Source organism: Canis aureus, chromosome 8 (genome assembly GCF_053574225.1).
Source record: "Canis aureus isolate CA01 chromosome 8, VMU_Caureus_v.1.0, whole genome shotgun sequence".
Classification (NCBI taxonomy): Eukaryota; Metazoa; Chordata; class Mammalia; order Carnivora; family Canidae; genus Canis; species Canis aureus.
This window is the reverse complement of record NC_135618.1, coordinates 44199674-44270776: the sequence shown is the minus strand read 5'-3', so window position 1 is coordinate 44270776 and position 71103 is coordinate 44199674. Positions and strand designations below refer to the sequence as shown.

The following is a 71103-nucleotide window of genomic DNA, read 5'->3' as shown; positions in this document are numbered from 1 at the left end:
GCCAATTTATAACCATTTCCATTAATCTGGGGGCGACCTGGGAGAAGTGGCCAGCCCCACAGCCTCCTAGAGGGCCTCCCCTGGGCTGGCTGCATCGCCAGTGGTGTCAGCAGCACCGGGCCGTTGCGTGCGAGGACCTGGGGGGGCCTGTCATGATGCTCTGCTCGGCTCTGACCTTTGCATCCAGCTGGTTTCATTCACCGAACTCTCCGACGAGCTGCTTTTCACCGCATGCTGTCAGGCCTGGGAGCAGTTTTCCAGGCCTGCTGACAGCCGCCTTCGGCTTGACTCTGGAGCTGCCCTGAAGTTTGAGAGCAGGGAGGTAAGAGATGGGGGTGTGGTGTGAGCTCCAGAGCTGACGGTGGTGCCTGACTGTGGTCTGGCCTCAATGTTCATGCTGAAACAACCCTTGCCAGTGGGGGTGGCTATGCCCATTCTGTCTGCAGCACTTCCTTCCTCACGGGGATCACTCTGTCCCATGCTTGTGGTTCTGGGAGGGACAGTGAGTCAAGACACGTATGCTCGTGAAGGATGGTTGTGTGATCTGGGATGTCCGGTCATACACAGCCATAACCTCTTGGCAATGTATTTCTAGAAAAGGGCATATGACCCCATCAGGGCCAATCAGATTCTTCTCTGAGATGAGCTTATGGATTTGGGGAAAGCGATGCTCTAGTTCTCCCAGGTTTGCTAGGCCAGGAGGAAATAAGTCTGGGGCCTTTGCCTGTCATGTGCCTAGAACCTGAAAAACAGAAGTAGGCAGAACTAATAGATTGATAAAGACAGAATCCTGATGGTAGATAGCCTTCCAGCTCCTCGATACAGCCATACCTGAAGCAGCCACTTCTTTGAATTCCCCAACTCTGTGAGCTCTTTTTATTTTATTTTTATTTTTAAGATTTTATTTATTTATTTATGAGAGACACAGAAAGAGAGAGAGGCAGAGACACAGGCAGAGGGGGGAAGCAGGCTCCATGCTGGGAGCCCGACGTGGGACTTGATCCTGGGACTCCAGGATCACGTTCTGGGCTGAAGGTGGCGCTAAACCGCTGAGCCACCTGGGCTGCCCTGCGAGCTCTTTTTAGCTTAGACTATTTGGGGATAGGTTTTTGCCACTCAAAACTAAATAAGCACAAGCACTGTAAGATTTATTGAACCCTTAGCCTAGTGCCAGACACTGTGCTACGAATGTAATGAGCATCGTCTGATTCATTTTTTGGTGAGTCACTTCCTCTCTCGGAGACTTTATTAGCTGTCATGTAAAATGGGTGTAATATTATTATAAGAACAGGATTGCTACATGGCTTAGGTCAAGTAAAGCACACAACGTGCCTGGCATATAGCAGGTCCTCACTAAATGTTTGATACTTTTTTTCAGACTAGGCACCCTGTGATGAATATCCTTGTGTGTACTGCTCTTTGGAGAAATTGGCTATTTCCCAAAGGGGAATTCTAGAATCAAAGAGCATGTACGTGTTGAGGTCCTCAACACACAGCACCAAACTGGTTTCTGGAAACATGCTGATTGTATCAGCTCTCTGTGGCTGTGTAACAAACACCACACATTTCGCAGCTTGAAAGAGCGCACATCTCTTTATCTCGCCATTTCTGTGGGGTGGAGACCAAGGTATACCTTGGTCGGGTCCTCTGTGTGTCTGTCTTAGATTGAGAATACAACCTCATTGTTGGCTAGGGCCAAGGTCTCATTTGAAAGCCTGACTGGGGAAGGGTCTGATCCCAGGCTTCCTCAGGTTGTTGGTAGAATTCACCTCCTCTAGAGCTGAGGGTGTGAGTGGCTCACCGGTGTTAGCTAGAGAGCCACGTGCAGTTTTTGGCTGTGTTGGTCTTGCTGACACGAAGTGTGCAGGATGAGAAGGCAAACACACAAAGTCTGCGGGCAAGATGGACATTCCAACCACATATTGGGTAACTTCATGATGGAAATGACATTTCATCAACTTTGCTGTGTTTGATTTTTTCTAAAGATTTTATTTATTTATTCATGAGAGACACAGAGAAAGAGGCAAAGACATAGGCAGAGGGAGAAGCAGGCTCCATGTGGGGAGCCCGATGTGGGACTCGATCCCATCACTCTGGGATCATGCCCTGGGCCAAAGGCAGATGTTCAACCGCTGAACCACCCAGGTGCCCCATGTTTGATTGTTTATGAGCAAGTCGAGGTTCCCGCCCCCGCTCACAAAGAGTGGGTTATGTGTGTGTGGGATTACCAGGGGGTAGTATCACTGGGGACCATGGTTTTCTCTTATGAGTGGTGCTGTGTCCAGCCTGAAAAATCTTACTTATGCTCAGGCCCCAAGGCCTTCCTCCCATGTGCTTGCTTCTCTAGTTTATAGCTTTGATATTTGTGCTTAGATCTGTGGTCCATGTAGAGCCCATTCTAATATGGGGCACACGGTAAGGATTGAAGTTCACTTTTACTTTTGTATATGATGAGATACAATTAGAGTTGAAAAGAAGACTCGACAAGCAGTATGATTGCAATTCTAATAATAATATCTTACATATTGTGAGTGCTTAGGCTCTAGCTAAGTGTTTTACCTGCATTATTTGCGTCTCACAATGATGGGATGAAGGAGGAAATGGGCTTCTCAGTGCTATGCATCTGGTAAGTGAGAGCCCACCTTCGACTGACTTGTAGTGACCAGTGAGATATTTTGTTACATTAACAAACAGAAGTGTGGAATATACTACTATTTGTAAAAAGGAATGCACACGCACGCCCACGCACTTGCATATATGGGTGTACAAGACCATATTTGTTTGCCTGAAATACCTCTGGAAAGATACAAAGAAATTGCTCAAAGCAATTGCCTCTGGGGAAGGGGACCTGGTGGCTGCGATCAGGAGAGGCAGAGAGACTTTGCATGGTGTGGCATTTTGTGCTTTTTGAATTTTAAAGCTTGTGCAAATCACAACGTATCTCAATTTTACCTACACAAGAAATATGTAAAGTTAGAAAAACGAAAGAACTGGTGGTCCGCCTGCAAAGCCTCTGCTCTCCGTCCACCATCCTGGCCCTATTTATCATTTTATTGCTTCTTCTCACCTTGAACTGTGGATGATAACGACACCTCCATCATGCAATTGCCACGAGGATGGAGACAATGGATGCAGACACTCAGAACAGCACCCTGCACCCAGAGTAAGCTTAATAATTGCCATTATCATTATTTTATTCATAGGAAAAAAGATGAGAAAGAAATCCGCTTCCCATATTAATAGAGCTTGCTCTGCTATGGGGTAATAGGCGACTTTTATTTTCTTCCTTTTTCCCAAGATTAAAAAAGAAAAAAGGTTACGTACTATTTTTATACTAACCATTTCCACTCCTTCCCAGCCTGGACGGCCCCAGGAGTCCCTGACTGCAACTTCTCCAAGGGCTTCTACTCAGACTGAGTAACAGCAGAGGTTGGGGAAGGCCAGGCTTGTCTGGCCTGTGTCTAGACACCTTATTTCCCCCGGCTGTTGTAGAAATGAGATCCTTCTTCATACTGGAAAAATGCTTCTGAATAGAACTCCGGGGCCTGAGAGACGAATGGAAGGATATAGGGAGGGTGGTTAATGCACTTACCTTAATAGACATCAATTCTGCTCTCTCTCTCTCTCTCTCTCTCTTTTTTTTTTTTCAGATGGGAGATGCTCGTAGAGGGTCCAAATATTCAAATTAAGTTCCTGTGTAGAGATAACTGGGTGGATGGTTAAAGCTTCCAGCTCAGCTACTATTTTTGTCGTGATGATCTGGAACTTCGGGGAGACGGCTACCAAGCTCCTTTCCCCCATCTTGCATGCGTGGATGACGCCCTGGGGAGCCGTGGTGCCCATTCAGACCCAGGATGCCCTACAGGTGCCACTGGACTTGGGGTCTCCTCTTTCTCGAAGAGTCTTTCATTGACTGCTGGGGATTTCTTCCCACTGTCTTTTGTAGCAGAGTGGACACCAGAACTTATGTACTCTTAGGGGCTAGGTAAACCCAGGTTCAAATCCCTTCCCCTTTTGAGACATTGGATAAATTACGTCAGTGTTCATAAACCGAACCTCGGTTTCTGCATCTCTAACATGGGGGTGATGGTCAGCCCCCACCTTATTAGGGCTTGTGCTAGACAGAACCAGGGACCCCAAAGTTTCCACGTCCTAATCCCTGAAACCTGTGGCCATATTATTTTCCACAATGAAGGGGACTTCACAGATGTGGTTAGGTGAAGGGTCTCGAATGAAGATGGGGAGATTTTCCTGCATTTTCTGGGTGTGCTCCATGTGATCACAAGTGTCCTTATAAGGGGGGGGCAGGAGGGTCAGAGGGAGAGAGTGTAAAGACAGAGGCAGAGGTTCAGAGAGGGGAGAAGATGCCACACTGCTGGCTACATCGTGTGGCATGCATTCGTTCCCTTTTCTGTGTCCCCCAGGACACTGTGGGGGTCTCAGAAGAAGAAGAGGACCTTGTCCTATTCCTGTTCTTTCTTTAGTGCTTGGTACACAGTCGCTGCTCAGCAAATGAGAACTTGCTAGGCTGACCAGAGGTGGCCCTCTTTGTGTCTTCTGCGAGGGCTTGAGTGACTGTACCCTTATTTTTGGCCCCCCCCCCTTTCATTCTGTAAGATATGTGGGCTGATGCTGTGATTTCTCCCAGCCCCTGCTGAGCCGGAGCATAGAGTCCCCTCTCACGGTCTCTCCCTTCAAGTCCTGGCTGGGAAGGCGAGGGACAGTGGCCCCAGCAGCAGGCCGTTCCAGGGAACGTGACCTTGGAGATCTGCTTGGTTCCAGACCTACATGTTGTACTGTTCAGAATCCCTATCAGCAAATTTTGAGTATGGCCTTGGCATGCCCTGTTTTTGGGGGGCTGCGGGGAGCTGACTGGAGGCTCCTGCTGGGCACTGATGTGGCAGTTCCGGCATTAATCATCCAGAGAGATAGATGCTCTTGGGGCAGGGCTGGGGCAGGCGGAGGTGTCAGACCTAATTGTTTAGATTCATACCTGGGTGGGTAGTGGGAACAGCCTCGAGTTTGGGTCTGGGTCTGGGTTGGAACAGCAAGTTCGTGTCCTATTAGCTGTGTGGCCTCGCTGGGTCAAACTCTGAGCCTCTGTGCATGTCTCATCAAGCAGGGACCCAGGCTTATAGCCGGAGCTAAAGGTCACCGGCCGCTCTCATGGGCTACCTGGGACTCAGAGCTTCCCGTGCCTGATTACAGGTCATGTCCGCCTGAACCCACGGTCGGGGGCCTCTTATGCCTTCTCTACGGATGGAAAAGCTGAGGCTTGGGGAGGCTTTGGACCTTGCCCAAGTCCCGGGCTAGGAAGGGCTGCAGGGATGGTCTGCACCCGGTGGCCCGCCTCCGGAGCCCGAGGGCTGATCGCGGACTCCCCACCTCCACACCCTCAACACCTCCCAGGATGGCAACGTCTCTGAGGTGAGGTAGCGGAGCCACAGTGCCTGGCACCTGGCGGACATCCACTTCCCACAGGCGGTGCCGTTGCGATTGCTATGGTTCTGGTCATCACCCCAGCCATCACCCTCTCCACCTGCAGCTCCTTGTTCCTTTTGTTCAGGCCTGGGCAAGTCTGATGTGGCTTTTTACAAATTTGCACACATATATTTGCATATATATATATACAGGTGTGTATGCACTGAATATATGAATAATAGATATATAAAACATATATGGCTTTTAGTTTATCTACGCACTTGTGCAACCATCACCATAATGCAATTTTAGAACATTTGTTTCATCCCCCCAAATGACCTCATGCCCCTTTACTCCTTCATCCCCACCCTCCCCCCAACCCGACAATTAATTATATGTGTCCACTGGACTGACTAAACATCTTTTTCTGGGCGTGTCTGAAGGATGAGGATGTTCCCAGATGGGATTAGCATTCATTAAGAGGGTAGATCTCAGGTTAAGTATTCTTACCACAGAACAAAAACAAAACAGTAACAAAAAGGGACGCCTGGGTGGCTCAGCGGCTGAGCATCTGTCTGCCTTCAGCTCAGGGCATGATCCCAGGGTCCCGGGATTGAGTCCCACATCGGGGTCTCTGCGAGGAGCCTGCTTCTCCCTCTGCCTGTGTCTCTGCCTCTCTCTCTCTCTCTCTCTGTGTGTCTCTCATGAATAAATAAATAAATCTTAAAAAAAAAAACGAGGAACAAAAAACCCACAGGACACATGAAGGTGATGAATATGTTCATTACCTTGATTGTGGTGACAGGTAACGCAAGTGTGTACAAATATCTAAACTCACTGAATTGTATAAATTAGTTCTGTATAGGTTTTTTCTTTTTCTTTTTTCTTTCTTTTTTTTTTTTTTTTTTTTTTTGTGCATGTGTGTACTGATTGTACAATTACAAGGTTGGGACCGTGTGTTTCTCTGATAAAATTGATGTGAGGAGTCTAAAAGGAAGCACACCTGATGTGCCTGCCACGTTGTAACAGTTCGGCACGGAAGCTGCTGCTGAAAGAGATTTCCAGAAGAGGACTTAAGCCCAGGTTCAGAGAGAGGAAGTAACCAGTTCCAGATTGTTCAGCAGGCTGGCCGTGCTGAGACCGAGACGCACTGGCTTCTGGTCCTAGTGCTCTCCCTACCACATTGCTCCTGGAAGCAGCTTCTCTCTGGCCACCGAGAGATTTTTATTCTGATTTGGGAAAGATGTTTCCAGAGATGGAGAAAGGGCAGCCTGCTTTCATCTCTTGGTGCCGTGCCAGGGGTCTAATGGGGGAAATTAGACCCGTGGGTTACTGATCCCTTTTCATTCTAAGCTAATTTCCTCATATAGGACGTGAAGAGTGGCAGCCAGCTCTTCTAGGTGTCTCTCATGGACAGATGGAGGCTTTGCATGTAAATGGGTAGAAACGGGTCAAGCCTATGGAGTCCAAGTGGCCAGTAGAACACCACGATCTCATGAGGCTTAATAACAGAGACCATTTCTCTCTAGTGCTGCAATCTTAATAACTGCACAGATACTCTGGCTATATGTCGATAGCCCTGAGTTTGTTCCTTATGGGTTTGCCCCACAAAATAAGCTCTGTGCTTGCAGGGAGAAAATTTGGACAGAATTCATCTATTAACTCAACAAATCTTCATTACACATCTACTGTGTATTACGCACTAACCTAAAAGCCAACAATATGCACTGGATAGGACCAACACAATCCCCGTCTACACCAGTTCATGATACATTCAGTTGCAAACACAGGCACCCTAAAATGGGGGCTTAAGCAGATTGGGGCTTATTTTTATCTTCTCACAGTGTTTTGGTGATAGGCCATTGAAGGACGGGGCAGGTGTTCAGCAATCCTGGCAGAGACTCAGACTCTGCTTCGGTTTTGCCACCCATGAGGAGGTTTATTATCCCCATGGTTGCAAGATGGCTGCTGTACTTCCAGATATCCCATCTGTATTCCAGGTGGACCAAAAGCCTTCTCCTCCCAAGGTCTTTTTGTTTTTCCTGGGTGTTCCCTTCCCAACAGACTGTACTCCTACCTTATCAGCCAGACTTTTGTCACCACTGGCCAAACGGTGTCTAGAAGTGTGAAGAGGGAGTCAGATCAGGATGATGTGGGATGAGCTATCCTACAGGACCTACCAGGCTGCCTGAATGCTCACAGGAGCCAGCAGACAGGTAGCACATAGCTTCCTCATTAATCATTAATGACTATTGGAGAGTCTCCATGCGTGTCTCAGTTTGGAGTAGACCCCGAGATGGGGATTTGAGGGCAAGTGATTTTATTTGGGGGGTGATCCTAGGACACACTGCTACAAGTGGGGGCATTAGGGTGGAGAAGGAAGAAATCATCACAGGCCGTACCATCGAACAGGGCGGTGCGGTGGGCAGCTGGGCTCGTCTGCACTGAGAACCTCAGAGCTTTGTCCTCCTCCAAGGGGTGAAGTAGCCGGGGCTATTTATCTTCCAACCCCCCACCCCCCGCCCCGTGGCTGTTCCTGGGGGCCTTCCCTCTCCAGCAATTCCAGCCTTCTCCCCCCCCACACCCCCATACATGGAGAGGCGCTGGGGTGTGTGGTTCGGATGCTGCAGGCCTGAGCTGGGAAGCTGCATCCCGGAGTGGGTACGGAGGGGCATTCAGCACCCCCGAGTCAGCACATCATCTAAAAGCCTTTAGGCTAAGCTGGGGTGTTAGCTAAACCCTTCCTGAAGAAGTAATTTCTGAGCCCAAACAAGAAAACAAAAACCAAAAAACCCCAGTGGAGCTTGGAGTGTCCCAGTTAAAGGGAGCAGCATGTGTGAAGGCCCAGGGCCAGGAAAGAACTTCACGTGTTCGAGGCCTGGGTAGGTGAGGTTGGTGAGGCAAACAGGGGCCTCAGGGCTGCAGAGCTGCACGGACTGGAGCTCACTCATTAAAGCAGGTCTCCTTTCTCAGGGCGCCTGGTGCTTCAGAATGAGAGAGAGGTAGCCTTTCTTCCTGACGTCCTGGCATCCTCTCCTTTCTGCCCTCCTTCTCTTTCTTTTTAAGTATTTCCTCCTTACATTCTTTTTTAAAAAAAGATTTTATTTATTTGAGAGAGAGAGAGAGAGAGAGAAAGCAGGGGAAGTGGCAGGTGGAAAGGAGAGGGAGGAGCCGACTCCCCACCAAGCAGGGAGCCCAGGACCCTGGGATCATGACCTGAGCCACCCAGGCACTCCTCCTTACATTCTTAAAGCCCACGCCCCCTACCCTGCCTCCAAATGCTTTCCCCATTTTTTTTAAAGATTTTATTTAGTTTTTCATGAGAGACTCAGAGAGAGAGAGGCAGAGACACAGGCAGAGGGAGAAGCAGGCTCCCTATGGGGAGCCCGATGTGGGACTCAATCCCAGGACCCCAGGATCACAGCCTGAACTGAAGGTAGACCCTTAACTGCTGAGCCACCCAGGTGTCCCCTTTCCCCATGTTTTAATAGTCATAACGTTGGTCTACCTCTGCAGAAGTGACAAAGCACTTTTATCCCCATCATCAGCGCACGCTCATCCCATCCTTGAAGTGCCCCCTCAGGGACTTCTAGTATGAGCATCCCCATTTTACAGCTAAGGAAACTGAGGCTCAGAGAAAGAAAGCAACTTTTCTGGGCTCCCAGAGCCTGTCAGACGCTAATTTAAGACTCAAAACCAGCCTGTGGAACCCCCATCCAGACATTGTTCTCTGCCACTCCAGGACCCAGCATGGTGCCCACTGTGGCTTTAATTCTCAATGCTGTGGCTTGTTTGGATTCCGCCTCAGGAGTCTTCCGATTTTATCATATCTTTTCAGTTGACTGGCTGAGTAATGATAGCATCCAACGTTTCATGTGCTTCCATATTTATTGAAAAAATTACTGTCTGTGTTTTTCAAGAGTGACTGAGCATGATTACGTAGATTATATTAAAATCCTCAGGAAAAACAGAATGTTCAAGACCAACAAGGTTATCTTTGCAGAGGCGCCTGGAAGAAGTCCTCGTGATGTAGGTGAGAGAAGCGGGACCTGGGGGAGGCACACGCGCAGGCCGGGTGTGGGTAGGGGCATCTCCTGTTTTGGTCTGCCTTCACCCCTTCTCCTAATTCTAGTAATGGCACCTTGGTTTTCTTTTGGGGTGCCAGCTGGGTTTGCCAGAAAAAATATAGGATACCCTGTTAAATTTGAACTTAGATTGGATAACAAAAACATTTTTTGGGGTATAGGTATATTGCAGATATAACATGGGACGTATTTATGCTATAAATCCATTCATCATTTATCTGAAATTCAAATTTGACTGGGTCCCCTCTGTTTGTATTCGCTACATTTGATGACCGTTGACACCCCTTAGCTCAAATGTTGGAGCGAGACGGATCCACCCTACATTAGCTCCGGGAGTGGGCAGGTGATCTCGACCTGGCCAGCCTGTCCATTTTATCCCTCCCACCTAAAGAGACTGGTCAGAGTTGGAGCTACCAGCTTCAGTTTTGGAAATCTGACTTGCACCACTGAAAATGGGATTCTTTCTTCTTGTCGGGGTTGCCAATCTGTGAAAGGCAACAAATGAGAAGGGGTCCAACAAATGAGAGCCTGGGTTAGAGTGAAGCCAAGAGAGAGAAAAACAGCCGAGAGAAAGAAGAGGTTCACCTTTAAAGACGTCCTTGGTGGTCCCGGGGCCAACCTCATTGAATTTCCCCTTCGTCTTGGCTTCCTAGGGCTGATGGAACAGTTGAGCGCTGTTTTGATGATGTTGCCAGCAAGGAGAAGGGCGACAGTGGGATGGAGTCGAAAGCAAAGCCTTCAGTGGTGACGGTTATGGGAAAGATCAATCCTAATCATGGTGGTGGTGCGAGGAGCGATGGAGTGCAATGGTGTGCACGATCAAGGCGAGGATATGTTCTTGCTGGCGATAGTTTTATCCAGGGTGCCGATGCGGCTGATTATGAAGGCGAGGATGCCAGTGATGATTAGAGAATAAAGGCACAAGGAAAAGGATTCTCAACTCCAGTCTATCACCAAGTCCTATCACTTCTACCCTCTTCAATTTTAAAAATACTCTATCCACTACACTGTCTATGCACTGCGGTCACCACCCTAGCCCAGGCCACTGGCGGCTCTCGCTGTTTCTATGGCTACGTCCTCTTAATTGACCTCCTTGCTGGCCTTCGTGCCTCCCTATACTCTGTGCTCCATGCTAAAGCCAGTATGGAGAGTGACATTTTGGGAAGTGTAAATTAAAGTTTCACCTTTCTGCTCAAACCTATTCAGTGGCTTCTACTAGAATCCAAATGCTTTATCACGACCTCAAGACCGACAGGACCCGGCCCCTACTCGTACCCCGATCTCATTTCCCTCTACTTGCTCCTTTCTTGCTATGTTCTAGCCTGATTACTCTTCTTTTGGCTTTTCTAGAATATACCAAACCTTTCATGTAAGTCATCCCCTAGGAATGAAATGCCTTTTCATCCTTTGTGTCTCAGCATCCATGTCGTTTCCTGGATTCCAAATCCGAACAATCTCCTCCTGTTACTTTCTCTCATGGCACCCTGTCCAAAGGACACTTTGTTTAATGATTCTCTGTCCAATTAATCAAATTTTGAGTCTTGGCACAATGTTTCTTTACAAATGTGTCGCAAGGGTGCTGAAGGTCCCAAAGAGCGTCATCTCCAGCACCTAGAATCCTCATCATGGACACCTGTGTGTCATGCAAATATAATTGTTTTCTCTCTGTGTCCTGCTTTGAAAAGGCTGAGAAGCCCACACTATGCACTTCCTAATGGCAGGGGCCGTGTTTGCGTTGCTCATGCCTATATTCTCTACACAAGCTGTAGTGTCTGGCACATAGTAGGCACTGAAGAAGTATTTCTTGAAGGAATGGAAGGTCTTACGATGGTGAAGAAGGTGGTGAGATGGATAAGGATGATGGTGATGATGACGACGGTGATGGTGATAATGGTGATGATGGTGATGCTAGTGATGATGATGACGGCAGTTGTGGAGATGATGATGGTGATGCTAGTGACGATGATGATGGCAGTGGTGGAGATCTCTACCAAAGAGGTAGTAGAGGTGATAGACTCCGAGCACTGGGCCTAGCCCATGGCTTTAAAGAACTTTCATGAAAATCCCATCTGCCTTTTGCCTCTGTAGTCAACCTAGAAATATCAACTGCAGGTGGATTTTGGAGGAAGGGTAATTGGAGATGGAGGAAGAGGGGTGCTGAAGATTAAACCCCAGGTGGGGCTGTCAGAGCGCAAGGCCCCACTGTCTCGCTCCCCCAGGCTGCGGGAAGGTGCTGTCCAGCAGCACAGCTCGAACAACTCCAGCCCCCTCTGGGTGCTGGGCTCCAGGAGGAGGGGCGCAGGCCACACTCCGCGGGGGAGGGGGAGCCTTGGAAGGGCGGGGCTGGATGGGGGAGTCTAGGTGGTGTGGGGAGAGCAGCCAGGGGGGAGGTTCAGGGCGGCAAGGGAGAGGCAGGGCAGGCTGGGTCCCTGCCGGGCAGGGAGCGGGGAGCGGCTCCGGGAAAGCAGTGAGGCCATCCGAGGGTGGAGAGTCTGGGACAGGCTGGGGGTGGGGATGGAGGGCTGCAGGACCAGGTGGAGGTGCATGGGGAGGGATGAGTGCTCAGATGGGGATCTGAAGGCGGAGGTGCAAGTCTGAGGTCGCAGGTAGGGGGTCGGAGAGCGGCGGTGGCTTGGGCGCGGGGGAGCGGTTCGGGAGGAGCGCGTGCAGGTCTGAGGGCGCAGGTGAGGGTCTGAGGGCGGAGCCAGCGCGGGAGGGAGGGCTGGAGGCCGGAGGCCCGGGCAGCCTGGTGCGGAGGCTCTGGAGGAGGAGCTGCGCCATGCGGGTGCACCTGGGCATGCTGGCGGGCGCGGCGGCGCTGGCCGGGGCGCTCAGCTTCGTGCTCCTGGCGGCCGCCATCGGCACGGACTTCTGGTACATCATTGACACCGAGCGGCTGGAGCGGGGCGGCCCGGGGGCGCGGGGCCGGGCGGGGGCCGCCAACCGCAGCCAGCTCGAACCCCTCAGCTCGCACTCCGGCCTCTGGCGCACCTGCCGCGGTAAGGGGCGCGCGGGCCCCCTGCGCGCCCGCCTGCACCTGTTGCTGGGCTCGCGGCCCTGCCCCGGAGCCCCAGAGCACAAAACGGGGCGGGGTGGGGGGGCCTGGGCCCTGGGCCGGGGGGGAGGAGGGCTTCGGAGCTGCTCGGGTCCCCGCGCGCGCGCCCCGCCCTCCCGGGGTGGATGGAGTCCCCGGGCTGGGGTCCCACCTCCAGGCCCGCACCCACCGGTTCTTCCGCCCCATCCAGTCCAGAGCCCGTGTGTGCCGCTGATGAACCCCTTCTGGCAGGAGAACGTGACCGTCAGCGACTCCAGCCGGCAACTTCTCAGTGAGTCCGGGAGGGTGGGGATCGCAGGAGGATCCCGGGTCTGGACACGTTTTGGAGCGCTTCTCCCAGGAGCAGGGGGGGGGGGGGGGACAGGGAGGAGGGAGTGGAGATGGAGGCAGCTGCCAAGCCTCTCTTTGCACCCCGCCTTACCTACCTATCCTGGAGTGCGGTTTTGGATTCATTCAACAAACGTTGATCGCAGGCTCTGTATGCATCGGGCACCGGGCTGATGATGAAGACCCAGGTCGTGCCCTCCCTCCAGGAGCTCACAGACTAGCTGTGGAGACAGATGTGGAAATGTGCAGTCACGTTTCAGAGTGACGAGCAGTGTGAGGGAGTGAGGAGGGGGGTCGGAAGAGATGCCTAAACCAGCCTGCAGAGCTGAATGCTGAAAAGAGAGGAGGTCTGAGCCCGCAGACCCGAAGGCACACCCCGTGTCAGCCTGATTTGTATCTTCAGGGCCTAGCAGGAGCACCTGGCAGCAGCAGGGATGCCATAAATGGAATGATTCAAGAAAGGCAATCTGGGGCAGAGGGCAGCCCCTTCCCCGGGGCCACCCTGTCTGTCCTGTTCTGGGCTGATTCCCAAGTGCCTAGCACAGTGCTTGGAACTTAGCTTCTAGCTATCAACATCATGTCAAGTGGCTCCCCAAATTCCTATAAACTTAGCAGTTGGCTCTCTTGAGCGGATACCATCCACCTGCTACACCACTGCGTAAGGTCCCAGGGCAGGAGAGGTCCCCAAGGCACTTGACCTATGCGGGAGCCGAGGGAGGGTGGATGTGCCATGAACTCTGTCCTCAGCCCCAAGCTGACTGCAATCAATGTGGGTTGTTCTCAGAGCATGTTTCAAGAATAATGTAGAGTTCCTGCCCTAGACGTGAGGGAGACGGGTATCAGATACCTGCTCAGATCCTTCCCGGGCCCTCTGTGATCATACAACAGGCACTCTTAACCTCTGAGACTCACTTCCCACGTCTATTAAAATGAAATGTCAAAACTACGAGGGGGGTGTGCTCAGAATTCCATAAACCAGTTGGCTGAAAAGATTGACCTCACCTGGGACCTCACACAGTGCCTGGTTGTTGTGGGATCTCTGTGTTGCATGAAAGTGGAGACTAACCAGGGAGCCAGAGCTGCTAAGGTAAAAAATACACATAGTAGGTGCTCGATAAACACTAGCCTTTACTGTTCCTTCCGGTCTCTGTTAGATGCGGTCCCATCTCTGGAGCACTGACCCTTTGCTGGTCTGGGTGCTGGCATTTAGCATCCTTGTCACATCTATGGGTAAACCGGATGACTAAGTATAGTTGGCATTTGTCTGGCTTCTTTGTGAAACTTAATAATGCTGGCGACCTTGTGTGTGCCAGGATTTTGAGAAACACATCCAGAGTCTGTTCTCACCCGTTCAGTTTCAGAACCAGGTCTAAGCCCGAGCTTCACCGCCAAGTAGGCGTGCGGCCGGGGATGCGTTCCTATGTCTCCCTGAGCATCAGTTCCCTTAAGGGCAAAGTGAGGGTATTTGTCACTTTTCTTCATAAGAATATGGCGAGGATGGAATGGGAGGCGTATTTAAAGAGCTCCAGTGGTGCCTGGCCTCTGTAATTGCGCCTGGAGTGGGAGCTGCTATTATTACCGTGATATCATCCAAGAAAGAGAGCGGACTGCCCCTTCAGACCGCATGCTCCCCGCACACCACCCCCAGAGGGAGACTTTTCTCAGAATCTCTTTATCCCCGGAATGAATTTTGAATCTTGTCCAAGCTCTTTTATTATGTGAAGACGTTTTATTCCTTTGAGGACCTGCCGGTGGGGTCACACAGCAGAGAGGACAGTTGTCAAAGCAGCATGTTCTCCGAGCCAGCCTCCTAGACAAATCCCAGTGGGGGTGTTTGGGGAGGAACTCTTTTCCTGCAAGAAACCCCAAGCAGCGCCCACTAAAAATCCGTCTTGCTTGGATGTTTTTGTCTCCCAGATTTGCTCTGAGGATGTTACGGGTTTGATTCCTTGGCCAGGGACTGGAATTATTTCTGGTGGAGGAGGAGAGAGTCATCAAATTCAGCACCCTGTTGAAAAAAGAGCCACGATCTAGAAACAACCAGGCTAGCTGTATCAGCCAGGGGTCCTGTGGTAGAACGCAAATCATCCCCGTTTAAACAGGAAAAAGGAATTCCCAGTCCAAATAACTGAAAAATTCAAGTGTGCTGGGATCCAGAGAATGAAACTCAATTTCTTTCTTCTCCTCTCTGGGCTTCGCCTTTATTTGGGTCTTGTTTTCAATAAACCCTCTCCAGTCTTAGCCACTCAAGCAGGAGGAGGCTCTCTCCTTCCCAAAAGTCTGCAGATCTTCCAGGTAGACTTCTCGTTTGACCAGATTGGATCACATTCCCAGGGCTGAGCCAATCCTTGATGTGCTGATGCACCAGGCTGAGATGTGCCACTTGTGACAAGGGGTAGGAGTAGGGACAGTCCCATCAGAGATAAGAGCTCACATCTAACCAGCTGTGTGGCTTCTGGGCCATCCTCTGCTTTCATTAACAGGGTGCTCTGAGATGAAATGAGAGCACATAAAAAAAAAAAGCACCTAGCAGAGGTGCACTGTGCATAGTAGGAGCTCAGTTAATGTCAATTAAGTCATAACACCTCCCTGAGCCTCAGGCTTTTCATCTGTAAAATGGAGCTAACTGCTGGAGACTCGGTTATTTGCTTAGTACATATGTATTTCACTCAGCACTGGGCATAGAACATGACAGGGCAGGTGTGGTGCCTGCCCACGCAGAGCGTAGGAATGAATGAATAAATAAGCGTACACTTGGTTCAAATAGCAGGAAGTGTAGCAAAGGGAATGACATAGGGTCACAGAAGGAAGGGTGGCGGAGGCAGCTTTCAATGGAGCAGTTGAAGGGCAGTAAGAGGAGCAGTCGATGTTTATGGGACAGTCCCTGCATGCCAGACGCTGTCCTGGGTGCTTTACATCTATTAGCTCGCCCAGTCTTCACGACAATCTCATGAGGCAGGAACTGTTCTCCCCTTTACTTTTCAAATGAGGGAACGGAAGCACAGGGAAGTTGGGTAAGTTACCAACGCTTGCACAATAATGGGTAGACCTGCGATGTGGATCCAGGCAGTTTGTACCCTGTAAGGAGGCTGCTACATGCAGTAAAATTCCAGTGTAATGTGGGTGTGCTAAGACCGAGGCTATGGCAGGCCAGAAGAGAAGCTCCTCACCTGTTTCCTGGGTTCAGAGTCCCCCGTCCTACGCTGCCTCTTCCAACTGGGCATCAGAGATCTGAATTACAAGGAGTAATAGCAGTAGCAGAGGTGAGCGGTAGGATGGAGGGTGGGGTGATCCAGAGACAGCACAGAAAGTGCTTCTACCTGCAATACCTGGGGTCCTCCCCATGCCTTACTTCAGCTGCATCTGCTAAGAGCCAGGAAGATGGCCAGACTGACCATTTTAAGCTAAGGACACCAGACCCGGAGAGGTCAAATGCCTGGCCCAACACAGCATGGTTGTAGCAGAAGCCTGACCGAGGGTCAGAGGCCTGGCCTGCTTGTCCTCTGAGGAGGTTAGGTTGGAAAAATCACAAGATTGGGTCTCTGGGCCTCTCTTGGGTCCCCAGCTGTTTGCAGAGAAATGAAAGGAAAATGAAAACCGGCCCTCCCATGATGCCTGGTGCAGACTTGAGAGAGGAGATGGTGGGGGATGGAAGCAAAGGGATTGGGGACATAATGGGATCCAGAGGCTGAGTCCAGGAGGAAAGTCTCGCTGTGATTTATACACAGCTGTGTGGTGGGGCGGGGGGGGGTGAAGGGGGGCAGAGGCCACCTGGGGTCTCAGCATCTCTTGGGGTACCTGTTGAAAGCCAGGTACATGCTTTAAACAAAGAAACAAACAAAATTCATATCCAAGGGACCCGAGGTTTCTAGGCCATGTTGTAACAGTGGCGAATAAGCTACAGCCTCAGCGCTCATGGGTGGAAATATGGCTAAGCGTCTGCGTGTGGTATGTCTGTCCTTTGGAAGATCATGTAGTCTGTAAAGAGAATATAGTAATGCGGATAAAAGATCAAGAAATGCCGTGGGATGAGAAAAGGAAGTTTACAGAGCCTTACGGGCAAGATGATGCTGTGGGTGCTCAGACACGATCTCTTTCCAGATGTTAAAGTGTGACCGGGGGTGCCCTTTGGAATTAGAGCAACAGGTAGAAACATAGGAAAATAAGTAACTATGTGGAAAAAAGGCAAGAGGTCCGCTATGGGGAGGAGGGGACGAAGGAGGAGTTGAGTGGGGGCTGCGTAGGTCTTGGTTTGGTCTTTCCTAGGAAGGATGCTATCATGTAAGGCAAGCCCAGGGAGGCCTGCCCTGGCGGCTGGACTTCTCCTTTGCATGGCCGGTGGAACTAGCCTTGAGCCCTGCCCGCCTCTCCAGCTGTGGGAGCTGGGACATCCTTCAGGAACACCTGTGCCCACGCCTTCTCATCTCTCTGATCCTAAGCTGAGATCTCTCCGCACCCCGAGAGCCTTCCCTAATTCCCAGGCTGGGTTAAATGTCCCTTGTCCACCATCCTGCCACCCCTTGGTCAACCTCTTTGGCTGTTCCATCCCTGCTCTGACACTTGACGGCTGGCTGTACCTTTGCGGGCACCTGACCTCTCAGTACCTCGAACCTCACTTTTCTCATCTGTGAAATGGGCATTATCAGAATTCTTACCTGGTAAAGCCCAAGGTGGCTGGAGGACGAGAAAGAAACAGTTACTCTCACATTTGGTGCTCGTAGCAGTGTGGCAAAATCAGGGCCTGTGGGCCAATAGGCAGGGGAGGCAACAGTGACAGGTCCTTGGGAGGCAATGACATTCCCTCTGCAAAAGGTGGAGTTGGGATTTGTTTTTGCTTTTTTTTTTTAAAGATTTTATTTATTCATGATAGACAGAGAGAGAGAGAGAGAGAGAGAGAGAGGCAGAGACACAGGCAGAGGGAGAAGCAGGCTCCCTGCAGGGAGCCCAATGTGGGACTCAATCCCAGGTCTGCAGGATTAGGCCCTGGGCCAAAGGCAGGTGCTAAACCGCTGAGCCACCCAGGGATCCCCGGAGTCGGGATTTGAACTGAGGTCTTTGCTTGGAGTAGTGTCCTGCTTTTATCCGTATCACAGCAATGCATTTTGGAGCGCCCAAAGGGAACGAAGACGCAGCCCCTGTTCTCCAAAGAACTGTGTTCTGGTCACTACAGATTCAAGAACAAAGACTTGCAGAAATGTAACGATTGACTTCCTTACCAGGCACGACAGGACTGGATACCTCTGAGCCCTTCCGGGGGTCTCCAGGCCACACCGACGAGGCTTGCACATAAAGACAGTGTGACATTTCCCCCTTTGGGACCTGGCTCCTGAGATTTCCCCCCCTCGTCAGCGCCTCTGATGTCTCTGCAGAAAGCTCTGTCTCCGCTTTCTTTAAGAGCACCGCTAACCACCCCATGGCTTCCTGGCCTCGCTGGCATTGGGGAACTGGAAGCCTGGTTTTCCCATTGAGCAGTTCTTCTTTTTCTTTTCTTTTTTTTTAATTAAAACAATTTTTTTTTCATTGAGCACCTCTTTGAACAGTTTGATGACCAGATAGTCACAGTCATCTTTTCCCTGGCATGAACATCTTTGCTTCTTTCTGGATTTGCTCTTCCCTTTGCTTGCAACAAAGCGTCTTTTTTTTTGGGGGGGGGGGCAACAAAGTATTTTTGAATTGAAAGGCTTTTTGCCCTTGGGCACGCGTTTGCCCTCATGAAAAAATGGCCTGTCTACCTTTATTATTATCAATTTTATGTCGTAATCTTGGCTGCTCTCTGTTGAGCTCCTCCTGTAAACACTGTAGTGAATTAGAAGGTGTTATTCCCCCCCTCAAAAAAAAAAAAAGATTTGTCCACATCCTAACCCCTGGTACTTGAGGATGTGACTTTATTTGAAAAAAGGGTTCTTGCAGATGTAATTAAGTTCAGGATTTTGAGAAGAGATCATCTTGGATTACCCGGGTGGGCCCTGAGTTCTATGTCAAGGGTCCTTATAAGTAAAGGAGAATCACAGAGGAGAGAAGAGCTCACGTGAAGATGGGGACAGAGACTGGGAAAGCACAGCCTCCAGCCAGGTGGTGGCAGGGATGGCCAGCACCCTTGGGAGGCTGCAGGAAGCAGGGAAGGACTCTCCCCTGGAGCCTCTGGTGGGGCGTGTGGTCCTGGGACACCTTGATTTTGGATTTGTGGCCTCCAGGACTATAGGAGCATATGTTCCTGTAGGAGACACAAGATTTGTGCTAATTCGTGATGCAGCCCAAGGAAATCAAAGCGATCACTTTATTCAAAGAAGTGCCCCCCACTGCCTGCCTACCCCATTTTTCTGCATCATCACGCTTACTTCCTTCGTGACACATCACAGCCCGCGACTTTGCTTCCCTGCTCTTCTGTCTCCTGCCCTAGACCCCGATCTCCAAGGCGGGGCATGGGGCGGGGTGGGGGGGGCGGGCAGGGACCTTGTCCCCTGCGGTGTCAGCAAGCTCTGCAGCAGCGCGTGGCCTGCACTAGGGGCCCATCGTGTTTCCAAATGAGATGGGGTTGGAAGTGGATACATTCCTAAGGAGAATGGGACTCAGAATCAATCTTCATTTCCCACGTCTGCGGCCCTGAAAATAACAAAGACTGAGGCGCTCGGGTGTGCACGCACACACACGCAGACACACCCCACGAGAAGCTAAGCCAAACTTCAGCAGGAGATTTTACAGCTCTCGCACGGGAGGCCTGTTCTTACCCAGACATTTAATTGAACATGTACGTCAAGTCGGCTTGCGGCACGTCTGGGGAACTCACACGGGGCGCCGCCAGGGCCGTGCCGGCGCCAGGAAACCTCATTAATTTCTAAAAGAGAAATGACTTCACTTTCCAGCCACAGTCTGGAGGCAATGCCATACAGGGGGACACATCTTCCAGGGCTAGGTTTTCACACCAGCTATTGTGGTTTCTGGCCCAAGATTTTTCTGGAAGGAAGGAAAGAAAGAAGGAAGGAAGGAAAGAAGGAAGGAAGGAAGGAAGGAAGGAAAGAAGGAAGGAAGGAAGGAAGGAAGGAAGGAAGGAAGGAAGGAAGGAAGGAAGGAAAGAAGGAAGGAAGAGAGGGAGGGACAAGCATTGGGAGGGAGATTGGTCTTATCTCCTTGACTTGCCAAGGTTGGTGGCATTTGGAGGGTTGAGGACAAAGTGATCTGGTCACAGTGGGCTGGATTATTGTCTCCAGCATTGGTATTACTGGTAGGGTGATGACCTATCTAGAGCTTACTCTATGGGACGTGGGACCTACATTTATGCTTTTCCACGTCGCCCCATCATCAAGCACACTGCCTTTTTTTTTTTTTTAAAGATTTTATGTGTGTATTCATGAGAGATGCAGAGAGAGAGGCAGAGACACAGGCAGAGGGAGAAGCAGGCTCCATGCCAGGAGCCTGATGCGGGACTCGATCCCAGGACCCCGGGATCACGCCTGGAGCCGAAGGTAGATGCTCCACTGTTGAGCCCTCCGGGTGCTCCATGGGCACATCGTCCTTATGGTAATACTGTGAGCCCCCTAGTATTGCCTCCTTTTCACAGATGTGGAAATGGGGTTTCAGCCGAATGAAGAGACATGGCCGTGGCCCCAGAGTCAGAGCCTTTATTCGCACGCAGAGTACCTGGCTCCGAAGTCTGAAAGTCCGTGGTTTGAACCACTGTGGGGTCCTCTCTCAAGCTTCTTGGTTTCTTTCTCATTTCTTGGAAACTGCCATCATGTCTTGCCTTCGGGAAACACCGTCTAGCTCTTACTTAATTAACGAGGTCGACAAATACCTGTTGGGCACACTCACCATCTCCTGAGAGCTCTCCTGGAAACTCAGGGATGCGATCGTACAAGAGGAACCTGGACAAGGAACCCACAGCTTAATGGGAGACACAGAAGATGCCCTCCAACAGATGCCCGGATAGGGCGACTGGGGAGCCTGGGGAGGGGGCACTGAGCAGACCATGGATGTGGGTGTGAGGAAAGACTTCGGGAAGAAATGAGCTTAGCATGCTCTGCAGAGCAAGACAAAGTATTTCTTTTTATTTTTTTCTTTTCTTATAAAATATTTTATTTATTTATTCATGAGAGACACACAGAGAGAGGCAGAGACACAGGCAGAGGGAGAAGCAGGCTCCATGCAGGGACCCTGATGCAGGACTCAATCCCAGGATCCCAGGATCATGACCTGAGCTGAAGGCAGGCACTAAACCACTGAGCCCTCCAGGGGCCCCAAAGTATTTATTTTTCATGCCTATTTTGCTGCCGTAAGGATAGAAAGAGGCTTAGTACCCAGCTCACGGTAAATGATCAATAAATATTTGGTAAACGAATGGCCGGTGAAGAAGAACTTAGCGATTATTTCCCTTTCTGCTTTGGCTGCCAGGAAGCTCAGAGCCAAGATGATGGCAAATGTTTAGACTTGGGGATCCCAAGACCCCAGATTTCTTCCATCCCCCGCTCACCGCACCTGACTCACCTTTTCCTGCTTTCTGCATTGTGTCATAGTCCTGGGGGTCAGAAGTTGAAGAGGCAGGGGTCTGCAGGGCTGGTCCTCCGCGAGGCTCCGAGGGAGAATCTGGTCCCTGCCTTCCCGGCCTCAGGTGGTGGTGGCCGTCCCCAGAAGCCCTGGGCGTGGAGCCGGTGGCTCAATCTCTGCACCCCCCTTCACTTCGTCTTCTCCATGGTCTCAGCTGCTTCCTCCCAGGGCACTTGCCATTGGATGGGGGCCCCCCTCGGATCCAGATGATCTCACCCGGAGGCCCCTCATTCATTGCATCTGCAAAGACTCTCGTCCCAGATCAGGTCATCTGTGGAGCTTCCTGCTGGACACGAGCTTGGGAGCCCCCTCTGCGTCCCCGGCACCCCTCTGCCATCTACTCCCAGCAGAGAAGTCTTGAGAAAGAGAAGTGACACTGTGGGATTCTCTGGCCCCGGGCTGCGGGGTGCGGGGACCTCCTTCGTTTAGACGGAAGTTCTCAATCTCGGCCGTGCTGTGCTGTTAGCTCGCTGCCTTCCCCTGCACCTCCCGTCGCCCTCTGCACGCGGCCCCCACCTGCGGCAGGGTGCTTGCATCCCACTGGGCACATCACCCGGACTCTGCACCTGCTCCTCCCTCGCCTGCCCCCACCCCCCCGCCCTTCCTGCCCTCCCTCCCCTGAGGCTTGCTTGCACATCACTTCCTCACTGGCCCGGCCCCTTGTGTGCCGTGGTCACTGCCCTCCCCAGCCACTGTCACCGCCTCTCAACTCTGTCACTATGGGTCGATTCACTGCTTGACCCTACTCACTAGAGCGCCAGCCTCTGGAGGGCAGGGGTCGGGGTGTGTTTGCCCTGGAACTTGCCAGGCCGAGAACAGTGCTTGGCACCGAGTGTGCGCACCGTAAACACGCTGAGTGAATATGTGGATGAACGTGGCATTACCTGCCATGAGGATGCACGCGTGTGCGACCCAGAGCGTGCGCATGTGAACCAGAGCGCGTGTGTACGACCCAGAGCACGCATGAGAGGCCCAGAGTGCATGCGTGTGAACCAGGGCGCGTGTGTGTGAATCAGAGCGCACGTGAGAGACCCAGATTGTGCGTGTACAACCCAGAGTGCACGTTTGCGACCCAGAGCGCGTGTGTATGACCCAGAGCGTGTGTGAGTGACCCAGAGCCCGCGTATGCGACCCAGAGCGCGGGTGTGTGAACCAGAGCATGCTCGTGTGAACCAGAGTGCGTGTGTCTGAATCAGAGCGCTTGTGAGAGACCCAGAGAGCCTGTGAGTGACCCAGAACCTGGCGCACATGACTTTCAACAACGGTTGTCCCTTTTAAAAATGATTCTTTTTAAATTATTGGAGTCCAGTCGACATACAATGTTACCTCGTTAGTTTCAGGGGCGCAGCGCGGGGATTGGCCAGTTCCCCACGTGACCCGGTGCCATCCTAACAGGTGTATTCACCACCTGTCATTCCGGTACTAGTGTTTTGACGGTATTCCCCATGCTGCACTTTTCATCCCTGTGACTTATTTATTTTATACCCGGAAGTACGTGCGTCTTACCCCCTTTATTTCACCCCCCCCACTCCCTCTGATCTGGCAAATGCCAGTTTATTCTCCATATTTAAGAGTCTTTTCGTTTGTTGGCTTATTTGTTTTGTTTTCTGGATTCCGCCTATGAGTGAAATCATACGATACGCATCTTTCTCTGTCCTGCTTATTTCACTTATGTAATGGGATATTATTTGGCTGTGAAAAAGAGTGAGACCTTGTTGTTGGTGACATGTTGTTTCATCATCATCATCATCATCATCATCAGACATGGTAGTAACCATGACGTTCATTATTTTTTCTCCCAGCATCTGGGGGTTGGCCCATAGGCAGGGCTCAGGAGTGTTTGTTGATTGACTGAAAGATGGTAATGCTCCTCTGCCTGCTGTCGTCCTCTCTTCTAAGCCATGCACGGGACGTTTGTGATTCTGCTGCCGCTCAGCCTGATCCTGATGGTTTTTGGGGGGATGACGGGGTTTCTGAGCTTCCTCCTCCGAGTCTCTGTTCTCCTCCTGCTCACAGGGACCCTCTTCTTCTTTGGAGGTAGGTGCCTCCCCCACCCCAGCTGCATGGACTGTGGGGGCCCCAGAGGGGCTGCACATGGCTCCTCAGCCAGGGAGGGGCGGGCGTCTTCTCTGGGGCTCGGTTTCCTCTTCTGCGACATCACAGCGGGAAAGGAGGACGGCGTCCCTGGGTCTGTGGTTCCAAGAGAGAAGCAGAGGGTGGGAGCAGGTCCCAAGGATTGTTTTCCTGGTTTCACAGATGGCCCTACAGCTTCCGCTTGAGGGCTGCCGGCTGGCAGGACACCCTCGCTCTCATGCCCCCTGCCCTTCTGACGCATCTTGCTTTGCTTGATTGTTGATTGATGAGAAGCCAGGCAATGCCTGGGTTAATCCGGTTGGGAATCCAGCACACGGCCGGTGTCCTCAGGCCTCCCTCCTTCCTGTGGGCTTGAAATCGTCCCTCCTTAAAATCAGGACAAGAACAGAGGTGATGCACACACTTGGGATCCATGGAGGAAAAAAAAATACAAAAGAATGTCTGGAGGTGACAATATTGTGAGGCTCAGATGCCCTCCAGGCACCCACTACTGTTATTGACGTTGGCGTTAATGCTTCACCCAGGGATGAATTCTCGAAACCACTCAGCCCAGTTGGCCTTTCTGCGGTGGCAGGAAGTCTAATCCACGCTGTGCCCTGGGGGAGCCTCAAGCCAGGCTACCGACGCTCATTCTGTGGCAGGCACCCCGGGAGGGCTGAGATGTTCATTTGCATTAATTTAATTTAAATTTCAATAGCCCCCCTCTGTGGCTGGCAGCTGTGGCCCAGGACTGCACGCTCTAACTCATTGTCATAGGGACCCACCACGTGCCAGTCCAGTGCCGGGTGCTGGTGAATCCAAGGTGAGCCCCCCTGGAGCTCACAGCCCATTGTGGGGGCGATGGACATTTATTTTCTAAGCGATTTCAAAAACAAACGCAAAATTGCAGTTCTGACCAGGACCATGATGGTGTGTGGTGCTGTGAAAGCCCAGGGGGATTCGACCTACTGGGAGAGGTCCCGGAATGGATGCATGAGCTGGGATGGGAGGATGGATAGGAGCGACAGGGGACTGGAGGGAAACAGAAGGGAAAGGAGGGTGCCCTGAGTAGGGGCAAAGGCCTTGTGGTAGGAGGAGCATGGCCACCTAGAGAGGTAGGTGGGGCGAGGCGAGGGGAGTAGGAGAGGGAGGAGGAGGAGGAAGCAGTGCCCCGGGGCTTTGATCTGCTCCCCTTGCCTCCCCTGCAGCCTTGGTGACCCTGGCAGGAATCAGCGTCTACATCGCGTACTCGGCTGCCGCCTTCCGGGAGGCGCTGTGTCTCCTGGAGGAGAAAGCCCTCCTGGACCAGGTGGACATCCGCTTCGGCTGGTCTCTGGCCCTGGGCTGGATCAGCTTCGTCGCCGAGCTGCTCACCGGGGCGGCCTTCGTGGCGGCGGCCCGTGTGCTCAGCCTGAGACAGAGGCAGAACCAGGCCATCTGAGCCCCACACCTGGGCCCGTGGGAGGCGGGGGGGCCCTGGGACCTGTCCCGTGGGCTGCGGCCTCCTCTTCCTCAGAGGCCCCTAGCAGTGGCGGCCCCTGGGGGTCCAACCCAAGAACCGCTGTGGACTGAGCCCCGGGCCTGGCTCTCACCATCGTGCCGTCCGTGCTGCCTGGTGTGGTGTGTCCATGTGTCCGTGCCCATGTGTGTCCGTGTGGGCTGGAGGAGCCTGCGGGAATGCGGACCCCACCTCACCTGAGATGACCAAACAGCCCCTTTATCATAACCAGAACTGTCTGGATTGCAGCCCCCTTGGGAGGGCTGGCTTCATTTCGGTCCTTGCTCCCACTCATGGTTCAGCTGCCCCGCTCTTTGTTAAGGACAAGGAAGACCAGAGAGGTTAGGCAAGCTGTAAAAAGACGCACAGCGAGCTGGTGGTATCGTCCTTGCTCCAGGGACAGTGCTCAGTCCGTTACCAGAGCTTCCCTGAGGGGCTCAGCTCTGTGGGGGGTGGCTTGCACCTCGGACACTGGTCCTTAGGCTTCATGTGACCTGGAGCCCCTGCATGGGGCGCAGTGTGACATGGGTGGGGGGGCGAGAGCAGAAATCTGGGCTACTGACCAGCTGGGCGGTGCGAATGTCCCCCAGCCTCAGCTGGGTGCTTGCCCGGCCTGGCCACGGTCCCCAAGCGCCACAGGCCGGGCTTCCTCGGAGCGGTGACTTGGTGATCAGGGGTCATCCTGGATGCGGGGGCCCCTCTGAGCTGCCCATCCACCTGGGGGGGCGGTGCTGCTCCCCTTCACGTGTCAATTTCGAGACCCCGGGGAGACCCCGGGCCAGCTCACAGCCTGAGGAAGAGCAGTCAGGTGCACAAGGAAGAATGACCAGCAGGCTCGCCCCGAGAAGGAAGCACCGTCCGCAGACTCACAACTGGGAGGGAAGCACGTCCTCAAACACCCAGTGATCACCCCCGGACCTACTGTGGGACCCAAGCACCACCTGTCACCCCGAGTCACCTCATGCCATGTGATGGTGTTGACTGAGCCTGCTTCCCTGGCCTGAAGTCCGAGACCGGTGGGATTCAGATGTGCTGGGAAAGGATGAACAGGGTGGTCTGTGGGTCCCCCTGGAGCCCTGGAGGAAGGCCGACACCCACAGAGGTCAGCTGGTTCTCAACACTCACTAGAATTTAAAAAATGTGCCCGGGGCCACATTAGGCCAGCAGAATCACAGTCTGGGGGGGTGGGGGCCGCTAAGCATTGCGAGTGGCCGCCACCGTTTGGTTTATCCCAGGGCACTTGAAGCTTTCAAGGGGAGCTTGTGAAAATGCAGGTTCTGATTCAGTAAGTGGGTGGGGGCGGGGGTGCAATTCTTTTTTTAAGATTTTATTTATTTATTTGAGAGAGAGAGAAAGAGAGAGAGAGCACAAGCAGGGGGAGCAGCAGAGGGAGAGGGAGCGGCAGACTCCCCTCTGGGCAGGGAGCCCCACGTGGGGCTCGATCCCAGGACCCCGGGATCACAACCTGAGCCGTAGGTAGATGTTCAGCCTACTGAGCCCCCCAGAGGCCCCAATTCTGCAACATCTAACAAGCTTCCAGGAAGGAGGTTTTGTAAAGTCGAGCTCTCTCTCTCACACACGCACACGCACACGCACACACGCGCATGCACACGTCTTCTGTGCTGCCTGCAGCAGGGTATACTTAAGTTGCTTCTGCACCAGCAAAAAGGGTATGAAGCCTGTCATGGGCTGAGTCCCGAGGACCTATCCCGGTCCCTGTATAATGATGCGCCATCAGCTGTTGTGTGGCCTCAGTGGGTCGGGGACAGGGGTGCCCACCTCCTTGACCCTGGTGGCACTGAGCATTCTCCAGGGAAGCCTGGCTTCTTTTGGGCAAACGCCAGCCTGGGTGTGACATGGGCTTTTTTTCAGTGTACGTGGTGGGGGTGAGTCTAGGATCCGAAGTGAAAGATTCCCATGGAGCTCACCAACTAGGGGTTCAGGGGGTGCTCCTCAGGGACCGGTCGTATCCTTCCCTTCTGTCGTCCGGTGTTACCGGCGGGCACGGACGTGTCCAAAGTGGCTGCACATCTGCATCCCCTGGGGCAGCGCTCCTAACAGTACAGCGTGCCCAGACTCTGCGGGGTGGTGTCCAAGTCCACTGGTGAGTGCCAGCCCTGGGGCGCTCTGAGTCAGTGGGTCCAGGCGGGGCCCAGAATCCCCAGTTCCAACCAGCTCCCAGGTGACATGGGTGCTGCTGGTGTGGGGCCATCTTTCGTGTGGCATTGATCGGGGGCATTTTGTTGTCACCTTCCTGCATGTTAGAATCACCGGAGCATCTTTTAAAAACCCGGATGCCCAGGCCGAGTCCTTGCTCTGGTGGTACCTAGGGGTGGAACAGCACTCCCAACACCATGATGTCACTGCACTCGCCACGACACTGTCACCCTTACCACGGCACCCCCCCATCCCGACATTCACTGAGTCCTTTTTTTTTTTTTAAGATTTTATTTATTTATCCATGAGACACACACACACACACACACACACACACAGAGGCAGAGACACAGGCAGAGGGAGAAGCAGGCTCCATGCAGGGAGCCCAATGTGGGACTCAATCCTGGGACCCCAGGATCAAGCCCTGGGCTGAAGGCGGCACTAAACCACTGAGCCACCCAGGTCACCCTCACTGAGTCCTTATTACTCTAGTGCACTACTCTGTCAATCAGTCGCTCAACAAACACTTGGTGAAGGTCCCGGCATGCTAGGAACCGGGGGCAGTGGCCCACCAGAACAAGCCTTCGCTCCCAGAGCAGCCACATGTTGGAGGAGAGAGGCGTGCAAAACATATGGTGGTGGGGAGGACTATGGAGAGAAGCAAGGCAGGGTACAGATGGGGAAGCTGAGGCACAGGCAGGCTCAGCTAACGGGCCCGAGGGTACAAAGAGAGAAATGAGTGCAGCTGGGATGGGGATTCAGATCTGCCTGCTTCCAGGAGGATTTCCTTCCCGCGCCCACCGGCGACACCTGCACCACCCAGGCAGCGCCCTCTCTGCAGGTGGGTTCCGGACGTTGTTGCTGCTTCCTGTGTGTCTGGTCTGGAAAAGTGCAGACCGAGCGGATTGCTCACAAGACCCCACGGGGACGGGGCAGGGGGTGGGGGGGAGGGGGAGCGAGCCGAATTCCAGAATCAGTTGTGCAAAATGGGCAGAGAAATGAACATTTTCGCAAAGTGAGGGCAGCCGTGGTAGTGAGAGCGCGGTCTTTGCTGCCACCTGCTTGTCAGGTGGGGGATTGCGTCAGAGGCAGGACCTGAGTCTCTTCTTTTAAAAAAGATTTTATTTATTTACTCATGAGAGACAGCAAAAGAGAGAGAGAGAGACAGACAGAGACAGACAGAGACACAGGCAGAGAGAGAAGCGGGTTCCCTGCAGGGAGCCCGATGTGGGACTCGATCCCAGGACCCCGGGATCACACCCTGAGCCGAAGGCAGACAGACGCTCACCCACTGAGCCTCCCAGGAGTCCAAGGACCTGATTCTCAAACGCGTCCAAGGACATTGGTTTTCAGCGCTCTGGGTGCCCAGCAAGGCTCTGACTCCGCAGGCCGGGGCTCTCTGCTGGGGCGATTCGCATCCCCTCCCGGCCTGGGACGATGGCCATGTCTAAAGACGTGTGCAGTTGTCACGGCAGAGGCTGAGTGCTCCTGGCATTGGAGGGCAGAGGCCAGGGCTGCTGCTGAGCATCCTCCAGGCGGCCCCCACACCCAAGGATTACCTAGCCCCCGGTGCGAATCGTGCGGAGCTTGAAGAACCCTGCGAGGGGTGCAGAAACGAATTGTCATGAAAGAGAGCATGTGTGTATTCCGGTAACTAAAGGCAGAGCTGAAAATCATCACATTCGTTTGATAAACGTTCTATAAAACACTACAATGTGTCAAGAACTGTTCTAGGGCCTGGGGACACATGCGTGCAGATGCGTGACAAAATCCCTGCCCTTCCTAGTTTGCACAGAAGCGGGTGATACACGCATCTGGTCCTACTGTTCAGGACACCTGCTGTTCCCCTACCTGGAATGTTCTCTCACCTGAGAGCGATGAGGCCTTCCCTGGCTCCGGAGCTAAAATTGCAAGCCCTTCACCCCCCCTTTCATGCTTTCTTGACCTGAGCACTCGCCCCTATGTGACATGCCCTGTGGTTTGTTCGTTCATTTTAATGATTTTAATTTTTTATTCGAAAGAGAGAGAGAGAGAGAGAGGGAGAGAGAGAGAGAGAGAGAGAGAGAGAGAGAGAGAGAGAGAACGAGCAGGGGAAGCCGCAGAGGGCAAGGGAGAAGCAGGCTCCGTGCTGAGCAGGGAGCCCGACGCAGGACTCGATCCCAGGACCCCGGGATCACGCCCTGAGCCGATGGCAGATGCTCACCAGCTGAGCCCCCCGGGCACCCCGCGCTGTGTTGTGTCCGCCTTGCTCACCGTCTGTTTTCCCTGCTGGACGCCGTGCTCCACGCGAACCCGGGGAGTCGTCTCTCCCATTCCTGGCTGACTCCTGACACATATAAGAGTCACTTTTTGGATAAATGTGCAAACCCCAGACTCTAGCCTCTGGTCTCTTCTCTGAGCAAATTTTCCACCCCATGCACACCCTGGGGCATGGGTCGGCTCTTTGTTCTGTTGGAAATTCTAAGTATCAGGATTTGAGGGGGTGGTGTTGGGTGCTTTTTTTTTTTTGGCTAGCGGGTGAAGTCAGAGGCATTCATTCACTTCAATGGGAATTTATTAAGAGTCACCTATGTGCTAGACACTGATGCATTACGGGGGGGGGGGGCGGGGGAAGGAAGCAGATCCCTTGGGGCCCCAGCCTGGAGCAGTCTTCATGTGACATGGGTGTGCAACGGTTATTTGAGAGAGGTAGGGAGGAAAGACAGAAGGCAGGCAGGGAGCAATGCAAGCATGGAAGGAGGGACGTTAACAATGAGACGGCTTCTTATAATGAACATTGACTGTGTCTGATTCTGTCTTTTTTTAAAAGGAGAGGGGGTGGCATGATTCTTCCTGCGGGGGGGCGGGGGAGTGGATGGGGACCCTGCTGGATCCAGCCGGGATTCATAGCTGCAGGCAACAGACACAGATTTTGCCGGGGTCAGCACAAAAGGAGAGAAACGTTTCTGGGAGGTTGGGGAATAGGCTTGGGGTTATGCAGACAGGATGATGGCGCAGGTCATGCCATCCGAGGGCTCTGCGGAGGGTACTCACGCTCAGTGCCACGGCTGAGCCCAGGTCTACGTGCTGTCCCCAGCACCGGATTTTGTGCCATTGGCTGTCATGGGGGTCCTGGTGTCCACCCCCCACACCCCAACCGTGGCAGGTGGATCCAGTTGGATGAGCAGAGTCGTGTGCTCACCCCTAACCTGCAAGGGAAGCTGGGAAATTGAGGATCTAGGTCTTGGGTCACCCTGGTGAGATGCAGGTGCTCCCTGTGCCATGAATCATAGAATGGGTGTCCCCCCGGCCTGGGCGAGAGCACTGATTCTGGGCAGCCGCAGGCAATGACAAGCGTCCCCAAACAATGCCCCCCTGTCCTCGCCAAGCCTATCGGGGAAGGAGGAAGGGCCAGACCTTAAGTAACGCCATCGTGTAGCAGAGCTTGGTGGTGACTCCTTGGTGGCGGTGGAGAGAAAGATCCAGAGATGAGCTTGCATGCGGGGATCAGTGGAGGGCTGCATGAATTAGTCTTTTCTTTTTTTAAAATTTTATTTATTTATTCATGAAAGACACACAGAGAGAGGCAGAGACACAGGCAGAGGGAGAAGCAGGCTCCATGCAGGGAGCCCGATATAGGACTCGATCCCGGGACTTCGGGATCACGCCCTGAGCCAAAGGCAGACGCTCAACCACTGAGCCACGCAGGTGTCCCTGAATTAGTCTCAAAAAAAAAAAGAAAGAAAGAAAAAGGAAAAGATTTTTTTCAAGTTTCTCGGGGGTGGAGACAGGCCAGATGGAAACCAAATCAATGAGCGGCTTTGTAGAACTTTGGGAATCTCTTCCCAGTAGAGTGGCTGTTGCCCCCCACAAGCCCAATTGCCCCCCACATCGGGGGTCTCTGGGAGGTGTGTTCTCTTTCCTCGAGGAAGTGAAGAGAAGATGGAGTTTCCTGCATGTGGGGGCGGAGGGAAAGGGCGCAGGGGGTGCCCAGCAGGAGGGACGGGCTGGAGGCGGTGGGGAGGGAAGCCCTGGGCGTGCACCTGCACCGGGCAGGACCTGGGCGCGGGGTGCAGGAGGCCGTGTCTGGGAGGAAGGGGCCAGGCCGGGAGCCCCATCCCACAGTGGCCCCTCATCTCAGGGCCCACAGACAGCCAGTGGTGAGGGAGAAACTTTGCTTTCTCAAGCTCTGTGGCTTCCCTGGCCGCCGGGGGTCCTTGGGCCCTGCTGCCCATGGGGGTCCGTGGCCCCTGGGCCCCGCGGTGGCTCCCGCTGGTGCATGCGAGCGGGTTCACCTTCTGTGGCACACAGCTTGGCTGGGACATCAGGGCCAGGAGGACTCAGGGCGGGGAGGCCGGGGGTGGGGACAGGGGGTAGGGGGCAGCGCATGCGCCTGAGCTTCTCCTCCTCGCTGTCTCAGCTCCCCGGCGTGGCCCTGGGAGGTCCCCGTCTCCCTCTGGGCCTCAGTCTTCTTCTCTGTGAAGCAGGCCCCCTGTTCTCTGGGTTACGTGGACCCACCCCCTCCCAGCCTGCTTGGGATGCTGCGACCCCACAAAGGTCTCCCAAGACACCGGTCACACATCAGCCAACGAAGCAGGTCATCCTGAGGTCCTGGTGGAAAAGCAGTTGTGGGTGTTGAGTTTTGGGTCTGAAAAGCCCTATTTAGGGGAATGGCTAACAGCCCCCGTCGGGCTGTTCCAGTCCCCATTTCCTGGGGATGAGAGAGAAACCAGATTTTGTAAGAAACCAGATGTGCAGCTGGCAGATAAGGAAACAGGTGAGGACTGGGGAGAGGCAGGCTGGGGCTTAGGGCGGGGGGAAGCCTTGTGCCCCAGTGTCCCACCCACCCAGGGGGTGTGTGCTCGTCACAGAGGGCAATGAGGAGTCACGCCGCCCCTATCTGACCTCCCTTCACCCATGTCAGATGGTCCCTGGATGTCTCCAGGAGGCGTTCCCTGTGCTCAGCTGGAAGTCACTGTCCTCCGTGCTGGTATAGGATGAGTCACCCCGCACAGCACCCACGCCTTTCTTTCCCGGGCTCTGGAGCACTTCAGAGTTTCCACAGCATGCGGCAGGTTCTCATCGGACCCTTGCCACTGTCCTGCGGGGAGGGGGCTGCCACCACTGTCCCCACTGATGGACAGAGCCTGCAGAAGCTCAGCGGGGCCAGGATGTGTCCAGAGTCATTGACTGGGGCATCACTTGGACCCAGGCCATGTGATCCTGTGTCCCCACCCACCATCTGTGGGGTCTAAGGAATCCCCGGTGGTGCCCCCTGACTGTGGTCCTGAGGCCCATGCTGCTGGGCCCGGGGGTGCCTGGCTTGGCGCTCACGCGGCTTGTCCATCAGCAGGTGCACACAATCCGCAGCATCACGGCCGCCGGGCGAAGGGGCCTCTCCCCGTGAGGACGACGCCGGGACTCTGTAAGAACACGGGCCTCTGTTCCATATTCATTCCTAGTCCCTCAATTAGGAATGCTTAATTTAATGCAATACTCGCAGCCCCAGAGGATGAACAACCATCTGATGACTAATAAAATATGCATGCATCGAGAGAGCTGGCTCCTGTCCCCTTCTGCCTCGTTCCTTCTTGGGGCTGGCTCCCCCTCCTCGGCACCCCCTGGGCCCTTGGGTCCTTGCTTGGAAGCTGCGGCCCTCAGGAACCCGAGGGGCGAGCTGTTGGCTCCCCTGGAATTCCCGGAGCCAGACGCTGGTTTTTCTCCTCACCTAGGACTCGATCCCGATTCTGCACCATGGAACCAGCTCCTGTGGGACTGGGGTGGGATCACATTGCATCTGACCTTCACCTTTTACTCCAGAGGCCCCGGAGGTGATGCGCACACTCGGGGTGCCGTAGTGGCCTCCCTAAAAAGGAGGGGACTGTTGTGAGTCCAAGTGTATGCTCCAAAAGATACATCGAAGTTATAATTCCAGTGCCTGTGAATGTGACCGTATTTGGAAAAAAGGTCTTTGCAGAGGGTGATTTGTTCCTCGAAAACAGGTTACGCTGGGTTAGGGTGGGCCCTAAGCCCAGCGACAGGCGTCTTTCTAAGAAGGCCACACGAAGACACAGAGATAAACAGAAGAGGCCAGGTGATGGACGGGGCAGGGACTGCAGGGACGTGGCCGCGAGCCACGGAACGCCTGGAGCCCCCAGAAACCACAGAGGCAAGCAGGAGCCTCCCCCAGGCCCTCCTGACACCCAGATTTCAAACTTCAGTCTTCTAGACTGGGAGAGGGTAGATTTCTGTAGGATTTTTTTAAAAAAGATTTTATTTCTTTTCTTTTTTTTTTTTTTATAAAGTAGTTTAAAAAAATTTTTTTTAACTTATTTTTGATAGTCACACACACACACAGAGAGAGAGAGGCAGAGACACAGGCAGAGAGAGAAGCAGGCTCCATGCACCGGGAGCCCTACGTGGGATTCGATCCCGGGTCTCCAGGATTGCGCCCTGGGCCAAAGGCAGGCGCCAAACCGCTGCGCCACCCAGAGATCCTCTAAAGATTTTATTTCTATTTATTTGACAGAGAACAAGAGAGAAGTTAGCACAAGCAGAGGGAGTAGGGGAGGGAGAAGCAGACTCCCCGCCCAGCAGGGACCCTGATGCACGACTCTATCCCAGGACCCGGGATCATGACCTGCACCGAAGGTGGATGCTTCACTGACTGGGCCACCCAGGTACCCCTAAATTTCTGTAGTTTTAAGCTGCCTGGATTGTGGGGCTTCTTGACCTGGTGGTCCTGGGAGGTTCCTTCAGGGAGATTCACAGGGTCATTTGGAAGATCAGAGTAGTAGTAAGAGCCACACTGTCAAGTGCCTGCTGTCCTCAGAGTATGCTTTGTCATCTGCGGTCCCATCGGTATCCCGGCTGCTGTGGTCTCTTCCACAGCGAGGACACCGAGGCCTTGGGAGGGGAAATGGGGGCCCAAGCCTGGCCCCTGGGACAGGTGGGTCTGGGACCTGGAACTGAGGCTGGCCGGTCAGCACCTGTGTTCCTGAGCACCACGCCTGCCTGTCTTCCTCGTTCCCATGGCACAAGTCACCCCAAGCATGGCTAAAGCCAGCCTCCATCATTTGATCTCTCTTGGGGTGTCAGAGGGCCAGGAATTGGGGAAGGGCTCTGCTGGGCACTTTGGGTTCGTTCTCTCTCATGCAGTGGCTGGAGGCCACCCCCAGCTCTGGTTCCCAGGAGAGTCCCACAATCTATTTGAGTCCCTAGTGAGAAAGGAGGCTGGAGGGATGGACAAGGGCCTGCTGGTCGAAAGAGCCACAGAGAGGGGCCGAGGGGCCAATGGGGACATTCGTTTGTGTCTTTGTTTTTTTTCCCCCAAAGATTTTATTTATGTATTCATGAAAGACAGAGAGAAAGAGAGGCTGAGACACAGGCAGAGGGAGAAGCAGGCTCCCTGCGGGGAGCCCAATGCAGGACTTGATCCCAGGACCCTAGGATCACAACTTGAGCCAAAGGCAGACACTCAACCGCTGAGCCACCCAGGCGTCCCTCCCCTAATTCTTCTGTATGTTCTCTTTCTGTCCTCTTTAAATGTCATGGAAGCATCTGCTTATATAAACAAGGCTACCATCAGCCTGTGTGGCACCAGCTCTGATGGTACCTTTATGTAAATTAGCAAAAGGTCTCCCCTCCAGGTAAGGGCCTGTGGCTTAGCAGGTGCAAGCAGACAGCATCCTTTTGCAAACTAGCCCTGCCCCAGGACACATAGTCTGGTGAGCGGGTGCAGTTTAGGATTCACCCTCACTTTGGCTGCTTGGAGGGGTGCCCTTGTGCAGTGCTCAACCTGCCCGACCATTTGTGGGTGCACCAAGGCATTCTTGAACAATGCGGGCATTATTGAAATAGGTATTATCATGCAAAATTCATGCCGATTATGAAATTATAGTTGGAGAAGTAGAGCCCAGGCACTTTGACTCTGGAGTTGTTCTTTTTTTTTTTTTTTTTTAAAGATTTTATTTATTTGTGAGAGACAGAGAGAGGCAGAGACACAGGCAGAGGAAGAAGCAGGCTCCATGCAGGGAACCCGGTGTGGGACTCAATCCTAGGTCTCCAGGATCACACCCTGAGCCGAAGGCAAGTGCTTAACCGCTGAGCCACCCAGGCGTCGACTCTGGAGTTGTTCTTGAAGTCTCTCTTCTCAAGGGAATTGCCTACTTGTCTCCCTGGTCCTTGGCATAGAGGAAACGCTGTGCATTTATAAAACTGAAATGAAATACGTGCATAGTGTAATGGTTTTAAAATGTAACCGGAGATTCTTTGACACGCCCCCTGTGAAGAGGTGGGGTCTGATTCCTATTCTCTTGAGGGTGAGCTGGCCTTTGTGATTAGCCCCAACCCGGTAGGTGCTGGAAGTATCGCTGCCTGACCTCGGAGGTGGAGGCAAGGGCATAAAGGATGATACAACCTGTCTGGTTGTCTCTGTCCCTCTCCCAGCACGTGCCCTTGGAACTGTGAGCCACCATGGCATGAGGAAGCCCAAGTGTTCCAGCTCCAGGGCCCGCCGAGCTCCTGGCCAGCCACCAGTGTCACCCGCAGGACGTGGGAGGGGGGTGAACCTGCAGATGATTCCAGACCCTGCCTTCAGGCTGCACCAGCGGAGGTGAGTGGAGCAGAGCCTGGCGGTCTGCACCAAGCCTCGCCTACCTGGAGATCTGTGAGCAGAATAAATGCCACTGTGCTAAGTCCCCCAGCATTGGGGCGGTTGAGGCAGCACTGGATAATGGAATAGGTAGGCTGTGGAATAGTGTTTTATAGGCTGGCCTGCTTTCCTGGGCTGCAGCATTTCCCCGTATGGGCTAATGTGTTTTGCCACAAGCATCTATAACCTGAGGACCTTCTCTGGCCTCAGGAGTCTGTTTTGCTGCCACCTGCCACAGTAGCTGCTCCGGCCCCCTGGCCCCTGGCCTCCAGGTGGGACAGCCCGAGGTGTGCCTAATGACAAGTTACGTTGGTGATCAGGGATGGAAGCAACCCAGGAGGTGGTCTTGGAGGAGAAGGAAGTTGAAACTGCGAGAATCCCATTTAAGTTTTACTTGCAAAGTGCTGTCCGGCTTGTAAGTCCCCTTCCTGCTATTATCTCGGAGACCCGGAGCTCACCGGTGAGGGGAGCATGGTCATCTGCAGGAGAGGAAGAGGGACTTGATGAGGATTGGTGGACCAATACGCTTGGACCCCCACCTCCCGGTCCTTTAAACTCTGGGCACTTCCATTCCCCTAAATGAGTTCCCTGGTCACAGATACCCTCGGAAGGGACCACCTGTTGCGATTTTTCCAGAACTCCAATTTCAAAGGGTTCTGAAATGAGGCCGATTGGATCACAGGGCTTGGTTTGGAAACACTGAGCCAATGCCCCTGGGGGGTCAGCTTAGTGTCTTCAGACTGAGGGAAGAAACAGCAGTGGTCAGCACTCATGTGCTCCCAGGGCCTCTGCGCCCCGGCCTCTCAGCTGGGCCAAGGGTCAGCCACAAAGGAAATAGGATGTGAAGGCAGAGGAAAACCTGGTGGGAGGCAGAGTTCTCAGCCGGATTAGCAAGTGACCAGAACTAAGTCATCAAAGGGCCTGGATGAAAGGCTGGAGATCACTCAGGGAGAGTTTAAACACAGGCAGCTTAAGTGGTAACAGACCCAAAGTGGGGGATCAAAGAGGACTTGAGAATCACAGCTCAGCGGGCCCTGGGAGCTGCTTACACTGTGAATCAGGCTGCAGGCGGGGCCGGGAGGGGCGTGCTGACTCAGCACCGCTTCACCTTCAAGCCCAACCTGCTCTTAGGCTGCAAAACCCTATATTACAGCCATTGGCTTGGTTTCCCTTTGTATTTGGGACTAATGATAGGCCCACAGGACATTAAAAAAATAAATAAATAAAATAAAAATAAAAAAAGGACACAGTGTCCTGTAAACTCTTCTCGCAGCTTCTGCTAGGGGCAACATCCTTACTGCATCCAAGTCTGGAGACAGATGTCGGTGGGACATTAGGACCTATTGTGTGTGTGGGTGTGGGTGTCTGTGTGTGTGACAGTTTTCTTGCGAAGATAGATTCATGCACCCACCACTGTAACTGAGATACAGAACTTCTCCATCACCACGAAGGAGCCGCCTTCTATTATGGTTGCAAGCCCAGGGCCACCCCAAGACTGATCCTTGGCCACCACATATACGTTCTCTGGCTCAGAGCTTTGTCACTTTGAGAACAGTACATGGATGGAATCCTACAGCAGGTACCTTCTAGAGATGGGCCTTTCTTCTTTCAGCGGAATGCCTATGAGATCCCCCCTCTGCCCGCCCAGGCTGCTGCATGAACCAATATTGTTCACTGGTGAGCAGTGTTCCACAGCCGTGGGTATAGCACGGCTTGTTGAACCCACCCGAGGAAGTTTGAGTGGTTTCCAGATTTTGGCAATCACAACAGTTACGTTCACGGAACGATTCGTGGGTTTTAGTGGGGGAAGACCCCCCCAAAACATCCATCAGGAACACAAGGTTTGATTTGATTCCAGGGTGTTGATCGAGATGTCCCCACAATGTCAGCTGTGCTATTCTCTATAAGAAGAAGGATTTCTCTCGGGGACAGAAAGGCAAGTTTTCTCTTTAGCCCTTTAGTAGATTTTTATCCAAGAACTCTGGGAATAATGGAATTTCTCTCTCTGCTTTGGCTACTAGGAAGACTTTGGCTCTTTAATATATATATATATATATTTAATTTTAATTTTTGCTTTTACACAATTAAGTATAACAACATGGAGGACTTTACCAGAATTCCAAGGACGTCTCCTCCATTGGAGAGAAAAATCTGCTAGTACTGGAGACCAGACCATATCTCTCAGGAGGTAAATGGTTGGTGCTCAGTGATGAGTGAGGAAGCAGGAAGCTGGGAGAGATGGGTCACCTTTGCAAAACTTTGAGCTCCCTGGGTGTCAGAACTGTGCGTTGCCTACTTTTTACCTTCCTATGCTAAGCACAAGGCCGGGTGCAGACTAGACCTGCCCAGTAATGCCCAGCCCTTCTACTGCGGCTGCCTCCCAAGGGTGGCAGTGGGTATCCTATCTAGTGGATCTGGCAGGGACCACCGGGAGCTGGAGAGATCACAGCCCGTGGGAAAGTACGGATGGGTGGGAGGCAAACCTTCGGAGCCCTGAGGGGTGGTGTGCTAAGATGGACCCGGATTCTGATTTCCCAGAACAGAAAATAAAATTCTGGAGGCCAAAGGCTATTACCCACTTTTTGTCTTGCCTAGTAAGTCCATCAATTAAGCAAGGACCCAAACACACAGGCACACACAGACCTATGGATGAAAGACAACCACTACCATCTCTCCCAACAGTGTCATGGTGACACACACATACACACACACACACACACACAGACACACACACAGGAAGGGCAATATTTTGGAATCAAAGGCTGAACTTTATCTATTTTTTAAAGAATGAGGTAGGGTTTTTTTTTTTTTAAGATTGTATTTATTTATGCATGAGAGACACAGAGAGAGAAGCATAGACACAGGCAGAGGGAGGAGCAGGCTCCCCGTAAGGAGCCTGATGTGGGACTCGATCCCAGGACCCTGGGGTCACTCCCTGAGCCAAAGGCAGATGGTCAACCGCTGAGCCACCTAGGTATCCCAAAGGTTGAACTTTAAACTGAAGACTTGTGGAGTTAAAAAAAAATTTTTTTTTTTTTAGTTCACTCACTTTGGAAGCATGCATTCTTAACATGAGCAAAAACTGGCTTGTTTTAAAAAATTAGGAGACGCTGTCTTTTGACACTAGTTCCTCTACTGACTATGCAAAATGTAGATATGTTACATTGTCATGCCCATCAATTAAAGGAGGCTCGCCATAGTCCATGTATGTGTGTGTATACTTTGAATAGACATATATACACAGCGAATCCTCACTCACTTCCCAATGGGAGGGACAAAACATAAAAGATGCATATAAGATCTTATCTCTGCTCAGAAAATTGTCTCTTGGGGGGTGAAAAGAATCCTGGCTGTTGCCTTGATTCATGGCTCTACAAAGGGCCCTAGTACAGAAGCAGATGTATATGTATATATCTGCAGGGGCACTTGGATGAGTCAGTGGTTCAGCATCTGTCTTCAGCTCAGGGCGTGATCCCAGGGTCCCTGGATCGAGTTCCATGTTGGGCTCCCTGCATGGAGCCTGCTTCTCCCTCTACCTATGTCTCTGCCTCTCTCTCTCTGTGTGTCTTTCATGAATAAATAAACAAAATCTTTAAAAAATATATAGATGTATCTGCAGTGTACATTCAAAATTTCATGGGCTATTAGTATGTCATGAGTGTGGGTGGAGATTAGAAAGAAAAGCCTAAAAGACTCTATATGGGAAGGTGACAACGGATAAAATGCCGTGAGGCACTGCTGTCAATCTGCATGGACCTAAGGGGCTGGCATTTGGGAATCGCCGGTCTTGACTGCAGGACCTGCTCTCGGTGCCACCTGGAGTTTGAGGAGTGGGTGTTAAAATTCTCAGAGTTTGCTGTGGGTCAAGCATACTGCCAAACCCTTCAAATGCATCTTTTCACACAGCCCTGAGAGGCAGACGCTCACATTATGCACCCCTTCTTTTTTTAACACATGGGGAAATGGAGGGTAGAGAGGGTTGGGTACCTGCAGAGTCAGGGTCCCACTGTTGTAAGCGCTGGGGCTTGGCTCCCACTCGGGACATCTGACCGACTTATTTAGGATCAGGGTTTTCTGGGGAGTGGGGAAGGGTCTTGCTTGCAGCAGCTCCAGGATGGTGTTGCTGACATTTCTGTTTCCTCATGAAATTTAGAGTCTGGCCAAATGTTCTGGCCAGAGTCTCATTCCTGGGATTTGTCTTACCCAGACCGGGAATCATTTCCATGGCTCCAGTAGGTCCAGCTGTTGGAGGTCGAAAGAGCAAGCCACAGGCCCATCAAAGGAATGATGGGTCTCCCATGCCCAGCAATTAAGAGGGGATTCTCAGCCGTGAGCGTGCCCCTTGGCTTCCTCATGGAAGTCTATCATGCTAATTAAATAACCGTGACTGTGGCCTGCTGCTGTGCACGACTTCATCTCGAGGCCATGTGAGGACCTGCCTGGGAGGACAATGATGCCACCGTGCTTCGTGCTCAGGAAGGAAAAGCCCGGCTCTCCAAGGGCAATGGGAATGCACCTCAGGACGAGGAACGTCTCCACCACGGGACAGGACCTGGTCTAGCATTCTTGGTCCTTCTACGTAGAGCAACCCTGGTTGACAGATTCTGTTTTTCTTTACTCCCCATCCTCCACACAGCTGCCAGGATGATGTGTTTCCTGCACAGATCATGGTGCATCTCAGCTGGAAAATTCCTAGAGGGCTCCCCCACGGCCTTGGCAGTGGCGGTCAACACCAAGTCCACGCGGTCCTCTTACCTGATTAAGGAAAGGGACCTGAGCATCCATACAGGCAGCAACCGCTGTGTGTGGACCCGATAAGTGCCCTCACGGACCTTGCACATGTGACTCTTTTCAGGAAATGCTTACACCTCCCCGGGGTTCAACTGGCTGTGGCTTTTCTCTGGGTCCTTCGGCTCTCTGGGAATAAAGACCAACCAAAGGCTATTTATTCAGAGCTTGCCAAGACCCAGGTGGTGGGGGCTGACTCCCTTGCCCTTTGGCATGGGCTCCAAGGCAGGCAGGAGAGGAAGGCTTTGTGGTAGAAACAAGAGATGGTTAGGACGTGCCCTGATCACAGGCTGTTGGCTTGGGGAGGCTGGATGTGGGCCAACTGGAAGCAGAGACTTCTTAGGTGACTGGTTGGGGGCGTGTGTTTGGCTTTCTCTGGTTGGTCCCCAGTTGGCAGAAGGGTCAAAAATTCATGTGTGGGGGTGCTGTCAGTGATTAATCAAGTCTTGTTTATTTGCAGCCAACTGTTAGATTTGGGTGCTAGAGAAACTGGTCTCACATCCCACAGTCTGACTTACAGAGGGCAGCTTGGCCTCCTGGGCTGGTGGGTGTAGACGATGGGTTGGTTTCCTGGGCTGGTTGCTTGCAGATTGTGGGTCAGAATTCTTTTGTTTTTTTTTAAGACTTTATTTATTCATGAGAGACAGAGAGAGAGAGAGAGACAGAGAGAGGCAAAGGGAGAAGAAGGCTCCCTGCAGGGAGCCCGACGTGGGACTTGATCCCAGGTCTCCAGGATCAGGCCCTGAGCTGAAGGCGGCACTAAACCACTGAGCCACCCGGGCTGCCCCAGAATTCTATTTCTACATCCACCTTGGCCGTCGTCTGTTCGCATATTCAGTTTCTCATGATGAATATATAGAAATATATAAATATAGAAAGTCTTGGCTCTCACTTTGTAGATGTTTATATTTACAGACAGGTGACAGGTACAGGTCGCACTGATGATATGCACTGATTTACTTACTGGTCTGAAATGAGTCGAGAACGTGCGGTGCTATCCATCTCAAACATCACGCAGATATAGACGGGTTTATTAGAGATCGAGTGTATTTGTGGACATTTATGTCTTTATCTTATTATTTTTATATGTCTTGAGCATCTCTTGCTGGAAAACTTTAAGACAGGTAAAAATACGCAAGAAATCCATGAGACTGTAGGCAAACTGATAACAAAGCAGAAGTGAGCTGCTGTAAATTAAAAAAAAAAAGAGAGAGAAATGCTGTAAATTGGTGGTTCTCAAAGCGTGGTCCTTGGACCAGCTGTGTCAGTGTTACCCAGGATTTTTTTTTTTTTTTTAGAGATTTACTTATTTCTTCATGAGAGACACAGAAAAGAGAGAGGCAGAGACACAGGCAGAGGGAGAAGCAGGCTCCCCACAGGGAACCCGATGCGGGACTCGATTTGGATCCCGGGATCATGACTTGAGCCCAAGGCAGATGCCCAACCGCTGAGCCACCCAGGAGTCTGGCCCGGGAATTTGTTAAAAATTCTGAGAGCACAGCCCTGTAATCTGCTTTAACAGGCCCCTGGGGGATGCCGATGAGGACCAGCGAATGAGGCAGACACATCAGATGGTCACTAGACAATAATAGATTATGGACAGAGGACATTGAAGACAGAGGAACAATCAGAAAAACAAGAGAAAGGTTACAGCACAGACCTGATTCAATAAAAGAGAGAAGCATCCGGTAAAAACAGTCCGTGAGCTGGCCCCACGGTGGAAGTGCACGAGGCAGAGAGCCCACTGCAGTGCTGAGCATCACGACCTAAGATGTTGGAGAGAAGAGTAAGCACACAAAATAGACTCGGTCATGTTTTATTTATGGTGTTGAGGAGAATAGCGTATGTGTTGCTGGGTGCAGCTATTTCTCAAATGTCTGTAGATTTGATTGGGCTGAACAAAGTACAAATTAATTTAAACGCATCGCTGAACTTACCATAACTTCGGCTGTGATGGGTTTTCTCAGACAATTTGCACTGAAACTATTGCCATGAAATTTCTGAACATTGAAATGGAGTCCCCACACGCAAAAACAGTTGTCACAGACCGGTGGCCTGCGGGATAGACTCTGAACTTAGCTGCAAGGTCTGCCCCTGTGTGTTTTATGACCCGGCCTTCCTCTTCTCAACGTGCTGGGGGTCCACCAGCCCCTCAGTCCACGTGTGGTCTCCCAGCCGTATCCAGGTACCCGATGTTTTTGAAGTTTAGCACTTCTCGTTTTAGCATGTCTCATTTGCTCCGTGGGTGAACTCCTATTTATCCGTTAAAACCCTGTTCAAATATCACTCCTCCCAGAAAACTTCTCCCCAACTTCCTGGGAAGCCTCATGTTTCCCTTCCCCCAGGACACCCAGGACGCACCTCTGCCGTGGCAGGAACCCACACTAGGCTGTAATCATGTCTGCTTCCCAGTGGGCAATGAGCTCTTCGAGTGAGGGCACCGTGTTCTTTCCTTCTTCGTATGCATGGGACTAGCGGGATGCCCATCTCACAGCGAATGCTCAACAAATAATTTGCTGATTCACTGCTCAGACAGATTACGCTTGTTATTTATCTAAGAGGTGTGCTTAAGATGAATTAATTTATGTTAAGTCGAACATAAAGCAAGTCGTAGGGGGAATACATCCTTTATGAATCTTCTTTGTGGCTCACCTGTGCGATGTCGTTTGCAACACTGATGATGGATAAAATGAGAAAATAGGGCCAGCGAACTGGAAATAGGAGACAGCAGCAACAATAAAATCATAGAGCAGAGAAGAGAAAATTAGTGATGAGTCAGTATGACATTTCATTTTTGAGCTTCCTGGAAGTCTAGGAGAAAAGGGAAATAATAGGATATCTATATTGGTTCGGACGGTGAATCATAGAGAGAGATGGGTGGTTTCCTTTTTTTAAAAAAATTTATTAAAAATATTTATTTATTTATTATTTATGATAGACATAGAGACATAGAGAGAGAGAGGCAGAGACACAGGAGGAGGGAGAAGCAGGCTCCCTGCAAGGAGCCCGATGCGGGACTCAATCCCAGGACCCCAGCATCACACCCTGAGCCAAAGGCAGGTGCCCAACCACTGAGCCACCCAGGTGCCCCAAGATGGATGGTTTCAACCAGGAATCTACTGCGTAGGTTCCAGTGGGGTGGTTTGAGGAGGTGGGGTTTCTGGGGGATAATTAGGTCATGAGGGAATTAGTACTCTTATCAAAGGGACCTCCCAGAGCTCCCTGCCCCCCCCCCCCCAATGCCCTGATCTTGGACTTCCAGTCTCCGGACCTGTGAGAAATAAGTTTTTGTTGATTTATAAGCCAGCCAGCTATGGCGCTTTGTCACAGCAGCCCCGCTGGACTGAGACTGGTGCCTCAGAGACGTTTCCAGCAATTTGGTAAGACTGAGTCACATGTGTGTGTGCAGGGGGTGGGACAAAAGGTAAGACGGCCAAGCCAAGCAAGCAAGTGCTGGACCCCAAAGGACTGTGAATGACACCAACGGACGTGGGGTCTTGGGTTCTGTGGGGTAGGACATGCAGACCTAGGAATAATCTCAGCAGGGAGTGGATAATCTCAGCGGGGAGGGGATGCGGGTAAGTTCTACGTTTCAGAGATGCAGAGAGGCCCCCTACGTCCCCCACCAGGGCCCAGCTTCGCTCTGCAGTCAGCGCACACGGGTCCTACATCTCTCTGCTATGAGGCCAAGCACTTTGAAAACACTGAAGCCTGAACTGACATCAATTATGTTGAAAGGGGGAAAAATTAATTAAAAGTTTCGAAGGGCTCTATTCTGTATTCTTCTCTATTTTCATGTTATCAGTGGTGCCACTTTTTCTTCTGGCTGGGAGTTATTACAGTATAACATTTTCATGTTGCTTGTAGGGTAATTATGTCAAATATATGGGAGATGATAAGCGGCAGTTTGTATTATTCGGTGATTAATCTCCATACATTCTGGCATTTCAATCTGGCCACAGAAGACTGGGTTTGCTAAACTCTGGTGTAGAAGGAGGATGTGGGGAAATAGCCAGGAAGCTGGGATGGTTGACGTTGAGGTGGTTCGGATGAATAATAGCCTGGTTTCCCCAAAGAACCTACCTCCCCCGGGCTCTGCTGCACCCTCTCGCCAAGGCTTATTCGGCCCTGCGCTTCTTGAAGTGTGGTCTGCAGACTACCTGCATCTACCCATCGGGGATGCTTGGGTATGAGGAGCACTCGTGTCACCTCTGTCCCAACCCATGGAGTCAGCATTTATAAGACCACCAGCCTAGGAATCTGCATTTTCAACCCCTCCACTCCCCGCAAATCCTCCTTATTCGTAGTTAATGTTTTTGGACAGCTGACCCAGATCACGAGGTCAATTGACTTGATCCTCTGTAAACCCCAAATCAGATATGAAGGTTTTCCGAGGTAGTGTTGAAGAAGGAGCAAAACTTTAGGATTAAAACCCAGCATGGGGGGCAGCCCCGGTGGCCCAGTGGTTTAGTGCCGCCTTCAGTCCAGGGTGTGATCCTGGAGTCCTGGGATCAAGTCCCACGTCGGGCTCCCTGCATGGAGCATGCTTCTCCCTCTGCCTGTGTCTCTGCCTCCCTCTCTCTGTGTCTCTCATGAATAAATAAATATAATCTTTTTTTAAAAAAAAAAACCTAGGATGGGGTTTGCCTGGGTGACTCAGCGGTTGAGCATCTGCCTTCGGCTCAGGGTGTGATCCTGGAGACCCGGGGATCAAGTTCCACATCGGGCTCTCTGCAGGGAGCCTGCTTCTCCCTCTGCCTGTGTCTCTGCCTCTCTCTCTCTCTGTGTCTTTCATGGATAAATAAATGAAATCTTAAAAACAAAAAAAAAAACACCAAAAAACCTAGCATGGTTGACCAGGGAGAGCAGAGTATCTCCTCCTCTGGATTTCTTTAAAAAAAAAAAAAATCTGCAAAGTAGATGTAATTGGTTTGCTACCCAGGGATCGGAGAAGGCATCTTTTGTAAGAGTTCAAGAAAGACAAAGTGAACTTTCAGTAGAAGTTCTGGATGAAAAGCCTGAGAATAGGCCCTGACATTGTAACAGCATCTGGGGGTGACGGGGGCCTGGCTTTGCTCCCTCCCTGGGCAAAGTGCTCCTCTGGGTACGATCCCCACCACCTCGCCCCGGCAGGCTGAGCGTGGGTGGCTCTTCTTGCTGGGCAGCACTGGATCGCCACGTCTCACCCCTACCGCCGTGGTGTTCCGGCGGGCGGAACCTGCCCAGTGCGGCCTACTCTGTGTTGGGCTACCACGCCACGTCTCTTCCAGCCATCCCCATTGTGGCTACCCTCCCCCTGCCCTCCTCCCCAAAGTCTGGCCCATTTGGGTCCTGCAGAACCCCAGAATCTCTGCAGTCCCCAAGTGGAACCCTCCTGCCGAGTTAACTTTGGCCAACTCCAGTAACACTGACAGGGAAGAAATATCATGGGCCATGTAGGGTTCTCTTTGGTCTATGATTTATTGATGGAGAGTATGAAATTTTCATTAAAACAGACTGCTGTTTCTCACTCATTTGTCACATTTTTAATTTATATTTTAAAACATTAATAAAACCGACGAGATTAATTATTTTTTTGAAATGTCAAATATATTTAAGATATATGGGACTGGTACAATGGGGCTTTCTGTTCTAGAGGAGAGGGGAAAATGATTTAAGAAAGCAATGTTCTGGCTACACGGAGTCCTTGTCTCCTCCCTGAATCCATGGTCGGCTTCACTGTCTCTGGTCTGTTGGCGGGTGTCATCGCCTACAAAGTACTTGCATTTTCTTTACCCCGAGGTATTATTTTGGAATCACCTGGGATGGTCTTGGTTTATGTCTGTGGGTCCTGGCATTGCTACTAAGGTCCCTTTCACACTTCCTGCTTGCGTGACAAATTGTACAATGTCCTGTGTCTGACACCGAAGGGCTTTTTGAGCCGTACATAAGTGATCAAATTCTTGGAAGCCACTTCCCTTTTCCTTAGCCCATGTCCTCCTTTGCAAAGTGTAAATAATAATACTGTAACGTCATGATACTGTTGTGAGTTTAGATGAGATAGTATAACACGCCCGGTGCAGTGCCTGGCATACGGCAGGTGATTAATTGATGGCGGCTGCTGTCGAATCTGTAGTTACATCATACTAGGCCCTGCAAGGGGCTGGCCCATGCTTAGCTCCCACCTCACCGAGCCCTGCTTTCCCCTTTGTGGCCTCTCTCCGGTGTCTCTGGACTCCATCCCATTTCTGACCCTTTGGGTTCTGCTACACCTGTCCCTGCCAGCTCCAAGTCGCCTGGCTTTTTTTTTTTTTTTTGAGTCACTCAGTAAGTCCCCAACCTTGGAAAACATGGATGTCCCTATAACGAGAATGAGAGCTGGGATTTTTCTGGAGCACCTGCCAGCCTCTAGGAATTTTCCCTGCGCGGTCTCTTCAAGTCTTGTAACCGTCCAAAGAGTTCGATGCAATTATTATCACCCCCATCCTACAGATGCGCAAAATGAGGCTGGGGAGTGGTGGAGCCGGGACTCTTGCAGAGGTGCTTGGGGCCTAGAGCTCTTGCTCCTGGTGAGACAAAGAGCCTGGAAGTTGAGTTTCAACGGAAGCCTTGTTTTACGGGAACATCTGCCCTTGGCCCCTGTGAACGCTGCTGCGTCTCTCAACCTTCGACAGATGACAGAGGCAGTGGGGGCGCTGGCCTCCACCAGCCCTGCCCGTCCTCTTGTCCTCCCCACTCCCCGAGTCCCTTCGCAGAGGGAAAGGATTCCCGAAGCCTGTGTGTTCCAGATCCCGCCTCGGAATTCTGGACTGTACTGGCCGGAAGGATCCTGAACAAAAGATGGCCCAGGGATTCTCAAACATTTGTCCCCCCCGCCCCACTCCCACCCTGCACACAAGGTGGACTTAGTTCACATAGGTGATATGTTCCTGTGGCGATGTCCCCATGGTGACCTCCAAATGAAGAAAGAATGGATGTGGGATCCCTGGGTGGCTCAGCGGTTGAGCGCCTGCCTTTGGCCCAGGGTGTGATCCTGGAGTCCCAGGATCGAGTCCTGCATCAGGCTCCCCTCTGGGAGCCTGCTTTTCCCTCTGCCTGTGTCTCTGCCTCTCTCTCTCTCTCTCTCTCATGAATAAATAAATAAAATCTTAAAAAAAAGAGAAAGAATGGACGTAATTTTGAGAAGAGTTGCAACTCGCAAATAGGATATTTTAATAATCAGTGTATTTATTTTGTTCAGGCATTAAAGTTATATGTTAAGGATTCACTGAGCTCTTTTTTTTTTTTTTTTTATATCTCAGGTACTTGGCCAGGGATTGAGGATATAATGATGAACTATCTTTTACAGCCACAGATATACACACTATAAATTAGGTCATTTAAACATAACACAGATTTATTCCATTAAAGTTATATATGTATATACCTACACACAGGGAAGTAGAAAAAACACAACACCCACATGTCTTGTCTGGGTCTAGGCAATCCTGTGGTTTCAAATCCCATAGTTGCACCAGGGGATGCAATGAAATGTCTCTGTCCTGGCTCGGATCCCTGCCTACTTGGTGCTCTTCTAGAAACAACCAGCACTGTGGGTTCCTTGGATTCTCCTCCAGAGCAAATGCGTTTGTATATTTTACCTCCCCACACAACTTTTTCTTTTCTTTTTTCTTTCTTTTTGTTTTTACACAAATGGAAGGCAAAGTAGACAGTGTCCTAACCATGCTTTTTACATTTAACAACCGATCTCGGAGATTGTTCCGTATCAATACACAGAAAGCTTTCTTCTTTTTATAACTGCTTTTTGATAACTGTATGGATGTCGATGGTGAATTACTAACAGTGAATCAATACGGTGAAAAACTTCTGCAGGGCTTTGTTGCAATGGAAAGAACTTCCTGGCGTAGAATGGGGGAGAAAGAAATGAGCATATAGCACGTGTATTATCCTACTGACGTAAAACTGAATCTATATGTATATGATACTTATAGGAGTTGGGAAGGATGTTCATTAAGGTAGTAGCATCAGTGCCTTCATCCATCCCAGCTGCTACAACAAAAATTCCATAGACTGGGCGGCTTATAAACAACAGGAATTTATTCCTTACTGTTTTAGAAGCCGAAAGTCCAAAATCAAGGTGCTGGAAGATTCAGTCCGGTGAGGACCCACTTTCTGGTTTATAGTTGCTGTCTTCTCTTTGCATCTTCATGTGGCAGGAGGGGCCAGAGAACTATTTTTTTGTCTTTATTTATAAATTTATTTTTTATTGGTGTTCAACTTGCCAACATATAGAATAACACCCAGTGCTCTTGGGCCAGGGAACTCTTTGGGTCTCTTTTATTAGGGCACTAATCCCATCCCTGAGGTGTCCCCCGCCCATGACCTGATCACCTCCCTGAGGTCCCTCTCCTAACACCATCACACCGGGGGCTAGGATTCCAGCTAAGAATTGAGGTGGGAGGCGCCAAACAATCTATAGAATCCTGCCCCTGGCTCTTCGAAATTCATGTCCTTCTCCCCTGCAAAGTTCATTCATTCCATCCCAACAGCCCCCAGAGTTTTAACTCTTTCTGGGGTCAACTCTAAAGTGTAAAATCCAAAGCCTCACTTAAACCTCATCCAAATCAGAAACCGAATTCATTATAAAAAATAGTGAAAGGGAATAAAGGGGAAAGGAGAAAAAATGAGTGGGAAATATCAGAAAGGGAGACAGAACATGAGAGACTCCTAACTCTGGGAAACGAACTAGGGGTGGGAGGGGGAGGTGGGCGGGGGGTGGGGGTGACTGGGTGCCGGGCACTGAGGGGGGCACTTGATGGGATGAGCACTGGGTGTTATTCTATATGTTGGCAAGTTGAACACCAATAAAAAATAAATTTATATATAAAAAAAAAACAGAAATCGAATTCATCACGGAGCGAGTCGCTCTCAAGCTGTGAACCCGTGAACCCAGAGACTGCTGTGTGCATCCAAAACACAGTGGTGGTCAAGGCGCCCAGGGGGCTCAGCCAGTTAGGGGTCTGCCTTCGGCTCAGGCTGTGATCCCAGGGTCCTGGACGGAGCCTAGCATCTGGGTCTCTGCTCAGGGCAAGTCTGCTCCTTCCTCTCCCTCTGTGATCTCTCTCGCTTTCACTCTCCCATAAATAAATAAACACATAAATAAATAAATAAATAAATAAATAAATAAATAAATAAAATCTTTATAACAAGAAATACAGAAGTGGGACAGGCATAGGATGGGATTTCCATTCCAAAAGAGAGAAATGGGAAAGAAGACAGGGTATCGGGTCCCAGGTGACTCCAAACTATAAGACAAACTCCTGAGGCTGGAGAGTAATTCTCTTTGGTTCATCTTCTGCTCTCCAGACCCACAGGGACCTCCTGTTATATTCTGAGGATGGACCACATAGACCATGAATGGTTGCAATCCCCAGGACCTCAACTGGAGTGGGGGGGGGTCCCCAAGTTGGTACCTGGCACCCTGGGAACGGTTTAGACAAGACGAAAGGGAGGCGTCTGAACATAAGGGAGCAAGGATGGTGTTGTCAGAGGGGCCCTGGAATCCACTCTCTGTTTTAGAGGCTCATTTGCGGACTTCTTGACCGTAGGTGATTTTGGTGATGAACGAGTTGTGGCTTGCCCCACCTCCGGCCACCGCTCACCAATGCCGAGAGGCTGGGCTCGAATACCTCTGTCCATATCCACCTTTATAAAGAGCTTTCCAAACTTGCAGTCCCCCCGGGGAGAGAAAAATGGTAGGAAAATGGGGGTTCTGAGCCACAGAGGAGATGGGCTTCAGGATCTATTTCAACCCGTTCATTCCGTCTTCCTGTTTTTGCCTTTCATTTTTTCAGTGAGGACCATGGGACTTGAGGGGGCGGGGGAAGGTCTTGCCCAAGATCAAACCACAGAGCAGAACTAAGACCTGGGTCCTGCTCCTTGTAACTCTGGGATGTCTTCAGCACCGTGCTCCACGCGCCCCAGGAAGCTCACGAGAGATGACAGGGCTGTCTGTGCAATGAGCCTTTGTACCTTCACCTTCGTTTGACTCGATGAGAATTTTGCAGGAACTGCATTTGCAGGTGGTATCTTCCCCGTGAAGGATCCAGGGCAAGGGTGCATTCATCACAGAACTCCTAAGAGCGGTGCCTACAGAGCCGAAATCCTTTTTCCTTGACAAATGATATATTTCATTTATTCCCCATGATCTTCTTGCATTATTTCAATATTATTAATACTCGGCAAATATATTAAAAAAGTAATAAACTGGCAATTATGATTGTGGTATGGACCCCAAACTGCAATTATTCATTACGTTTCAATTATTAACTTCACTTGCAATGTCTTTCAGCTAAGATTGCAGAAGGAAAAAAAAAATTCTCGATGAAGCTCTGTACCCTGGTTCCTGGAAATCCATGTTTCACTCTGACTTGACGCTTCTCTGATTTATCTGCTATCTCAGGGCTGGAGGAATCAAAATAATAACAACAACAAAATACCTCCCTCTCTATTTAAGGAACAATAACCATCAACACCTTATACATACGGGTAGCTTTGGAACCCTTATGAGGGCCTTCATATCTATTATTGTATTTTATTTTAAAAATGAATGTTAAGGAAAAGTGCAGGTGCACAGTGGTCCCCAGTGTGCTGACTGGGGACAGTGAGGCAGGAGGGGGCTCAGGGATTGCGTGGAGCAGATGGCTGGATGGTGAGCCTTCCCACTGCCCCCCTCCATGCCCTCCTCGTCTTCTACCCCCCTCCATGCCCTCCTCGTCTTCTACCAGCATCTTAGCGCCAGCCCCAGTTCCAAGGAGAATCTCACCCTCGCAAGCAGTCCTGTACCCTCCATCCCCACCATCTCTCACATTTTCCCCGTAGCATAAGTGATGGCCATAAAATATATGAGGATTTCCTCTTTTTTTTTTTTTTTAAATAAAATTGTATTAAATTTTAATGGCGGTCATTATGGGCTGGTTTGTCTCTGGTGCTCAGAGCGTCCTTTTGTCCCTTTTGAAGAGTTCCATTTGCTCGGATTAATTGTCTGCAATTTTGCTCAGCGCGTCCTCCTCCCCGTCACCGGGACCGTGAAACCTTGTCCCTATCCGGGCAGAGCTCGATGATGTAGCACTTTGGCCTTTAAAATATGCACAATAAATATCTTAGATCTGCTGACGAATGACTTGCTCTCACTTTTAGGTTGCCAACTTTGCAGGGACGGAAGGAGGAGGACATTGAGAGAATCTTGGAATGAGAGCCACTTCAGGCTTCCCCAGGAGGTGTGTGGAGGGGCTTTGCGTCAGCTGCCACTGCAGCAGGGTCACACCCGCATTCCCGAAATACTTGACTGTGTCCTTGTCACCGATGGGCAAGACTCATAGAGTGGGGACTTTGCGTGTCATTTACTCAACAACCCAATGTTCCATGGAGCACTCAGTGGGTTCTTCAGCGTTATGGAACAGATCAGGCCACTCACCTGCTTAAAACGTTCTAGTGTTTTCTTTTTTTAGCACTCTTAGAATAAGATCCTGACTGCTGACCACAAGCCTATAAGGCCTCCATGATCCCCTCCCGTAGCTCCTCCGACCACCTCAGCTACTCATTGACCCTTGCTCGCAAGACTCCATCCACATGCGCCTTTGCGCATCTTCCCTGAACACACAAGAGCGTGTTACTGCCTCAGGACCTTCGTACGTGCTGTTCTCTCATCCCAGCATGCTCTGCCTCCACATCTTTCCATGGTTGGCTTGTTTTTGGTCATTTCAACCTCAACTCAAATGCTCCCTGAAATGTCAAGTAGGATATGCCTGAGCACCTAATCTAAAATATCCCTTCATCTCAATGTCTCTCCACCCTGTTACCCCATCTTATCAGCTCTAAGTAATCTTCAAACTTGTTTGTGTTGTTCATTCACATGCACTTGAGTTGTGGGTTGTCTATCTCTTCTGCTCTAATGTAAAACAAAAATCCATATAAATACCTAAAAGTAGGGACTTAGCTATGTGTTCATCCTTGTATCCTTACTGTGTGGAAGGTAGCCTATCACACTGTGCTCAGAACACGTCTGTTGAGTGAATGAGTGGCCACTCCTTGAGCGCTGATGATACGCAGGCTGTTGCTGGAATCTGGGAACATAGCCTTCAAGGAAACACAGGTGCTTCCTTACAACAGACAACTTGCGTTCCACTAAGGTCTTTGGTCTTTGAACTTCTCGCAGCTCAGATAACCATCTCTCAGGCAGGGAGCGACCAGTGTCCAAGTTTGGTCATGAGACTAGGGTCAAATCGTAAAGGCCCGGGGCTTTCGGTTTTGGAAGAGTTTTTTTGGAGCCCATGGCCTCCAAACTGCCCTATTTACAGGCCCCAGAGAGATACAACCTGGACAAGTTCATGCAACAGGCTGGAGGCAGAGAGGGGGTATTAAAATGCACAACTTCCGACCCTGGAGATTGTATTTGCTCAATTTCGTCGTCCTGACACTGAGATCTGGGTTTTGAAAGGTTCTGCTTTGACTCAGTAGCTTACATATTGTCTCACAAGAGAAGATTTACACTAGCACATTCCAATACAACGAACCATAGCACGATTTCACGTGCTATGTATGTGTATGTGTAGCACGGCATATGGTTGCGGCAGCGCGGGAAGTATCCGAAGCACCTGTTCGTAAGGAGAACCTGCCCATGGGCTCTTCCATCAACTGCCTATCTCTCCTTTCTTTCCTTGTCCTGTACAAAAATAGCTGGGCGTGCCATGAATCCAACTTGTTGGATTGTACATTCAACAGCAGAGACACTTGCCAAGAGAAACGTTCCCCATCTCTAGTTCACAGAATAATTTTCTGTTTGATATCCAATGGACGCCACTCCCGAGTGTCCCCCCAGACCATTCAACCGCTGTTACGTCCATAATTTCGATGGTTTTTCCACTGACCACTTCACTGAGAATCGCACATCTAACGCTCATCAGGGCTTTGAGTCTCAGATTGAGTGGAGGGGGTGGTGGTGGTGGTGGTGGTGGTGGGAGTTTGCTGAGATCAAGGACGTTAAAAACACATGTGCTTGGGAGGCCCTTGTGGCTCTGTCATCTCGACTGCGCTGGAAGCCTTCAGCGCCCACTCCTTAAGGAGAAACAGATTGGCTTCCGTTCGCCATGGCTCTCAGAGCAGTTCCGAGCCTGGCCATAAAAAGCAGTTCTTGATTTCCCGGCTGAAACACTTCCCTTCTCAGTGTCCTAAGGAGGGAGTTGGAATGGGATAAGTTATGTGTTGTGGTTTTAGGCATTAATGAATATGAGAAACTAAATTATTGAATTTTGCAATGCAAATTATATTTTGAACACAAATTCTTCATTTCTGAATGCTAAGGACCCATAAAGAATGTCAATGGTTTATGAATTAGGCCATTAGCATGCAATTTGTGATTCAAACAGCACACTAGCACCATGTAATAAGTAACTATATAAAGAGTAGTGTTGTCTAAATTTTCAAAATATTTTGCTTGATGCATTAGAAAGTTTTCGAAAGGCTCCAATGACCTGTCCTCCCTTCCCTCCCTTGCTCCTTCCTTCCTCCTTCCATCTTCTCTTCCTCCATCCTTCCCCCCCACCCCCCTAGTCATTCCTTTCTTGTCTAACTGTGTTCTTTTTTCCTTCCTCATCTCCTTCCACTGACTGAGTACATTAGCGGCCACACCTACCGGTCTCCATCCTTCCATAGATTAGACTAGAGTGGCTGGAATGAGTCCTAAGAACTAATTTAGACGGACCACCCTTGTTCTAGAGGTGGGAACTCAGAGACCCAGAGTGAAAGGGTCTTGTTGGAGGGCCTCAGAGGTAGAGCCAAGTGGAGGCAGGTCTCTGACATTCCGTGCTCATGCCCTCAGCTGACCCCTTCATGCTCACGTGCAACAGACTCATTGCAGAGTGTGGCTTTTCATGGAGGGAGAGAGACGAGGGCGTTGGCTTCCGGGCGGGAATAGGGGGAGGTGATGAGGGGCAAAGAGGTAAGTGAGCTGGAGAAGGAAGAAGGATGATGCAGACCTCATCCATTCCACACTTGTGTCCACTGGGGTGACCCGATCTCAGGGCCGCGAGGACCAGCCAGTGCCATGGGTCCAGAGTGAAATCTTGGTTCAGTTGGGGGGATAAGGTCTCTCCATTAGAGCCCTTAGTCTGGGAAGGGAATGAAGTACCTGGTGAAGTGGTGAGCAGTCCATCACTTGCAGAAGCTCAAGCTGAGTGCAGATACTAATTCATAGGAAATCCAAGAGCCTACTGCCCCTCTAGCTCAGTGGTTGCTGGTCAGCCTTGGCTGCACCCCAGAATCACCAGGGAAGTATTGCAAGCTCTCCACGCCACGCTCCTCCTTGATTAAATCAGGATTTCTGGGGTGGGCTTTATATTTAGTCTCTTTACAAATTCTAGTGTTCAGCTAGGGTCAGGGAAATTTCTAGCACGGCCCAGCAGTTCTGAAATTGTATTTTATGTTATTTATTTTTTATTTTTTCAGTTTTGAAATTTGAGTGTGTATGAGAACCACTGAGGAAATTAATTGTAAATGCAGGTGCCTGGGTTCCCTTTCAGATATTCGGAGTCGGCTCATCCGCAAGGGCTGCCCTGGTCTCCCTCTTCAGGCGCATGTGACAGTCAATTGTCTTTAACCAACATCCCACCCTCCATCCACCCACCCCCTCTCTGATGATGGGGAGGAACCACGTTCAAAGATGGATTAGCTTCCTTATGCAGCAGAGCTCCGACCAGACGGCTTTGGGGAATCCTGATCAGGATCCTCTGGGCCAGCAGTTCTCCACATCTAGCTCCAGGGGTGGGAGCTTGATCCCAGCCTCCGGCAGAGTGTTAGCAATAAGGAAACCTTCTTCCTCTGAATGCGGTACTTGTTTTCCTTTCCAGATTGAGCGAGACCCACCTCTCACGTGGGCCAGCTGCAATTTCTTCCAGGTAGCAAAGGTACCGGGGTGCTGCCGTCCTCCTCCACCTCGGAACCCGCGGGTTGCCCTTTAGTGATGTCCGCCCCGGGGAAAGCCTCAAAGTGCCAAGGGCCTCTGCTCAGCTCTAATGGATGAAGTCAGGCCGCACCTCCCGTGTTGCCTGCAGCAGCCGTTTTCCCGGAGGACGGTGAACAAAAGCACGCTTCGTGGGACCCGAAGACGCAAAACAAACCGCAAAGCCCACCCCAAGGACACCCTGCAGGTGGGATGGCCTAGGGTCTAGAGGGTCTTCAGAAGTGCCCCCCTGCCCCCCTGCTGGGTGAGTGATGGCCACAAGGCAAACGGCTCACCTTGAGTGATAAAATATTTAGAAAGGAACCTAGCACCCCACTCATGCTTCATAAAGAAGAAAGCTCATGCATTTTAAAATTATTTTGTAAATCACGTTGAAGCCTGACAATGCAGATTTACCACTTTGGCTGCGATTGAAATACCGGGTTATCCCCTCATTATGGTAACAGTGTGAAGAGCAGTGGAGTCACCCCCTCTGATCTGCCAGCAGCCTGTCGTACTCCCCTTGGTGGCTGCAGCACCCCCTGCTCTGGCTTCCTAGAGGCGCTCCGCCCCCCCCCACCCGCCCCCTGACCGTGGTGTGAGAGGTTGAGGGAGGAGGCAGCGACTGGCTGTGTTTGGGGGAGCAGGTAGGAAGGGGCGGCGGGGAATCCATGCTTATTAACTAGACCAGCATGGGGGCATCTTCAGGGAGGAGGGGCAGCGGGCTGGAGGCAGGATGCATCTCCCCCCTGTAAAGAACTTATGGATTAATTCAAAAGGGAAACTGTGTGTGTGTGTGTGTGTGTGTGTGTGTGTGTGTGTGCATTTGGGGTAAATAAATCCATATCTGAAACTGCCAGGAAACAAGAGACTTGGCTTGGCAGATAATCATAGATGGGAAAGGCAAAAACAATGACTTGCTAAAAATAGTTCACAGACCCGACCCCATACTGGGAAGATATGGGGTAATGTGGATTTGGATTTAGATTTTGGTCAGATCCTATTTATTAGCTAGTTTACAGCTGTGTGACTTCAGGCAAGTTACTTGACCTTTCTGGGCGTAGTTTCCTTTTCCGTTACAGTGAGGCAATGATAGTACCTCGCTTAATGGTCTCCCCATGAAGCTCAAAAGACAACTCAAGGGAGAGGCTTAAAGAATGCAACAGAAATTGGCTAAAAACACACGCAAATCTAATGATTTCGTGATTTTTTTTTCCGTTGTAATCACTAAACCAGGCATTTTGTTTGGGGCTTCACTTACAGGTCATCTCATTTTGTGCTCACAGTGAACCCATGGGGGAACTGAGCATGTTGTGCCCATTTCACAGAGAAGGGGACTGAGTCTCAGAAAAGCATTGAGCCCCACATTACACGAGTGTTAATAGGCAGAGTTTGCCATTGGGTCGTCCCAACGTCAAAGCTGGGGCATCTCTTCTCTCCCATGCTGCCTCACTCAGCGAGCACAGGCTGGCCAATGCTCATTAATGCATTTGGCAAAAGGCCTTGACTCTACACCTGGCTGTGGGGATACAGACAGAGAGATGTTGGCTTCCCTGGAGGACCTCCTGGCTTCCTGGGTTTGGAGACTGTGGGGGCCTATGAGGCGAAGAGTGCGTGATAAACACGTACTAAGCACTTTTGTGCACCTGCTAGGAATAAACAGCACTGGCTACAGGGGTGGATTGTTCTCCATTCTTTTTTTTTTTTTTTTTTTGCATTGTGCCACTAAATTATGCAAGGTGAACTCGCTTTGCCCCAGGATCTTTGCACTTACTGGCATGCTCTTTCCCAGTTCTTTTTCACCTTTCAGACCTCAGCTTCTCCTGTGACCTCCTCAGAGAGAGGCCATCTAGCAAAAACAGTGGTCCTGCCTTGCCACTCTGTTGTCCCACCCTCTCTCCTTCCCTGTAGTGCGCACAATCTGTAACCATCACGTCTAGTGATTTATCTTCTGCTTATTGTCTCTTTTCCTCCAGGAAAAGGTAAACTACTCTGTCTTTCCCCAGCTGCACCCGGAGCCCTGAAGATGTCATCTGGCAAGAGGCAGGTGCTCAGTGAATATTGTTGAATGGATGGATGAAGGGATCCATGACGTTCTCTCCTCTTCCTGAGCCCGGCTTTCTTCCTGCACCTGCACCCCGGGGTGGATCTGGGGCAGCTGTGCCCCATGGTCATCCTCTCTCCGAGCAAGCTTCTTCCGCAGACCTTCCCCACACTCCGAGCGAGATTCCCAGCCTCTTCCCCCACAGCCCTCCCTCCCCTCCCTGCTTTCCCACCTCCTTGCCTCTTCTCTGAACGTGGGACCCATGGAAAGAGACATCATGGTGGAGCTCATTTGCAACGACCAAATTCCCATCTCGATGGGCCCCCAGATGGATAGATACGGGGTCTTTCGGGACTATTTTCGTCAGGCTCGACACAGTAGGCACCACTCCCACGTCCATTTGTGAGGAAGGAGGAATCAGCGGTCACCAAGGCAAAGAAAGCACCATTAGCGGACAAGACGATGTCATCAAACAAAATCCCACAAATAATAGATTGCTGTTTGTCATCAAGACACTTAATACACCGGGGGTTGCTCCCAAAGTGCCCATAATCAATTTCTGCTAATTTGCCAATTCTCTGGCTCTGCGAGGGTGCTGGTAATTTCATATTTTACACACCCACGGAGGTTACGGTAATTGATTCAGTTCTGGAAAGTGTGGTAATGACTTTGAATGAACTTGAAAGGTTTTGCATTTGTTTTCAGAGGCTGTTAGAGGGAGTGATTCAAACTCTGCGGCGCGGGCATAATTTGTAAAGGTTGGACATGAAAACGACGGATTAGCTTTTCTGGGAGACAGCTATCTTCTTGTTATAACCTCCCCGCTCATGAGGCAGGCTGGGCTCGGCACTGAAACACTCCACTTCCTTTTTATCTGTATCTCGATGGTGGTGGAAATCATCTCCGAACATCTGAAGGGAAAAAAGGCAATTATTGAAAAATCCTCCTCGAATGACTTGGCTTTCTGAATGCTATTAAAAAAAGAAAAGAAGAGAAACAAACACCCAAAAAGGAAGGCTGGCAAAGACGAGAAGTCGTAGAAATTTTCTTCTTGACGTTGGCGCTTCTGAAACAACATACACGCACGACCAACTTTACTTGGCTCCTGAGCACGTGTCCTGCGGAGAGGGTCTCCGTGCAGCGGGGCAGGTGCGACCGCGAAGGGGACGGCGCGCAGAGAGCGTTAACCCGCTTGTAGGGGGACCAGGGTGATGGCTATTGCACGGCGATCCTTAGAGAGGGGTCCCTGTGTGCCTGACCCTGTGCTGAGCGCGCTCTGTACGGTGAGAACATTTAATCGGAATGAATCCTTTTAGGGCGACCCAGCCCTTCTCACAGGTGACACAATCGAGCCTCAGCAAGGTTCAGGGACTTCCCCAGGTCTCCTGGTCTCTCTGCTGGCAACCCCTGTGCCTTTCACGTGCCCACCGCTCTGCCTAGCTTACCATTGGCGTGCTGCTCAACGTTTCCTTTTTTTCTATTTTTATTTTTATTTTTAAAAAAGATTTTATTTATTTATTCATAGAGACACAGGCAGAGGGAGAAGCCCGTCGTGGGACTCAATCCCAGGTCTCCAGGATCACATCCTGGGCTGCAGGCGCCGCTAAACCGCTGCGCCACCGGGGCTGCCCTGCTCAACGTTTCCTAAACCAGCTTTCTGGAAACAGGACCAAACACTGAACACAACTCTGGTTTGTAGAGTTTGTCCACTTCTGCCGTGGCAATCCTCCCGCCGTGGCGGATTTCGAGCTACCGATGGGATGCGGTGAAACGAGGAAGGCAGGGGAATGGGCAGTCAGCCACCACGTGAGTGGGATGCGACCCTCCTCTCCTTCTCCCTGACCCACTCACCCAACCCACCGTGTTTCCTGATTTGTCCCCCCCCCACAGGCTCAGACGGCTCTTGTTTGCGGTCTCACTTGGCTCTCAGACTCACTGCTGGGGCACCAGCCACGTTGATGTCACCATGATTCGTGTTCACCTCCAAGGGCAGACACCTTGCTCACCTCTTGTCTTTGTGCCGAAACCTGACGCTGCACAGAACCCATTTTTCAGAGATACAGTAATGTCTCGGGGTGAAGGTGATCTCTCGCGAATGTGTGTGTGGGGTCATCTGAAATAATTGGGCGCTCCGCTCGGTGGGGAAGTGAGCTTCAAACCCATTCAGACATGCCTGCGGTGGAGCCCGGGTGGCTGGGTTGAGAAAGCACAGTGGGACTTGGGACCTTAAGAAACAATCTGGAAGGGCCGTCCGACCTCTGGACTCGGGGTGGGGGGTAAGGGTCCCTGGAGTTTGTCCTGGCTGGGGAGGAGTTGAGGTGGGGGTGGGGCTCCCTAGAGCACGATTAGGCCACGAGCACTCGGTGTTTGTTATACTGTGTGTTGGCAAATTGCAATTAAAAAAAAAAAAAAAGAAATAGAAAACATTCCGATCTTGGTCTTGGAGGGGCCTCCGGGACTGCTCGGGGGAGAGCCAGCAGCACTGAATTTCATCAGGAGGAAATGAGCCAATGGGAAAGTGTGAGACCCGAATCTCAGGGGAGCCTGGTGACCGTGGTGGGAGACAGAGGGGCACCAGGGCTGGGGTGTGGGTGGCGCCTCGGGTGGCAGAGGAGGACAGGCAGGGTGACGGAGCGCTGGGACAAGGAGGCACAGCTCCAGCTGTCCGGAGGCGACGGCACACCTCCTGCACCCACTGTGGGATGCAAGGCAATCGATGCAACCGGATGGAGAGAAAGATGCCCGGGGTTTACCGAGCGTCCTGCTTTAGCGTTGACGGAACAGAGCCAGTGTCACCGAGCTCCCAGCCACATAGCTGGTGCGCTCAAGGGTCAAGGCCAGGACGTTCTGCTCCCCCTCACAGCCCCATCCCGCACACCTTCCTGTGCTTTCATCTCTGTGCAGGTCCTCTGTACCCGAGCTCCTGGCTTTGGAAGCTCCTATTTCTCGAGCTCTTGTGAAGCATTAGCACCCGGCGAAGGGCTTGACGCCCATTGCTGCTTGAAATCCTCATGACGGTGCCGTGAGACAGGTGTTTCTCTCTGCCCCGTTCCCCCAGTGCCAATGCTCCGCCTTGAAGGGGCAAAACTACTGACCTAGGGTCGCCTTAGGAGTAAGTGGCAGAGCTGGCTCTGTCCTGACCCCAGCGATTGCCCCGCCGTGCTTGCCACCCCATTGCCAGCTCGCCTCCCGCCCCCCGGGGTGCACTCGGGACTGTCACAGCTCAAGATCTGGGGCAGGAAACAGCATGCTGTCGTGATGGGGGCCCTGTTGATAATCCTCCAGGTGGTCTCCGGGGGACCCGGGAGGTACCGTGCTTGGAGAGGGGCTCGCCCTCACCGGAGGGACCCAGCGGTTACAGTCTGTGGTTCGTGAGCTGTGACTTGGGTGCCGGGGCAAATGAGGCATTTCACGGAGGGGCTCCCTCAAAAGCAGGGGATGGAGAGGACACTGTTTATTGGACATTCCAGGGACCCTCCCAGCCACCTGCACACACATCGCTTCCCTTCGTCCTTGAAGCAACATAGCACACTGTCCATTTTACGGGTAAGACAGTAGAGGTTCATCAAAGCGAACTGGCTCAAGCAGCAGAGTGGGGAGCGGATCCCGGGTCTTTGGGAGCTTCCTGAAATGCACTGCTCTCTCCCCCATGCCCCATCGAGCCCCCTGGAAAAACAGTCTGGGAAAACCGATCTCCTGCAAGCAGGAGCCAGAGAGGGGAACGTGGCTTCTGGAAGCGCTGGTGCTCAGTGCCCCCCACCCCGGGGGAGCCGAGGCGGCCCAGGGTCCCAGCGGAGTTTCTGATGACCGCGCCACCCCCCGCTCGGCTCATTCTGTGGCTCTGCACGCCCAGCCCGGCAAGGCGCCGGCGGCCTCCGCTAATGTTCCCAAACAGCCCGTTCCCCGAGACCCAGACGACAGCCCAATTATCTCTGGCCAATCGCCGGCCCGCTCCCTGCTTGGGGCCCACATCTAGAGGCGATTTCTCTTTTTCAAGAGAGTCAGCCAGGGACCTGAGAGCTGCTGTGAAGGCAATTAGGAAAGTCTGGCCAAGGCAACGGAGGGGAGGGGGGCCGCCGGAGGCGTGGGGATGGTTCTCTAGGCAGCTGGCGGCCCGGGCAGCTGGGCGTCGGAGCCAGGCGGCAGGTCAGGAGAGAGGGGAGAGCAGGAGTCTGTGCATGCAGGCCTCTGGACCACAAGGTTATTTTTCATGCACCTTCCAAGCCAGGTTGAAACCTGCCTCCCTTCCCTCCTCCAGCATCTCCCCGTCCTTCCTTCCTACCCCTTACCAGCAACCGGTGATCGCTAGTAATTGAGACATGAATAGGGCTCCGTCCCACTCACCACACCCAGAAGCCATCTCTGCCTCTCTGTCTCCCTGCCTTTGCAGCCAGGTGGGACCTCTCCGCACACTCCCTGGATTAGATCATTGCTCCCCATCTCTGCCTTAGTCCCATCATGCCTGGACCACTGTGGTGGTTTCTTACCTCCGGATGGACCCCGTGGAAATGCAAACCAGGTTACTTGTCACTGCCCTGTTTGGATCTGCTAATGACTTCTTTTGCTTATAAAATAAAAGCCCAAGTCCTCTCTGTGAGCTGACCCGTGTCATATCCTCACGCCTCCCCAGGGCTCACCCCATCCTGGACACCCTGGCCTTCAGCAGGCTCCTTGAAAATATGGTGCATCCAGGCCTGTCGTTTTTTGTTCCCCACCACCTCCCCCATCCCCTGGGGCCACTGCTCATCTGGTTCCCTTGGGTCTGAATATCTTCTGTTTGAAATAGCAGGGTGGCCCTCTCCCCAGTAAACGATCTCCCACATCAGGTTAGATTTTCTTTTCTTTCTTTCTTTTTTTCTTTAAGATTTATTTTGAGAGAGAAGGGGAAAGAGAGAGACAGAGAGAGAGAGAGAGAGGAGGGCACAGAGGGAGAGGGAGAGAATCTCCAGCAGACTCTGCACTGAGCACGGAGCCAGACGCAGGACTCAATCTCGTGACCCTGAGATCATGATCTGAGCTGAAACCAAGCGTCAGATGCTTAACCCATTGAGCCACTCAGATGCCCCCCTGCCCGCTGCTGCTTAGATTTTCTTTATAGCATTTATCACTGTCTTGAAACATTTTGCTCATTTATTGTTTGCTGCTTTGTTAGAATGTGGGTCCTGCAGGGTTAGGAACCTTTCCCATCTCATTGCCCCATCACTAGGAAGAGTGCTCAGAAACATCTGTGGCATGCATACAGGAAGGCCAGACGTGATGTTGAGTGATTTTTCTATCCGATCTTACTATTTTCCCTAAATTCTATGAGTTACGGACTATATTCATCCCTATTTTACCGCCCAGGAAACTGAGGGGCTGAATATACAAATGGATCATATACAGCAATAGAAGTCGGACCTGCAACCTCCAGCTACCAATCTGAACCGCAGCCCCTACAGCAAGTGGCCAAACACAGTTGGAATTTGGGCAATTACTTCCAGCCTTCCAAAGTCTTGCTCCTACTTCCAACCTAGGACCAATCAGAGAAAGCCAAATATACTCCCCTAAGCAAGCACACAGGACACCCCCTGGTTCCCAGGTGGCCCCCCTCCACCTTCCCCAGGCCAACAGCCTTGCATCAGGTCCACCCGAAACCACCCTCTTTTCCACCGTGAAGCCTTTCTGCTCCTCCACCCGCCTTTGAGTCTCTGCCAAACACAAGTGATGGTGGCCAACGCCCTTGCCAGAGCACGCTCTTCATAAATAGCCTTCCACTGTCTGTATCTTGGTGGCCTGTGTTATTTCCACAAAACAGAGGCAGCTTTGAGGGACTGGTCACTTCTCAAGGTCACACCGCTAAGAGAGGGTCCCAGGCATTTCATTCTGCAGTGCTTCCTTCCACCGTGCCAGGCCTTAGTTCAAAGAGATTTCTCCCTTTCTTTGCCCCAAAGCAAGGGAGCCACGGTGTGGGCGCAGAAGGAAGTGAGGGATGGGCGCATGGGTGGCATCTGGGAGGGCAGTGCAGAGGAGGACTGATAGAGCAGAGGGTCCCGGGATGGTGGCGGACAGAGCGGCACAGCAGCTCAGTTGGGAAATTTCCTATTCCTTTTCCATTTAACAAAATGAGTGTTAAATGTCCAGAGTCCATCATTTGTCCTGGGGTTGTGATTTGCCTGAAGATAAGTATGACTACGAAGAGATTCCTGGGAAAGGAGCAATTAGTAGCCTCATCCATCTCAATGAAAGATAATAATAATATTAATTAATAGCCATACCAGGGCGCGGCAGAAATTCTTAAAGTCTAGGAGCGAGAGATGTTCGAGGGCCACGTCTTTTCCTAAGTGCCTCTCTGACAGGTGCCCATTTGTTACGGGAACATGCAGGGACTGTCTGCCTCTTCCATCACTGGTCCCTGGATCCTGCTTCCTCATCCCATCGTGCTGGGTGTGGACAGGTTGCAGGGACAGGATGAGGAGTCCCAGGCAACTAGTGGGAAAGATTGAGGAGGGGGGTGGGGGTCCTGGATGAAGTCGTGATCCCCAGAAGCAATGGGGTTACCCAGCTGGATTTAGGAATGGAGACAACCCTGTGAAAGGAGCAGGGTTATCTTGTAGGGTTAACACAAATCTTCACTGTCTTCTGATGATCGTCATTTTCCTTGAGGAATTAGCCCCGCCTGGCTCCTAGTCTCTGTGGTTGGGTTAGGACTGGGCCTGTCTCCCCCTTTACACCTCCAGGAACGAAACATGACCCAGGCAGGTGTGAGGTGACATATCATTGTGGCTTTAATTTGCATTTTCCTGATGAACAGTGATGCTGAGCATCTTTTCATGTACCTGTTGGCCATCTGTATGTCAGCTTTGGAAAATGTCTACTCAGGTCCTTTGCTCATTTTCTTTCTTCCTTTTTTTAAAAGAGTTTATTTATTCATGAAAGACACACACAGAGAGGCAGAGATGTAGGCAGAAGGAGAAGCAGGCTCCCTGCAGGGAACCCGGTGCAGAACTTGATCCCAGGACCCCGGGATCGCGACCTGAGCTGAAGGCAGACGCTCAACCACTGAGTCCCCCATGCGTCCCCTTTGCTCATTTTCTAATCGGTTTCTTTTTTCTGTTGAGATGTATGAGTTCCTTACACATTTTGAATATTAATCCCTTAGCAGGTTTATGGTTTGCAAATATTTTCCCCATAATTTCATGGTGAGAAGGGCTGTTATCAAAAAGTCAAAGGATTGAAAGGTGTTGGCAAAGATGTGGAGGAAAAGGAACCTTGTGCACTGTTGGTGGGAATGCAAGCTAGCGCAGCCACTGTGGGAAACAGTATGGAGGGTCCTCAAAAAACCAACAATAGAATTACCCTATGACCCAGCAATCCCTCTTGTGGCTATAGATTCGAAGGAAATAAAATTAGTATCTTGAGGACATATCAGCACGCCTTTGTTCATTATAGCACGGTTCACTATAGCCAAGACGTGGAAATGATCTAAATGTTCATCAACAGATTAATGGATAAGGAAATGTGATACACACTCACAGAAATATTATCCAACCTTAGTAAAGGATTCTTTCAGGGATGCCTGGGTAGCTCAGTGGTTGAGTGTCTGCCTTTGGCCTAGGGTTTGATCCTGGAGTCCCGGGATTGAGTCCCGCATTGGGCTCCTTGCAGGGAGCCTGCTTCTCCCTCTGCCTGTGTCTCTGCCTCTCATGAATAAATAAATACAATCTTAAAAAAAATCCTTCCATTTATGACAGCATGGATGACCCTGGAGGATGTCATGCTAAGTGAAATAAGTCACACCCAGAATATAAATCCTGTGTGTTATCACCTATATGTGGAATCTAAAAATGTAGAACTCGCAGAAATCAGAGCAAAATGGTGGTACTAGAGGCTGAGGGATGGGGGTGGAAAGGGGAGAGATTGATCAAAGGATACAAACCCTCAGTTAGAAGATGAATAAGGTCTGGAGACCTAATTACAGCTTAGTGATGATAGTTAATAACAATGTACTGTATACTAAAAAAAAAAAAAAGGAAAAGACGCATGATCCAGACTTGGCCAATCAGCATATTCCCCCTCCTTTAGTCACCACAATTGAAGACGAGAGCTAAGTTCTTTGAATTAGTTTGGGGGACGCAAGCAATGAGAAATAAGAGAGACCACAGTGAATTAGGGTATTAGAGGTACTCTTCCTCTTTTCAGGTCTCTCTGGACAGTTGCTTTATCAACTGCTACTAGCTCAGCCTCCTAGATTATCAATTGATAGTCTATCAATTGATAGATTATTTAAACTTCGGTTTGTCTGGATTCCCGGGGCCCACTGGGAGGGCACGGTGCTGGGAAGGCTAGAATTCAGGAGATCCGAGTGGGATGAGGGCCTGGAGGTTGGCTGCTACCTTCTACGTACCAAGCCTACAAATCAGGTAACTGTCATCATATGGATGGTGGTACCTGTTTGTGGTTTGTCCCCTCAGTGGTTAAAATTACCCAGGTGTGGCTAATTGAGTGGAAAGAGACCACAACTGGAAAAATTTCTTATTCATTCATTGTAGAAATGTAGGCTATTAAAATGACAGTATTTAGTAATGATTGCACAAAACTGAGTAAGAGATGGATGGGACATAAAATAAAGATGAGGTGAAATGCAAAGAACTATGCATTTCATAGTTCACCCATTTCATTGCACACCTGTGTGCAGAGTGCAGCTTCTTCTTCACCCCACCTGCCGCACACCCCCCACCTCAGGTGCACGTTACCATACGCTGAAGTCTAAGAGTTGCCTCGACTCAGTTTCTAGAGTGACGTTTCTCCAAGTGTGGTCCGTGGACCACCTGCATTAGGCAGACTGGACCAGAATCTCCGGTGGGCACAGAACCCATATTTTAAACAAAGTCCTAGGTGAGCTTATGCCCCTGAATGTTTGAGAATAAATGTCCTGGATTCACAAGCATTATGGGGACCTGTTTCTCATGGATTGTGTGCATCTGGATTCAGCATGGCTCTGCATTCATTATCAAGCTGAAAAGGAGGAGGGGAAATCCTGGGACATAACGAGCCTCGAAGCTGTGCTCATAAAGCAGAGCACTATGGGCAGGCGCTGAAAATGGGACAAAACCTCCCTCAAAGCAGTCAAGTAGGTTTTTTTTTTTTTAAAGATTTTATTTATTTATTCATGAGATACACACACACACAGAGGCAGAGACACAGGCAGAGGGAGAAGCAAGCTCCATGCAGGGACCCCGATGAGGGACTCGATCCCATGACTCTGGGATCACACCCTGAGCCGAAGGCAGACGCTCAACCACTGAGCCACTCAGGTGCCCATCAAGTAGGTATTAAAGAAAGGTGGGCTTATTTGTAGGGTGTTGTGGCCACATGGCACGACAGAGGAGTCCTCAGAGGAACGAGAAAGGGAGAGCGGGCATGTCTTCTTGGGCAAAAAAGTACCATAGCTAGCACAGTCCACTCCACAGGCTGGGAAATAGTTTGACTTAGAGATGGTGATAGAAGTGAACACAGAGCATGTCCTGGGAAATTGACTGAGGCAGGAGCATTGAAACTATGGAAAATGGGGGGGTGGGGAAAGCTGGTATTATGGATGGAAACAGTGAAGAACAGGGCACCTGGGTGGCTCAGTGGCTGAGCGTCTACCTTCGGCTCAGGGCATGATCCCAGGGTCCCAGGATCGAGTCCTGCATCCGGATCCCCACAGGGAGCCTGCTTCTTCCTCTGCCTCTCTCTCTCTGTGTCTCTCATGAATGAATGAATAAATATCTTAAAAAAAAAAGGAAACAATGAGGAACCTAAATATTATGCTGGTGATACAAATATATATAATTATATAAATACATATGTTATATATACCTATAGACATAATATATAATTATATGTTTATATATGCTTTTATTTATTACATATAACTATATATTTACATATAATTTTATTTATTATCACTTTTTATATAGAATATAGAAAATACCAAAATAATACTTATAGATTTATACAGCATATATTTATAATATAATAATATATTACATATTATATATATTATGTATATTATATATTTATAATAATACATATATATGTATTATAATATATACACATATATATACATATATAATATATACATAATATATACGTATATAATACAATTTACTCTTTAGCCATTTTTTTAAAGATTTTATTTATTTATTCATGAGAGACACAGAGAGACAGACAGGCAGAGACACAGGCAGAGGGAGAAGCAGGCCCCACGCAGGGAGCCTGACGCAGGACCCGATCTGGAGTCTCCAGGGTCACGGTCTGGGTTGAGGGCGACGCTAAACCGCTGGGCCACTGGCGCTGCCCTCTTTAGCCATTTTAAAGTGTACAGTTCAGTGGCATTTAGGTATTCACACTGTCATGCAACTGTCACCACCCTTCATCTCTAGAGCTTTCTCATCATCCCAAATTGAAACTCACTCTCCATTAAATAGTAACTCCCCATGCCCCTTCCCCCAGGTCCTGGTACCCACCATTCTACTCTCTGTCTCAATAATTGTGGTGACTCTACAACCCTCATACTGTGGAATCCTACAATATCTGCCCTTTTGTTTCTGGCCCGTTTCACTTGGCATCGTGTCCTCAAGGTTCATCAAGCTGTAGCAGGTGTCGGAATTCCCTTCCTCCTTAAGGCTGAAGAATATTCTATTGTAGGGATGCAACATATTGTGTTTATCCATTTGTCTGCTGATGGATACTTCAGCTGTTATTTTTAAGTTTTTAAAAAAGATTTTATTTATTTATTCATGAGAGACACAGAGAGAGAGGCAGAGACACAGGCAGAGGGAGAAGCAGGCTCCCCATGGGGAGCCCAATGCGGGACTTGATCCCAGGACCCCGGGATCACACCCTGAGCCAAAGGCAGACGCTCAAGCACTGAACCACCCAGATACCTTCATTTTTAAGTTTTTTGAATGAGGGACCGTTAGGTGTGGACATTGGTGGAGGAAAGAGCTTGTAGGGTTGAGAGACGGATAGGCGTTTGGAACCGAGACACACTGGTGCTGTCTGTGGCCAGCCAAGGAGCGAAGGCTGGCCGAGCAGGAAAGATACATAGGTTCAATGCTGCTACCTTGCTACCTACCGGGGGGGGGGGGGGGGGGGGGGGGGGGGGGGGGGGGCGGTGTGAGGAGAGGCCTGGGAGTGTGCTGATGCGAGGGAGGAGGGAGGAGAAGAACTCTGGGATGGAATAGCTGTGTCTTTCATGCTCCCTGCAGGTGGGGGAGTGAAGTGGATTTACATTCCTGATCTAAATGGTTTGGCTAATTTTATAACCCGCAGGTACCAGGTACCAGCTACGGAGAGCGAGCTTCTCTAGCTCTTTAACCAGAGCTCAGGGGCCTGGGCTGTGTCTTAGGGGTCATTTCCAGCTTCTGATTATAGCTCTGGTGTAAGAGGCTTGAACAACTGAGGCTCTGCTCCTGCCAATATCTCGAACTGAAGGATCAGTAGTGGATTGTTTTCTCTTCCCTCTGCTGAGTCATCAGCAGTGAGACCAGGACGGTCCTGGAATTCTTGATCACAGCAATTCGCGATAGTCCAGAAACTAAACATCTGCTTATCGATCCAATTCATATCCAGGCGAACTGTTGGCGAATGAATACTTTTGAAAGGCAGGGAGTCTTCCGTTAGTGCCTCTCCTCTCCTGGCGACAGTCTGTGGCTTTGCAGAGAAGCATCCCCTGCAGTCACTGAAGCCTCAGTGGGATTTTCAGTCGGGGCGCTCTCTTCTGCTTGAATCCCCAGCCACAAGAGCAGGCAAGGCAGTCAGAGCTTTCTACATCCCTGGCCACGGTGGGTGATGCAGGCAGAGAACCATGACCCAAACATGACCCTTGAGACTTTAGACCTGCCCATGGTCAAAGTAGGGAACTTTCTATTTATTTTTATTTTATTTTTTTAAATTTTATTTATTTATTTATTTATTTATTTATTTATTTATTTATTTATTTATTCATGACAGACACAGAGAGAGAAAGGCAGAGGCAGAAGCAGTCCCCATACAGGGAGCCTGATGTGGGACTTGATCCCGGGACTCCAGGATCACACCCTGAGCCAAAGACAGATGCTTAACAACTGAGCCACCCAGGCATCCTGAGAACTTTCTTTTTTTTTTTTATACCTGAGAACTTTCTATTTAGATCAGGGGTTGATAAGTGCTTCCTATAAAGATCCAGCTAGTAAGTATTTTAGGCTTTGTGGGCCAGACTTTGTCTGTTGCAACTGCTCAACTCTGCCTTTATAGAGAAAAATGGTCACAGGCCACCTGTAAACATGGATGTGACTGTGTTTTGATAAAACTTTATTTATAAAAACAGGTCGGGGGCCGCATTTGGTTCCTGTTTTATTTTTTAATTTTTAAAAATATTTTATTTATTCATGAGAGACAGAGAGAGAGAGAGAGGCAGAGACACAGGCAGAGGGAGAAGCAGGCTCCCTGCAGGGAGCCCAATGCGGGACTCGATCCCAGGACCTCGGGATCACACCCTGGGCCAAAGGTGGATGCTCAAGCACCGAGCCACCCAGGCTCTACCTTCGTCCCTGTTTTAAATGAAAACATGGAAATATAGGCATAGAAGAACCACCTTGTGAAGAGAATCACCTTAAAGCCAACTCAGAGGAAAGCAGAACCAAAAGTGGGAGATGATGAGCTCTGACAACAGCCACTGAGTCCTGGATTTAGCCGTGCCTGAAGGCGGCAGTCCATTGGATGGCCAGTTACATAATCCAATGATTACACTTTATTACTTAAGGCAATTTGCTGTGAGTTTTGTTATCCAAGAGAGTCCAGACTCATATGAACCCTCTCCAGCAGTCTGCTCTTGGAGCCCCCAAAATTATGTGTTGGAAAGACCCATCAATAATCTAGGAAGCAGGAATAGGGAAGGGGCTCGCATGCATTTATTTATTTATTTATTTATTTATTTATTTATTTATTTATTTATTTATTATTGGGAAGGGGCTTTTAAAAATTTTAGCTCAGAGGCCTCTGTTGAACCTTACTACTTGGCCAGAAATGGGGAGGCTAAGCCCTTCCATCCACAGCCCCCCAAACCCCCAACATTCTTTCCGCTATTTGTCACATTGAATAGTTCATGTCCAGCGCGGGTACTGCAGGCGTCCTTACAGTGACCTGAGATGTGGGGTCATCATCCCTGTTTTGCCCGAAAGGAATCAAGAGCAGAACTTAATTAAGGTGAAGGGATTTGCCCACAGTAACCAAGATAGTAGGCAAAGAAGGTAGGATGTAATCCCAGTCCAGGGAGGCTCCAGAGCACATTTTCCCCAAGAGCATTGCCTTCTTCTCCAACAAGATGCTGAGACTCGAGTCCTTGGCCCCGTCACAGAAGCGGCACCTTTCTCCCAAGCCTGCGCGTTCCGAGGATGAAGATGGGAATAAAGGGAAGCCAGTGGCATCTGTCACCCGGTTTGCCAGGAGCTTTATAAGCAACCGTGGGCCCGTTAGCTGTAAATACAGATTCCAGCTTT

At 50.9% G+C, this 71103-nt stretch overlaps 1 protein-coding gene across 1 annotated transcript; it reads left to right on the top strand.

Annotated features, from left to right (window-relative positions):
* Positions 1-12279: 12279 nt before the first annotated feature.
* TMEM114 (transmembrane protein 114) lies at positions 12280-28082 on the top strand. The gene is made up of 4 exons (XM_077906571.1): positions 12280-12505; positions 12752-12832; positions 23329-23466; positions 24711-28082. The coding sequence occupies exons 1-4, from the start codon at positions 12286-12288 to the stop codon at positions 24941-24943; spliced, it is 672 nt and encodes a 223-aa protein (XP_077762697.1). The 5' UTR covers positions 12280-12285; the 3' UTR covers positions 24944-28082.
* The last annotated feature ends 43021 nt before the right edge of the window (positions 28083-71103 follow it).

Bases quoted from the DNA above. Each gene is read 5' to 3' on its own strand.
- TMEM114 (XM_077906571.1), top strand. From the start codon at position 12,286: ATGCGGGTGCACCTGGGCATGCTGGCGGGCGCGGCGGCGCTGGCCGGG. The intron at 12,833-23,328 runs GTGAGTCCGGGA...CTCTCTTCTAAG, and splicing joins CTCCAGCCGGCAACTTCTCA to CCATGCACGGGACGTTTGTG. The intron at 23,467-24,710 runs GTAGGTGCCTCC...CCTCCCCTGCAG, and splicing joins GACCCTCTTCTTCTTTGGAG to CCTTGGTGACCCTGGCAGGA.